The sequence below is a fragment of the Chiloscyllium punctatum genome, chromosome 38 (genome assembly GCF_047496795.1).
Source record: "Chiloscyllium punctatum isolate Juve2018m chromosome 38, sChiPun1.3, whole genome shotgun sequence".
Taxonomy (NCBI): domain Eukaryota; kingdom Metazoa; phylum Chordata; class Chondrichthyes; order Orectolobiformes; family Hemiscylliidae; genus Chiloscyllium; species Chiloscyllium punctatum.
The window spans coordinates 44,479,449-44,551,537 of NC_092776.1; the positions used below are offsets into that span (position 1 = coordinate 44,479,449).

At 42.0% G+C, this 72,089-nt stretch overlaps 3 protein-coding genes across 4 annotated transcripts in view; 2 read left to right on the forward strand and 1 right to left on the reverse strand.

Annotated features, from left to right (window-relative positions):
- Positions 1-1,289: 1,289 nt before the first annotated feature.
- Positions 1,290-43,733, forward strand: cep55l (centrosomal protein 55 like). Of its 2 annotated transcripts, none has more exons than XM_072557741.1 (8): positions 1,290-1,364; positions 20,959-21,237; positions 28,673-28,726; positions 32,347-32,473; positions 33,701-34,017; positions 36,769-36,840; positions 39,604-39,729; positions 41,235-43,733. In XM_072557741.1, exons 2-8 carry the CDS (start codon positions 21,034-21,036, stop codon positions 41,421-41,423), a joined length of 1,089 nt encoding a protein of 362 aa, XP_072413842.1. In that variant the 5' UTR covers positions 1,290-1,364; positions 20,959-21,033; the 3' UTR covers positions 41,424-43,733. The 2 variants fall into 2 exon arrangements, with proteins under 2 accessions (XP_072413842.1, XP_072413840.1); XM_072557739.1 differs by lacking the exon at positions 1,290-1,364 and adding an exon at positions 16,119-16,404.
- A 12,335-nt stretch (positions 43,734-56,068) lies between these two features.
- LOC140463569 (free fatty acid receptor 4-like) lies at positions 56,069-69,079 on the forward strand. The gene is made up of 3 exons (XM_072557742.1): positions 56,069-56,643; positions 64,784-64,912; positions 68,015-69,079. The coding sequence occupies exons 1-3, from the start codon at positions 56,104-56,106 to the stop codon at positions 68,426-68,428; spliced, it is 1,083 nt and encodes a 360-aa protein (XP_072413843.1). The 5' UTR covers positions 56,069-56,103; the 3' UTR covers positions 68,429-69,079.
- Positions 69,080-69,086: 7 nt separating this feature from the next.
- rbp4 (retinol binding protein 4, plasma) overlaps positions 69,087-72,089 on the reverse strand; it is a 90,468-nt gene continuing 87,465 nt past the window's right edge. Inside the window, exon 6 of the mRNA XM_072557743.1 lies at positions 69,087-69,276. Within this exon, the coding sequence (XP_072413844.1) occupies positions 69,263-69,276 (14 nt within the window). The 3' untranslated portion in view covers positions 69,087-69,262. The remainder of the gene's footprint in view (positions 69,277-72,089) is intronic.

The window sequence follows — 72,089 nt, forward strand, 5'->3', positions numbered from 1 at the left end:
TCAGGCCAACATTAAAAGGTAAATGTGCCCATAACAAAACAAATAGGCTACCAATTTACAAGAATACTGCAAACCAGAAACATAAAATCCCAGCATAGGTGTTCTTTTTTTGGGTGGTTGCGAAAGTTGCTTAAATCCATTTTTAGGATTCCTTTGCATTCTCATTGTGGTTGGCTCAATTGCTGCCTAGGTGACAGATAATGTACCCACGATGCAGCAGTCGGGTAGGTATTGTACAGACCTTGTCCCATGTTACGTAGTGTATCTGCTCAGCCTGGTAAAACAAAAATCATAGGTGTTGTGCATGGAAAAAACCTGGTCAAATGAACCAACAACATTTTAAAGGCAACAATTACCAAGCATAGAGGATGAAGCTGCTATTGGGGATTCTATGATCCTACATTCCCTGCTGGGAATTATGCCTCCATGGATTATTAGCCACATATAGAATTGCAATGCTGAGACTCCCAATTCTCAGCATTGATTCCTGTGAGCACACTCAGAAAACAGGATTACAGAATCATACCTCCAATGTACATGATCTTGTCAGGACTTGAACTGTCTGAAAAAATTAGAATCAAAGTGTTCTTTCAATCAGACAGTAAGTCACAATTGACAGTGGCATGGAACAATACCAATCAGAATATATACACACAACTCTGATAACTCAATATGCACTAAATATGTTGATCTTAACTAATGCAGTAATTTGGCTAATGCAATTGGCCTCAGGATTCCTAGATGAAGCAGAGCCAAATGAGCAAGTATTTTGAATCCTGATCCTTCTATCGTCCTAAGTACATACTTATCAATGCCAGAACTTAACTGCAAGCACTGCCCATGGCATTATGGATAGTTATGATGTATTAAGTTTGTAGTATTGTGAGAGAAGCAGATAGAGTAGCAATAGAGGTTGCAATGTCCATAAATTATTTAGTCTTTAATTTCTGACGCAGATAGTAAACTGGAAAATCTGTACACTTTACAGGTTCCGAACGGGCAGATACAATGGTTAACTGTTGGATAAGGCTAAAGATAACAAAAACTGATAAGAGGCTTTACAATGGGCCGTTATGTGAGTGGAATTAAACTAATCATTCAGGTCTGCTAAGAGCTAAGCTTGCAGGAAATCAGTAACTGCTGTCTCTACCAAATAAGAACAAAACATTCAGGATTAGACACATGCACAGATAATTCTAAATATGGCACACACTTGCCACAGAGACCAGTGTATAAAGCAGCCCAGGAAATTCCTTGATTTTCAGCATCTTCGAAGAATAACTCTGCAGGAGGGACCTTACATCAAGAGGAATGGTGAAGATGTTGAGAAGAGTTCCAGCCTGGTCAGCTGCTAACTCTCCCAGGTAATAACATTTGGGATTTAGTTACAGAACCCAGGGTAGTGAAAGGCAGTGATTGAGCTACCTCTAGTAGTAAAAAATGTGTGTTATTCATTTAAGTGTTTAATAAATTATTTGAGTTTTATAAAGCTTTAAGTGTCTCTGCTGTATCTTCTTCCATATATACACTGTTGTCCCTCAGAGACAGGCAATAAAACATAGATGCATGACAAATAATTTTAACAGAATAATGTTGTTCTGCCAACTTTGAAATTTTCATGAGAGCAACACATTGCATCTTAATTGGTTGTAGGAACTCAAAGTTTGGGAGAAGATTTGTAGCTCGGGTGCTTGTTGTTGTGGTTCTGTTTGCCGAGCTGGGAATTTGTCTTGCAAACGTTTTGTCCCCTGTCTAGGTGACATCCTCAGTGCTTGGGAGCCTCCTGTGAAGCACTTCTGTGATCTTTCCTCTGGCATTTATAGTGGCCTGTCTCTGCTGCTTCTCGTTGTCAGTTCGAGCTGTCCGCTGTAGTGGCCGGTATATTGGGTCCAGGTCGATGTGTTTGTTGATAGAGTCTGTGGATGAGTGCCATGCCTCTAGGAATTCCCTGGCAGTTCTCTGTTTGGCTTGCCCTATAATGGTAGTGTTGTCCCAGTCGAATTCATGTTGCTTGTCGGCTGTGTGTGTGGCTACTAAGGATAGCTGGTCGTGTCGTTTCGTGGCTAGTTGGTGTTCGTGTATACAGATTGTTAACTGTCTTCCTGTTTGTCTGATGTAGTGTTTTGTGCAGTCCTTGCATGGGATTTTGTACACTACATTAGTTTTGCTCATGTTGGGTATCGGGTCCTTCGTTCTGGTGAGTTATTGTCTGAGAGTGGCTGTTGGTTTGTGTGCTGTTATGAGTCCTAGTGGTCGCAGTAGTCTGGCTGTCAGTTCAGAAATGCTCCTGATGTATGGTAGTGTGGCTAGTCCTTTGGGTTGCGGCATGTCCTTGTTCCGTTGCCTCTCCCTTAGGCATCTGTTGATGAAATTGCGAGGGTATCCGTTTTTGGCAAATACGTTGTATAGGTGTTCTTCTTCCTCTCTTTGTAGTTCTGGTGTACTGCAGTGTGTTGTGGCCCTTTTGAATAGTGTCCTGATGCAACTTCGTTTGTGTGTGTTGGGGTGGTTGCTTTCATAGTTTAGGACTTGGTCTGTGTGTATGGCTTTCCTGTAAACCTTTGTGGTGAATTCTCCGTTCGGTGTTCTCTGTACCATCACGTCTAGGAATGGGAATTGGTTGTCCTTTTCTTCCTCTCGAGTGAATCGGATTCCTGTGAGTGTGGCGTTGATGATCTGGTGTGTGTTCTCTATTTCTGTGTTTTTAATTATTACAAAGGTGTCATCCACGTATCTGACCCAGAGTTTGGGTTGAATTTGTGGTAAGACTGTTTGTTCTAACCTTTGCATTACTGCTTCTGCTATGAGTCCAGAGATCGGTGAGCCCATGGGTGTTCCGTTGATTTGTTCGTATATTTGGTTGTTGAATGTGAAGTGTGTTGTGAGGCACAAGTCCAGTAGTTTAAGTATGCAGTCTTTCTTGATAGGTTCAACATCCTGTTGTCTGTTATGTCTGTCCAGCAGGTTGGCTATTGTTTCTCTGGCTAGGGTTTTGTCGATAGAGGTGAACAGTGCCGTTACATCGAATGACACCATGGTTTCTTCCTTGTCTATGTGTATATTTCTGATGATGTCCAAGAATTCCTGTGTTGATTGTATAGATTGTCTGGATCCGTTGATCAGGTGTTTCAGTTTCTGCTGTAGTTCTTTGGCCAGTTTGTGTGATGGTGTCCCTGGTAGTGATACTATGGGTCTGAGTGGGATGTCTGGTTTGTGCACTTTTGGTAGGTGTTGGTATCTGCAAGTAGTTGTTGTGCTTTTTGGATGTACTCTGCTTTGTCCAGGATGACCGTCATTCTGCCTTTGTCTGCTGGTAGTATGATTATGTTCTTATCGTTTCTTAGTGATTTTAAGTGCTTCCCTCTCCTTGGTGTTGAGGTTATGTGTTTGCCTTTTTCTTGTTATCAGCGGTACGATACTTTGTCTCACACTTTGTTGTGTCTCTTCTGTCAGTCCATTGTTCCTGAGTGTGCATTCTAGTGCTGCTCGGAAGTCTGCTGTCTTGGCGTCCCTGTGGTTGTAGTTGAGTCCCTTGGCCGGTATTGTTCTTTCCATGTCTGTGAGCTGTGAGCTGTCACGAAGTTGCATCAGGACACTATTCAAAAGGGCCACAACACACTGCAGCACACCAGAACTACAAAAAGAGGAAGAGGAACACCTATACAAAGTACTCGCCAAAAACGGATACCCTCGCAATTTCATCAACAGATGCCTAAGGGAGAGACAACGGAACGAGGACATGCCGCAACCCAAAGGACTAGCCACACTACCATACATCAGGAGCATTTCTGAACTGACAGCCAGACTACTGCGACCACTAGGACTCATAACAGCACACAAACCAACAGCCACGCTCAGACAACAACTCACCAGAACGAAGGACCCGATACCCAACATGAGCAAAACTAATGTAGTGTACAAAATCCCATGCAAGGACTGCACAAAACACTACATCAGACAAACAGGAAGACAGTTAACGATCCATATACACAAACACCAACTAGCCACGAAACGACACGACCAGCTATCCTTAGTAGCCACACACACAGACGACAAGCAACATGAATTCGACTGGGACAACACTACCATTATAGGGCAAGCCAAACAGAGAACTGCCAGGGAATTCCTAGAGGCATGGCACTCATCCACAGAATCTATCAACAAACACATCGACCTGGACCCAATATACCGGCCACTACAGCGGACAGCTCGAACTGACAACCGGAAGCGGCAGAGACAGGCCACTATAAATGCCGGAGGAAACAGGACAGAAGCGCTTCACAGGAGGCTCCCAAGCACTGAGGATGTCACCTAGACAGGGGACGAAACATTTGAAAGACAAATTCCCAGCTCGGCGAACAGAACCACAACAGGTTGTAGGAACATTAAGTGCAACAGCTTGTCATTCTAACATAGGAATTGCACTTGGAAATCCCATGATGGAATGCATGCACTATTACACAGCTATTGCAGCATTGAGCTATTCCTGTTTCCATAGCATGACTTCTCTAATATTTCAGCAAAATGTGAAAGCTACTGGTAATTTATTTTTAAATGGCCAGCACATAGCAAGAAATGTATTCATATCATGTTAATACTCGCAGTACTAAATTTTGAAAATTCAGGAAGCAGAGAAGAATGGGAACATAAAAATAGGTCTTATGGCTGATGAATTTATGAATAATAGTGGTTTGTGGTTATTGCTGGATACAAAAGGAAGCCTGTCACCAACATGTGATCTTACTGAAAGTAACACAATGCAAACTTTATTCGGCAATTATTTGCAGTAAACTTCATTTTAATCAATTGCCTACCTTTATGAATACTAAGTTGGTTCTCATACTGTCTAAGAAAAAGAAATATAGCAGTTCTGTTAATCTTTGCAAATCTATTATAAATATTCTGAACAAACACTGAGCAGGAACATCACTGAACACTTCCTTTAATTCATAGAGTCATAGAGTCATGCAGCACAGAAATAGATCCTTCCGTCCAACTAGTCCATGCTAACCATAATTCCAAACTAAACTAGTCCCACCTGCCTGGGAGAAACTGAGGACTGCAGATGCTGGAGATCAGAGTTGAGAGTGTGGTGCACTCTCGACTCTAGTCCCACCTGCCTGCACTTGACTAAAATCCCTCCAAAAATTTTTATTCATCTACTTATCTAAATGTCTTTTAAATGTTGTAACTGTGCCTACATTCACCAGTTCCTCTGTAAAAAGATTGCTCCTCATGTCTTTTTAAAATCTTTCTCCTCCCACCTTGAAACTATGTCCCCAGTCTTGAAATTCCCCATCCGAAGGAAAAGACGCCTGCCACTCACCTTATCTCTACCCCTCATGATTTTATAAACCTTTATAAACCTGAAACTTAACAAGTACTTTGCATCAGTTTTCACAGTGGAAGACATGAGTAATATCCCAAAAATTAAAGGGTGTCACGGGGCTGAGTTGAGTATGGTTGCCATTACGAAAGAGAGAGTGCTAGAAAAGTTAAAAAGTCTTAAAATTGATAAATCTCCTGGCCCCGATGGGATACACCCTAGAGTTCTGAGAGAGGTGGCTGAGGAAATAGCAGAGGCATTGGTTGAGATCTTTCAAGGGTCACTGGAGTCAGGAAAGGTCCCAGATGATTGGAAGATGGCTGTTGTAACCCCCTTGTTCAAGAAAGGATCAAGGCAAAAGATGGAAAATTATAGGCCAATCAGCTTAACCTCGGTTGTTGGTAAAATTCTAGAATCCATCATGAAGGATGAGGTTTCTAAATTCTTGGAAGAGCAGAGTCTGATTAGAACAAGTCAACATGGATTTAGTAAAGGGAGGTCATGCCTGACAAACCTGTTGGAATTTTTTGAAGAGATAACAAGTAGGTTAGACCAGGGAAACCCAGTGGATGTGGTCTATCTAGACTTTCAAAAGGCCTTTGATAAGGTGCCACACGGGAGGCTGCTGAGCAAGGTGAGGGCCCATGGTGTTCGAGGTGAGCTGCTGGGATGGATTGAGGATTGGCTATCTAACAGAAGGCAGAGAGTTGGGATAAAAGGTTCTTTTTCAGAATGGCAGCCGGTGACGAGCGGTGTCCCGCAGGGTTCGGTGCTGGGGCCACAGCTGTTCGCATTATATATTAATGATTTGGATGAGGGAACCGGGGGCATTCTAGCGAAGTTTGCCGATGATACGAAGTTAGGTGGACAGGCAGGTAGTACTGAGGAGGTGGGGAGGCTACAGAAGGATCTAGACAGGTTGGGAGAGTGGTCCAGGAAATGGCTGATGGAATTTAACGTGAGCAAGTGCGAGGTCTTGCACTTTGGCAAAAAGAATAAAAGCATGGACTACTTTCTAAATGGTGAGAAAATTAATAAAGCCAAAGCACAAAGGGATCTGGGAGTGCTAGTCGAGGATTCTCTAAAGGTAAACATGCAGGTTGAGTCCGTGATTAAGAAAGCGAATGCAATGTTGTCTCTTATCTCAAGAGGGTTGGAATATAAAAGCAGAGATGTACTACTAAGACTTTATAAAGCTCTGGTTAGGCCCCATTTGGAGTACTGTGTCCAGTTTTGGTCCCCACACCTCAGGAAGGACATACTGGCACTGGAACGTGTCCAGCGGAGATTCACACGGATGATCCCTGGAATGACAGGTCTAGCATATGAGGAATGGCTGAGGATACTGGGATTGTATTCGTTGGAGTTTAGAAGATTAAGGGGAGACTTAATAGAGATGTACAAAATAATACATGGCTTGGAAAAGGTGGACGCTAGGAAATTGTTTCAGTTAGACGAGGAGACTAGGACCCGTGGACACAGCCTTAGAATTAGAGGGGGTCATTTCAGAACAGAAATGCGGAGACATTTCTTCAGCCAGAGAGTGGTGGGCCTGTGGAATTCATTGCCACAGAGTGCAGTGGAAGCCAGGACGCTAAATGTCTTCAAGGCCGAGATTGATAGATTCTTGTTGTCTAGAGGAATTAAGGGCTACAGGGAGAACGCTGATAAGTGGAGCTGAAATGCGCATCAGCCATGATTGAATGGTGGAGTGGACTCGATGGGCCGAATGGCCTTACTTCCACTCCTATGTCTTTTGGTCTTATGGTCTTATGAAACTCCTCCGCTCATAAGAAAAAAGTCTCAGCCTATTCAGCCTCTCCTTATGACTCAAACCCTCCGTTCCCAGCAACATCCTGGAAAATCTCTTCTGAGCCCCCTCCTGTTTAATAATATCCTTCTGATAACAGGGAGACTAGAATGGGACATTGTACTCTAGAGGAGGCTTTGCCAACGTCATGTACAACCTCAACATAATGTCCCAACTCCGATACTCAAAATGTCTGAGCAATGAAAACAAGCATGCTGAACCTCTTCTAAATCAACCTCTCTGTATGTGATGCAAACTTCAAAGAATCATGTACTAGAACTCCTCGGTCTCTCTGTTCTACAACACTATTCAAAGCCCTACTTTTAATTGTACCAGTCCTGCCCATGTTGTTTTACCAAAATACAATACTCTACATTTATCCAAATTAAACTTAATCTGCCACTCTTCAGTCCATTGATCCAATTGCTCAAGATGTCTTTGTAATCTTGCATGATCTTCTGTCCACAATACCATTAATGTTAATGTCAATGGCAGACTTACTAACCATGCCTTCTATATTCTCATCTAAATCATTTATATAAATGACAAACAAAAGAGGACCCAGCACCGATCCCTGTGGAACACAGCTGGTAACAAGCCTCCAGTCTGAAAAACAACCCTCCACCATCACTGTCTGTCTCCTGATGTTAAACCAATTTTGTATCCAATTGGCAAACTCACCCTGATTCCTCTGGACTGTAAAGATATCCGATGAAAATCAGAAATTTGATGGATATTTAATACTTTCATTTTCTGAGTAATAACTGTCTTCTGGTGCAGCCTCAGTTTTGATTACTGTTATTTGTCAATTCCTATTTTGTGAGAACTGATATGAAGAATACAGTCAGATTGTCTTCAACATCCTGATCAGATCTGCTCGTTTTTTTTTCTTTTAACAGACTCACACATTCCTTGATCTTAATTCTTTCATTCTATTAGTTGCAAGACCTTGTACATTTGTTTATCCATATTTACCTCATATTGTAGAATTATCATAACTACTAACTAATATTTAGCTCTCAGCCCTCATTGGTTCCACAAATGCTGTTTTAAATGCATTTCCTACTGCTGCGACATAATTTACTTTCAATATGCAGCCTTCTTTCTCTTTGTCTGTCTATTGTGGTATTCTCTCAGGTGACCTCTCCTTGTATCTGGTGGCGTTTTTCACTTCTACCAAAATGTGGTACTGGGAATGGGTTGCTTGAGGTAGTTTGATCTTGGAGGCATACACAGCAATACCACAAGAAGGTTAATGACTTTCTGTGCCTGGGCTGCCATTTTCTCTCTGCAATCTTGCAGTCATTCTAACTCTGCTACTTTACCCATTTCCCTCAAGGGCTCGTGCTCTATCGTTCTCACTATTCTGTTCAGTATTTTCTGTCAATGGCTCTCACTCAACCCATTGCCTTTACAATGGATCCTTCTTGTTCTCTGTTCTTATTACTCATTCAGGACACCTCACAATCTTTCCCCTGCCTACACCACCACTAAGAGCTGTGCCTGCCACTCTCAACTCATTCCATCCATCCTTTTGTCTTTTTGCAGGTGTAATCTGCCTACCATTTGGCAGAGAAGACCAAGACGGGTGGTGGAGTGCCCAACATTTGTTTCATTACACTGTAGATGGAGAGAATCCCTGAGGTTGCAGGAGTGGATAAAGATTGCCTGTGCAGGGATGCCAAGACCTCTATGATCCAGCCACCAAATAAGGTTAATTGTCAAGTGCTGCGCTGCTTCCGCTTTACATGTGAATATATTCTTAACATGCTCAAGCTTCTATCCCCGTTTCACAACTCAGTCCCTATCTTGTTTTCTGCAGGCGCCAGTTGCATTCACACGGTCAATTTCCACACACACTTATAATGCATCATCCACAGAGATAACAATAGCTTCTGTGCCTGGATGCATTGAAAATGGTTCTAATGAGCCTATATGGGCAATATCAGAAACAAAGCAACTCCTGAGAAATTTGCTCAGTCAGCATTTGGAGCACACACAAATGGCATTTCAACATTACTCTACAATCTTTGGGACAGGAAGGAGGGCAATAGGATGCTTCTACATGGATCTTTTACAATGTACACCTGGTTCAGATGTATACTATGCAAGCCATTTGGTACACATGCAGTAGGATACTGGTAAGAAGGGTGATATTCTCCCTCTCTGCCCATTGCCCACATTATGTAAACATTGCATACAGGATAATGATGTCCACATTTTACAGACCTAAGTGGACCTTGAGCAGGCTGTGAGACCTTGGAATGTACTTGCGAACTGTGGAACTTAGGTAAAACCTTAAACTCATTTGACATTACTTCTGCTTCACAGCCATAACTAAAGGTTTTAGAATTCAATGACATGGTCAACATTGCATTAGTCGTGTTTGGTCAATGCATGGGGTTCACTCCTAGAATTCTGCAGTAACATGTATTTAATTTGTACTGTGTAACTGTCTGTTTAATGCAATTGCCCTTTTAAGAGCCTCACATCACTCATAAATTTTGCTCCCTCAAAATCGAAAAAAAAACCTTAATCTACCCACTCCAAGTGTGGTGGCTGCCAACTTTCATTTGTGCACTCGTGATTTGGATAAGGATGGAAGCTGATACCGGCAGGATGTCAGAGAGTTGCAAAAAGGTGGCAACTTTTTTTTAATATAAATATTTTTATTGAAAACCTTTTTAAATCTTTTACAAAACATTTACATACAAAAAAACCCATCAAAACAGAATAAAAGGCAGTACAAAAAAGGCCATAACACAGTATCATTGTTAATAAACGACCTACTATTCTACCAGAACAAGCATATCTACTTAAACTAAACTACAAACACATTAAATAAATACTAACGTAAACTAAATTCAAATAACATAAATTAAATAATATCTCACCACTTTATTCTATCTCACTCATTTACTGAGGCTCCCATCCCTGGGAATACCCCCTACAGTACCCATATTCTTTTTTACCCAGTCTCCTCCTCCCGGGGCCCCACAGGCACTCATACCAATCCCCACAGCTATATCATGGCCCTAATTAATATTGCTGATAAGTCAGCATCAATATAATTTTAAAAAGAGCCGCCACGTTTTGTAAAACTGTTCCGTTTTTTGGTGTACCATATTTGTGAGGCAGTCTTGGGGGAGGTGCTCCATCACCAGCATACGCCACCCGATAAGACCTGGGGGGTTTTCTGATGTCCACTTCACTAGAATGTTCTTCCTTGCACAGTGGATAAGAATATTACACAATCTATTCCCGTGTTCCCCCAGAGAGGGCAAATTTGGAAACCCCGAAAGAAGAAATACTGGATCTAATTTAATTTTAATTCTTAAAGGATGACATTTAGCTCCCTTACTATAGCATTCCAGTATCGCTAGGTCTTACACCAGGACCAGTAACAGTGTGTGAGGAGTGCCTAACTAATTTTACATTTGTGACACCCTGATGATACTCATCTCTTAAACTTAGCTAGCCTCTCTGGCACCATATGAGTCCTGTGTAAGACCTTCAATTGCATGGCCTGTGCCTGTTACATACTGAGATTTTCCTTACGTTCCCCGAGATGTCTTCCCATACCTCCAATGGAATATCCTCTCCTAACTCTCCATTCCACGTCCTACAGAGTCCTTCCATGTCCCCCTTTCTGTAAATGATATAAAGTACTGAGTGCAAGAGCACCCATACACTGGAGTATTCTTTTCTCCACGTCTGATTTGTAACATTGAACCAGGAGCATGGTCTTCCTCTGTATGTAGGCCCTTATCTGGAAATATTGGAAAAGTCCCAATTAGACAATCCATATTCAAAGTTTGGGAGAAGATTTGTAGCTCGGGTGCTCGTTGTTGTGGTTCTGCTCATCGAGCTGGGAATTTGTGTTGCAGTCATTTCGTCCCCTGTCTAGGTGACATCCTCAGTGCTTGGGAGCCTCCTGTGAAGCGCTTCCGTGATGTTTCGTCCGGCATTTGTAGTGGTTTGTATCTGCCGCTTCCGGTTGTCAGTTCCAGCTGTCCATTGCAGTGGCCGGTATATTGGGCCCAGGTCGATGTGCTTATTGATTGAATCTGTGGATGAGTGCCATGCCACTAGGAATTCCCTGGCTGTTCTCTGTTTGGCTTGTCCTATAATAGTGGTGTTGTCCCAGTCGAACTCATGTTGCTTGTACACAGTAGAGTACAAAATCCCATGCAAGGACTGCACAAAACACTACATATGACAAACAGGAAGACAGCTAACGATCCGCATCCATGAACACCATCTAGCCACGAAACGACATGACCAGCTATCCTTAGTAGCCACACACTCAGATGACAAGCAACATGAGTTCGACTGGGACAACACTACTATTATAGGACAAGCCAAACAGAGAACAGCCAGGGAATTCCTAGAGGCATGGCACTCATCCACAGATTCAATCAATAAGCACATTGACCCGGACCCAATATACCGGCCACTGCAGTGGACAGCTGGAACTGACAACCGGAAGCGGCAGATATAAATCACTATAAATACCGGAGGAAACGTCACAGAAGCGCTTCACAGGAGGCTCCCAAGCACTGAGGATGTCACCTAGACAGGGGACGAATGTTTGCAACACAAATTCCCAGCTCCGCGAACAGAACCACAATAATCAAAGACTCCCCGCAGCCTGGTTATATTCTCTTCCATGCCCTTCTGTTGGGCAGAAGACATAAACATTTGTACACTTGAATGAACAGATTTGAGAACAGCTTCTTACCCGCTGTTATCAGACTTTAAAATGGACCTCTTCAATGTTAATGTTAATCTCTCTCTGCACCTTCTCAGCAGCTGTAACACTGTATCCTGCACTCCTTTCTGTTTCCCTGATGTATTTGTTGGGTAAAGTCTGCCTGTAAAGGACGTAACACAACACTTTTCAGTGTACCTTGGTACACATGACAGTAATAAATCAAATCAAATCAAATCATGTGTTTGGAAACCAGTCCAGTTTCTTTCTAGCCTTTACATGCAAGATCCATTAAAATGTGGTTAGGGGAGAATATATGGCTCAGTGAAGGCGAATCTGTCCAGAATGCAATGAAAGATCCATAGTGTGGAGAGAATATGGACAAAAAATCCCACATCTGTTGGAGTGACTAGCTCTGAGTCAAACATGACATTGGCAAATATCTTAATAGTGAGTCATTTGTCCCCCCCCCAATGTGAAAACCAAATTGTGTTAGGAACTGAGCAGTCTGTGGGTCAAGCAGCTGCGCTCCTTGTTCTATTTTGTAGTGATAACAATGGGTGCATGATTTAATGACAGCATTAAGTGGTTGCTAGCTTTCATCTGGTTGATGATTTGTTACTAATTTGAATCTGAAGAAAGCTTCTGGCCACAGAGAGAGATAAGAAAATCAGAGAGGTACTTTGTATTTGAAACATAAAGTGCAGAAAATAAGTTTAAACATCTAACAAAAGAAAATGGCAATTGGATGAGTTTTAATATCAAGAGGAACCATGTTTTGGTTGCTGTCTGCAATGGCTGAATTTCAACATTGGAAAGAACCCAAGTCCTTGAGCAGTGATAATTTATGGACATAACAAATTTCCAAAAAACAGAAAGCACCGTTGAAACATCTCGAATTATAGGACAAGAATGCAGTGAGGATTTATGTTATTACCCAGGTCTCTACCTTGTTTCAGCCTCTGAGGATCCTCAGGCTACATCATCGATTTGCTACTCATGATGTCAGGCAGAGAGTGGATGGCAGTAATGTCTACTTCAGTTGCATAAAGTAGATATATAGTAGAAGACCATATCCTATTCAGGAATGCAGCCTGCTGCACTCAGAAAGATCTGTATCCTTAATGCGGTCATTCATACATCAACTGGTTGCCCAAAGATTCCTTGATTTTGAGGCAAAAGGCATCTTGCTCCCTGACATGAATCTTAGAATTATCTCACAGTCTCTTTTCATCATGGATGAAGGTAAATGGATAACGATAAGGCATGGATAAGGTAAATAGACCCTGTCTTGTCCCTGGGTTGGGGAGGCCAGGACTAGAGCAAGATGTTGTGAAACTTGAAAGGGTTCAGAAAAGATTTACAAGGATGTTGCCAGGGTTAGAGGATCTGAGCTACAGGGAGAGGCTGAACAGGCTGGGGCTGTTTTCCCTGGAGCTTTGGAGGCTGAGGGGTGACCTTATAGACGTTTACAAAATTATGAGGGGCATGGATAGGATAAAAAGGCAAAGTCTTTTCCCTGGGGTCGGGGAGTCCAGAACTAGAGGACATAGGTTTAGGGTGAGAGGGGAAAGATATAAAAGAGACCTAAGAGGCAACTTTTTCATGCAGAGGGTGGTACGTGTATGGGATGAGCTGCCAGAGGGTGTGGTGGAGGCTGGTACAATTGCAACAGTTAAGAAGCATTTGGATGGGTATATGAATAGGAAGGGTTTGGAGGGATATGGGCCGGGTGCTGGCAGGGGGGACTAGATTGGGTTGGGATATCTGGTCGGCATGGACGGGTTGGACCAAAGGGTCTGTTTCCATGCTGTACATCTCTATGACTCTATGATTCTAGAGGACAGAGGTTTAGGGTGAGAGGGGAAAAAATTTAAAAGGGGCCTAAGGGATAATGTTTTCATGTAGAGGGTGGTGCGTGTATGGAATGAGCTGCCAGAGGAAGTGGTGGACGCTGGTACAATTACAACATTTAAAAGGCATCTGGATGCGAATCTGAATAGGAAGGGTTTAGAGGGATATGGGCCAAGTGCTGGCAAGTGGGACTGGCTTAGGTTAGGATATTTGGTTGGCACGGACGAGTTGGACCAAAGGGTCTGTTTCCGTGCTGTACATCTCTATGATTCTATTACTCTAAATCGTCTCAACTTTGGCTCCCATCAAATTTAGCTGTTCCCACTAAAGCCCCTTCGCTTCAAAAACTGTTTCTGAAACTGGACATGGAAAGGGTGCCTCCAAATCATATTTTGCCATTGTTGCAACAAGAGAGCATCTTCATTAATCTTGTAGCCCACTGATATGAGCCATTACTAATATAACCATCAATTCAAATGCAATAAATTCAGTGAATCTGGAATAAAAATCTTAGTAATGATGACCATGAAACTATCAGATTATCATGAACAACATCTCTAGTTCATGAATGTACTTCAGTGATGTGCAACTTTTACCCTTATCCAATCTGGCCTATGTGTTACACGAGAGCCACTGTAATGTGGTCAACTCTTAATTGCCTGTTAGATAGTCCACCAAGCTGTACCAAATAATTATGACAAAATTTAGGAATACAATGCCAGTTTGCCAAAGGCAGCAGACACATAGGAACACCACCCAGATTATGATTTGGAACTATATTGCTCTGGCTTTACTGTTTCCTGAGTCAAAATCCTGCAAATCCCTCATGGTACTGTGGGTGCACCTGTACCAAATGGACAGGAGTTGCTCATCATGATATTTTTATTCATTTGTGGGAAGAGGATGTCACTGGCTAGGCCAGAATTTTTTGCCCATCCCTAATTACTCAGAGGGCAATAAAGAGTCAACCATATTGTTGGTGGGTTTGGAATCACATGTTGGCCAAATCAGTTAATGATTGTGGTTTATTTCCCTAAAGGGCATTAGTGAACCGCATGGATCTTTTTGACAATGGGTTCATACACATCAGATTCTTAATTCTGGATATTAATTGAATTCCAATTCCACTATCTGCTGTGGCAGAATTCGAACCAGATTCCCCAGAACATTTTCTGGGTGTCTGGGTTAACAGAGTCGAAAAGTGTAATGCTGAAAAAGCAGAGCAGGTCAGGCAGCATCCGAGGAACAGGAAAGTTGATGATTCAGGTATAAGCAAAGATGGTTAACAACCCAATAAAAATACCACTAGCTCACTATTGCTTCCTACTGTTTAATGGATGTTGACCTAACCATTCCCCAGGAATGAATTAGATTTAAAATGATGTGGAGGAACCATTGTTGGACTGAGGTGGACAAAGTTAAAAATCACACAACACCAGGTTATAGTCCAACAGATTTATTTGGAAGCACTAGCTTTCAGAGCACTGTTCCTTCATTGGGTAGCTGTAGGACAGTATCATAAGACACAGAATTTATAGTAAAAGATTAGTGTCATGCAACTGAAATGATATACTGAACAAACCTAGATTGCTGTGAAATCTTTCATCTTTTGGAATGAGTTGCAGGTTTCGGTTTATCAATGTGTAAATCCCAGAACTTCTTTGAAGTCACATTCTTGAGATAACAAGGTTTTTAAAAAAAGTGACATGTCAGCTCAGTGAATGCATTAAATGGGAGGCTAGAGTCTGTCTGTATCCCAATCTTGAGTCAGACTGGTTCTATTTCCAAATTAGGAATTTATAAATATTACATGGATTGACTACCTGCAGGTTGTGCGCTTTTTGAGCAAAATAGAATGTATCTGCAAATGTATTTCTGCAAATGCATATTCACCCCATTGACATATAACGCAGGCAGTCAATCCAAGTAATATTTTATAAATTCCAACTTTGGAAACAGAACCAGTGTGACTGAAGATTGGGATACAGACAGACTGTAACCTTACACCTTTAATGCATTGTGTGAGCTGACATGTCACTTGTTTTTATAAAACCTTGTTATCTTGAGAATGTGACTTTGAGCAAGTTCGGAGATTTACATATTGATAAACCGAAACCTGCAACCCATTCTAAAAGATTACACACAACAGCAATCTAGGTTTGGGGTTCAATATGTCATTTCAGTTGCATGACACTAATCTTTTGCTGTAAATCCTGTATCTTATGACCCTGCTGCACAACGCCCCGAAAGCTAGTGCTTCCAAATAAACCTGCAGGACTATAATCTGGTATTGTGTGATTTTTAAGTGGATTTAAAATGAACCATATTGGCCACTGTTGAGTCCCCTTCCCATAATCCACCTTTCTGACGCCTGCGCAGGGCAGCTGTCTCCCGGCATGCCCCGCAGGGACCGGAAACGTGGGGAATTTGAATTTGTTGTGGCGACATTGCCGCTCGTGCCGGCGGCGGCGGCGGTTGGACCGAAGGCGGTCGCTCCCGTTCCCGGGCAGAGAGGGGTCAACACAAACTGCCATGACTTCCAGGAACATCATCAGCAGCCGCTTCGGCCTCCGCAAAGCGGACGTGTCCCGGTCCGAGAGCGACACCGACAGGGTCCGTAAGGAGAACGCGCTGCTCAAGAAATCGCTGGAGGAGCTGAGCAAGGGCCAGACATGGGAGCGCGAGAGGAACCGCCTGCTGGAGGTGGGTCTGGGCCCCGACCCCCGGGCCCCCCGGCGGCCCCGGCCCCCCGGCCCCGGCCCCCCCGGCGGCCCCGGCCCCCCGCCCCGACCCCCCTGGGGACATTGGTGCCCTCTCTTCCCCCGCCAGTCTGCTCTGGCGAGTTACCCACTCACCCCGAGTCCCTTTGCCCGAAACGTCGACTCTCCTGCTCCTCAGGTGCTGCCTGACCTGCTGTGTTTTTTTCCCAGCACCACACTCTTAACTCTGACCTCCAGCATCTGCAGCCCTCACTTTCGCCTTGAGAAACATATGAGCCATGATCGACTAGCAGAGCAGGCTCCACGGGCAGAAGAGCTTAATCCAACTCCAAAGTCTTCTGGTCCTCTTTGCAAAGATTCCAGCACCACTCTAATCCAGAATCTGGTTTCCAGCATCTGCAGTCATTGTTTTTACCTAAGAGAATCAGGAAAGCTTACCAATCCAATTAATGTTTCTTTTTAACTGTCTTCAACAGATGCCATGTCGTTTGGTTGTGAAAGTTGTCATGTAGGGGCTTGCTGGTTTACGCTTGTGTTTTTTCTCCCCAGTGCATCAGCTAATAGCACTGGGGAACATAATGCCTTGAGCTATCTTCACGCACCCGTTTGTCTATTTCCCTGGCGAGCTGCCTTGAATCTTTGCAAAGAGGACCAGAAGACTTAGGAGTTGAATTAGGCTGTTCTGCCAATGGAGCCTGCTCTGCTAGTCGATCATGGCTCGTATGTTTCTCAAAGCGAAAGTGAGGACTGCAGATGCTGGAGGTCAGAGTTAAGAGTGTGGTGCTGGAAAAAACACAGCAGGTCAGGCAGCACCTGAGGAGCAGGAGAGTCGACGTTTCAGGTGAAAGTCCTTCATTAGTCATTCCTGATGAAGGGCTTTTGTCTGAAACGTTGACTCTCCTGCTCCTTGGATGCTGCCTGACCTGTACTTTTCCAGCACCACACTCTCAACACTGATATGTTTCTCAACTCTGTTCTCCTGCCTTATCTCCGTAAACCTTGATCCACCTTACTAAACAAGAATCTATCTATAGCTGTCTTAAATGCACTCGATGATTTGGACTCCACAGCCTTCTATGGCAAAATGTTCCACAAGTTAACCACCCTTTGGCTGAAGAAATTACGGCTGAAAAACGTGTCGCTGGAAATGCGCAGCAGGTCAGGCAGCATCCAAGGAGCAAGAGAATCGACGTTTCGGGCATAAGCCCTTCTGCCATTCCTGAAGAAGGGCTTGTGCCCGAAACGTCGATTCTCCTGCTCCTTGTTGCCTGACCTGCTGCGCTTTTCCAGCAACACGTTTTTCAGCTCTGATCTCCAGCATCTGCAGTCCTCACTTTCTTCTCCCTGAAGAAATTGCTCCTCATCTCAGTTCTAAAAGGTTGTTCCTTCTTTCTGAGATTGTGCCTGTAGATCCAAGTCTCTCCTTCTAATGGAAACATCTTCTCCATGTTCCTCTCTTCAGATCTTTCAGTATTATGTAAGTTTCAATGTATTCCATCCGTCACTGCTTTGCTCACTCTCCTAGCTTGCCTGGGTCTTTCTGCAGCCTTCCTGCTTTGTCAACACTACTTGTTCTTCCACCTATCTTTGTGTCATTTGCAAACTTAGTAACAATGCCCTCAGTTTCTTTGTGTTGTTCATTAATATATAACGTGAATAGTTATGGTTCCCAACACTGACTCCTGTAGAACTCCACTGTTCACTGGTTGCCATCCTGAAAAAAAACCCCTTTATTCACCCTTTCTGGCTTCTACCAGTCAACCAATCCTCGATCCATGCCAGGATCTTGCCCTTAATACCATGGGCTCTTATGATATTAAGCAGCCTCCTGTGTGATACCTCTTAAAGGCCTTCTGAAAATCCAAATAGATTACATCCACTGGCTCTCCTTTGCTAATTTGCTCAATACCACCTCAAAGAATCCTAACAGGTTTGTCAGACATGATCTCTGCTTGATGAAGCCTTGCTGACTCCATTATTTTACCGTTCACTTCCAATAGTTTGTATGGTAAAATAGGGATATCTAAAAAGGCCTTCAATTGCTGCCAACTTTTACATGTTAAATTCCAAAATAATAATTTCAGTTCATGTTGGTCGATTTAATTGCTTGCTGCAAGCTTCTGTGTTTTGTTTCAAAGTGTAATGATGTAAACCAAATCATAGAATGATTAGTGTATGGAACGAGTTTGTTCAGTTTGTCTGTCATCGCTCTGTAAGTGCAACTAACTTAGTCTCCCTCATCAGCCTTTTCTCTTTGGGTCTGCAAACATTTTTTGCTTCAGGTGTCTATCCAATTTGCTTTTGAAAGTCTTAATTGACTCTGCCTCACCAAGCAGTGTGTTTGAGATTTTAATCACTTGAAAAACATTTATAATTATGTTGTCTTTGATCCTTTTGCCAATCACCTTAAATCTGTGTTCAATCTCTGTATTAAGCTGTATTTTACACCAATTCCATGAGCTCTTGAAATTTATCACAATTTGCAATGCTTCCAATTTTGGTCAATTGCAACTTTTAAAGTTGTGGTATCTATACCAAGAAGGATTCCTGAAGAAGGGCTTATGCCTGAAACGTCGATTCTCCTGCTCCTTGGATGCTGCCTGACCTGCATTTTTCCAGCATCACATTTTTCAGCATCTATTCCAAAGTCAGTATCCTTCTTAGATATAAGAAAATCAGTGACTCGTCCTCTTGAAAACACCTCTACATACTTCAAGTTTGCAAAACAATTGTTCAACATTGCCCTGTTTATTGACTTTCAGCTAATCTTGTAGCTGTGTTCCTCTGTGCCTTTTTTTGTGGGTGTCCATCTTGTTACACTACTTCAAAAATCTTCTGGAATTCATGTAGAACACATGGACTGCATTGCCTTCATTGACCATTTAAGTGTTTTGTAAACAGAATAACAATCAAGTTGATTAATTGTGTGTTTTTCCATGCCCCATTCTAGAACACAGATTGTTTATTGAGGTGTGGTTCCATGATCAGGAAACACTGAGAAAATGTTTGATATTGAACTATGCATGCACTGCAGCCAGTCCTGCTCTTATGAGAACTCTAAGCAGAGCTGCACGAATTTGATCCCGAGCAATTGTTCGGAGGCCAAGATTAGTCTTCCAGTGTAGCTCCAGTTGCAATTGACAAATTCTGCAAAAGAGAAAATTGAACCTCAGCTATTCTCAGTGTCACCTTGGCTCATTCTTTTTTTTAAGGTCAACTTTCATTTCAGAGACCTGAGCACATAATACAGGTTGACGTACAAATGCACCCTGACAGAGAACTTAGGCTTCAGGTGTGGTCTTTCTGCTAAAACTTTGAGTTCCAGTTTACCTGTTAGATCTGTTAATTATATATTAATTGTATTCACACATATAAAGTGTGCTTATTAATTCAGGATTTAGTTTTTCCTTGTGCAACAGACAACTGAAACTTTTGAGTTAGCTGTGCATGTTTGTATTGTGTAACTCTAAATGCTTATAAAAATGTGTCAAGGCTGGCTCCTGATTGGAGGTGTAGTGGACAGTGAAGAGGGTTACCTCAGATTACAACAGAATCTTGACCAGATGGGCCAATAGGCTGAGAAGTGGCAGATGGAGTTTAATTCTGATAAATGCGAGGTGCTGCATTTTGGGAAAGCAAATCTTAGCAGGACTTGTACGCTTAATGGTAAAGTCTTAGGGAGTGTTGCTGAACAAAGATGTTGTGAAACTTGACAGGGAACCAAAAAGATTTACAAGGATATTGCCAGGGTTGGAGGATTTGAGCTACAGGGAGAGGCTGAACGGGCTAGGGCTGTTTTCCTTGGAGCGTCGGAGGCTGAGGGGTAACCTTATAGAAGTTTACAAAATCATGAGGGGCATGGATAGTGTAAATAGGCAAAGTCTTTTCCCTGGGGTAGGGGAGCCCAGAACTAGAGGGCATAGGTTTAGGGTGAGAGGGGAAAGATATGAGAGACCTAAGGGGCAACATTTTCACGCAGAGGGTGGTACATGTCTGGAATGAGCTGCCAGAGGAAGTGGTGGAGGCTGGTACAATTGCAACATTTAAGAGGCATTTGGATGGGTATATGAATAGGAAGTGTTTGGAGGGATATGGGCCGGGTGCTGGCAGGGGCGACTAGATTTGGTTGGGATATCTGGTCAGCATGGACGGGTTGGACTGAAGGGTCTGTTTCCATGCTGTACATCTCTATGATTCTGTAACTTTTTCTGGTTCTCCCGACCATAACTAAGATGGAAATAAAATATTTTGTGGTACTATTTAATGAAGTACAAGTGAATCCTCCTGGTCTGCTGGGAGATGATAGTACATAAATGCCTCAAATTTCTGCATTGGCGTCCAGTTGTACATCCATTTTTAGTGGATTTTTCCTTTTTTACTTTTCTCATTGTATGAATCTGACCTTTTCAAAGACCACTCCATTTGTGGGCATCTTAGATTGAAAGTAGAGGTACTTTTTTCTCAATCTATTTTTGATCTTTGCAAAAGAGCAAGGTTTCAAGGCAACATCTTTAATATTTTTGCTTTTTTCACACAGAAAATTCTGTCACTTGAAACTACAAAGCAGAAACAGATCCAAGAACTTGAACAGAAAGACAGGCAGCTACAGACAATGAAAGATCAGTTATCCAAATCTGGAAGTAATGAAGTGAATGCCCTGCGCAGAATGCTTGAGGATAAAAATAATGATATAAAGAAAAAAGAACAGCTCTTCAAGTCCTTGAGTGAGGAAACTGAAAATCTGAAAAATAAGCTGTCTGCAATCACTTTAAAATGCAAAGAACTTGAAATCAGCGTTCCAAATCTTTTACCTCAGGTAAAATTGTTTATTCAAGATATTGTAGTTTTATACACATCAGTTTCACTAATATCCCCATTTAACCTTGTTCCTTGGATTTTAGAAGCACCATTGTCTGCCAGTAATATCATCCTTCCTATTCATATATCCATCCAGATACCTTTTAAATGCTGTAATTGTACCAACCTCCACCACTTCCTCTGGCAGTTCATTCCATACACCCTCTGTTGAAAAACTTGCCTCTTAGGTCCCTTTTATATCTTTCCCCTCTCAACCTAAACCTCTGTCCTCTAGTTCCGGCCTCCCCATCCCAGGGAAAAGACCTTGTCTATTTATCCTATCTGTGCCCCTCATGATTTTATAAACCTTCTTTAAGGTCACCCCACAGCCTCTGACGCTCAAGGGAAAATAGCTTATTTAGCCTCTCCCTGTAGCTCAAAGCGTCCAACCTTGGCAACAGCCTTGTAAATCTTTTCTGAACCCTTTTAAGTTTCATAATATCCTTACGGTAGGAAGGAGACCAGAATTGCATGCAATATTCCCAAAGTGGCCTAACCAATGCGCTGTACAGCCGCAACATGACCTCCCAACTCCTCTCGTCAGTGATCTGATCAATAAAGGAAAGCATGCCAAATGCCACTCCCACTATCCTATCTACCTGTGACTCTACTTTCAAGGAACTAATAACCTGCACTCCAAGGTCTCTTTGTTCAGCAGCACTTCCCAGGGCCTTACCCTTAAGTGTATAAGGCCTGCATTGATTTGCTTTTACAACTGCAACACCTCGCATTTATCTAAATTATCTGAATTAAACTCCATTGGCCCATCTGGTCAAGATCCTGTTGTACTGAGGTAACCTTCACTGTCCACTACATCTCCAATTTTGGTGGCATCTGCAAACTTACTAATATACTTACTATGTTCTCATCCACAGTATTTATATAAATGACAAAAAGCAGTGGACCCAGCACCGATCCTTATGGCACTCCACTGGTCACAGGCCTCCAGTCTGAAAAGTAACCCCCCCACCACCCTCTGTCTTCTACCTTTGAGCCAGTTCTGTATCCAAATGGCTAGTTCTCCCTGTGTTCCATGAGCTCTAACCAGTCTATCATGAGGAATATTGTTTGCTTTACTGAAGTTCATATAGATCATAACTACTGCTCTGCCCTCATCAATCCTCTTTGTTTCTTCTTTAAAAACTCAATCAGGTTTGTGAGACATGATTTCCCGCGCACAAAGCCATGCTGACTATCCCTAATCTGTCCTTGCCTTTCCAAATACATGTACATCCTGTCCCTCAGGATTCCCTCCAACAACTTGCCCACCACTGATGTCAGGCTCACTGGTCTATAGTTCCCTGGCTTTTCCTTACCACCTTTCTTAAATAGTGGCACCACGTTAGCCAATCTACAGTCTTCTGACTCCTCACCAGTGACTATTGATGATACAAATATCTCAGCGAGGCGCCCAGCAATTGCTTCCCCAGCTTCCCACAGAGTTCTTGGGTACATCTGATCAGATCCTGGGGATTTATCCACTTTTATACATTTGAAGACATCCAGCATTACTTCCTCTGTAATATAGACATTTTTCAAGATGTCCCCACCTATTTCCTTACATTCCTTATCTTCCATGTCCTTTTCCACAGTAAATACTGATGCAAGATACTCATTTAGTATCTTCCCCCATCTCCTGTGGCTCCACATACAGGCTGCTTTGTTGATCTTTGAGGGGCCATATTCTCTCCCTAGTTACCCTTTTATCCTTAATGTAGTTATAATGTATTGACATGGATAGAGAAGCAGCGAGTTGGAATAAATGGGGCCTTTTTAGAGTGGCAGATAGTGATGAGAGGGGTGCCACAGGGTTCAGTGCTGGACCTCAGCTGTTCACAACATACGTTAACCATTTGGATGAAGGAATTGAATGCAGCCCCTCCAACTTTGCAGGTAACACTAAGCTGGGTGGCAGTGTGTGCTGTGAGAAGGGTGCTAAGAGGCTGCAGGGTGACTTGGACAGACTGGCTGAGTGGGCAAATACTTGGCATATGCAATGTATTGTGGATAATTGTGAGGTCACAAAAACAGGAGGGCAGATTATCTGAATGGTGACAGTATGGAAAAAGGCGAGGTGCAATGAAATTTGGGTGTCATGGTGGAACAGTCAATGATGGTTGGCATGCAGGGGCAGCAGGCAGTGAAGGAAACTAATGATATGGTCCCCTTCATAGCTAGAGGATTTGAGTATTGGAGCAAGGATGTCTTGCTGCAATTATACAGGGCTTTGGTGAGGCCACACCTTGTGTATTGTGTGCAGTTTTGGTTTCCTAGTCTGAGGAAGGACATTCTTCTTACTGAGGGAGTCCAGCAAAGCTTTACCAGACTGATTCCCAGGATGGCAGGACTGACCTATGAGGAGAGACTGGATCAATGGCTTGTATTTGCTAGAATTTAGAAGAATGGTGGGGGGGGGGGGGAGCGATATCTCATAGAAACATAACATTTTGATGGGACTGGACAGGCTAGATGTGGAAAGAATGTTCCCAACACTGGGGGATGTCCAGAACAAGGAGTCACAGTCTAAGAATAAGGGGTAAGCCATTCAGGACTGAGATGAGGAAAAACTTCTTCACTCAGAGTTGTGAACCTGTGGAATTCTCTCCCACAAGAAAGCTGTTGGGGTCAGTTCATTAGATATATTCAAGAGGCAGCTGGATGTGGCCCTTGTGGCTAATGGGATCAAGGGTTATAGGGAGAAGGCAGAAATGGGATATGAGATTGCATGATCAGCTGGGATTGTATTGAATAGTGTTACAGGCACAAAGGGCTGAATGGCCTACTGTTGCACTTATTTTCTGTTTCTATGTTTCTAGACTGAACTAGTCAAATAAATACTGTGGCTATGAGTTCAGGTCAGAGGTGAGGAATCTTGCAGTAAGTAGTTAACCACTTGACTCCCTAAACACCACATCCACTGAAGCTTGGTAGTCGCAGTGTGTACTATTGACAAGATGCATGGCAGAAATTCACCAAGGCTCCTTAAAGCTCCTTGGCATCTTCCAAGCCCACAACCATGACCATCTAGTAGGACAAAGGCAGCAGACCTATGGAATGCCAGTACCTGAAAGTTCTTTCCAAGCCCAGTTGGCACAGCCCACTTTCCATGGATAAATTAATTGTTTTGAAGTCATTAACTGCCTTTGTTTCCAGCACCCTATGGTCAGCAAGTTCCATGTAGAAAAGCTTGGAATGCATAGATGTAAAGATGGGTGGAGGAGCAGGTCGTATTGAGGAGATGGGGAGGCTGCAGAAAATTTTGACAGGTTTGGAGATTGGACAAACAAGTGGCAGATGAAATACAATGTAGGAAAGTTCAAGTTCATTAACTTTTCTAGGAAGAATAGAGACATGCACTATTTTCTAAATAGGAAGAAAATTCAGAAATCTGAAGTGCAAAGGGACTTGGGAGTTCTAGATCAGGATTCTCTTAAGGTAAACTTGCACGTTAAGTTGGTAATTAGGAAGGCAAATACAATGTTGTCATTTATTTTGAGAGGACTAGAATATAAAAACAGGGCTGTAACTCTGAGGCTTTATAAAGCTTTGGTCAGACCATATTTAGAGTATTGTGAACAATTTTGGACCCCATATCTCCAGATGTATTGGCCCTCGAGCCAGAGAAGGTTCATCCCAGGAATGAAAGACATAACATGAGGAATGTTTGAGGATTCTGGGACTACATGTGATAATTAGAAGGTTGAGAGAGAATCTGATTGAAACTTAGAGAATACTGAATGGCCTGGCCAGAGTAGATATTGGGAAGATGTTTCCATTGGCAGGAAAGATGAGGATCTGAGGGCACAGCCTTAGAGTAAAAGGAAGACTCTTTAGAACAGGGCTAGGAGAAACTTCATTAGCCTGGAGGACTGTGGGTGCCAGCACTTGCGTTTATTTAAAACAGAGATAGGATCTTGATTGCCAAGGGGATCAAAGGTCATGGCGAGAAAATGGAAAAAAAAGTTTCAATTATGATTGGGTGGGAGGAGGGGGGATGGATTGGTCAAGGTGAGAAAATAATAGAGTTGCAGTAGGAAGAGTTGGAGTTCTGTGGGGCAGGAGAAGGCAGAACAGTAGTCTGCCTGGGCAGTCCTGTTTGTCGATTTGGGTCGGACGTAGAAGCAAGCTGCCTGGGTTTGGGGGATTATGATTTTGGAGGTCGCGGAAGGGAGATCATCTCATTAAATGATATTCCTGACTGTTGTGGACACGATGGCCTGATGTTCCATGGTGGGGTCATGGTCCAGCAGCCCACACCAGACTTTGTCATCACATTGGCTGCTACTACTAACAACCCACTGTCAGCTACTAATGTTCCCCTGAGCAGCTATTCATTCTCCCAGGCTGACCTTTTACCCTTCCTTTGACTGCCCAATTGATTTTCTCTCAGGTCCATCTCCACCTTCAGTTTGCTCCTCCTCACCGCCCGCACCCCCCACCTCCCCAACCTCAGTTTTCAGCACATATACCAACCATTTCCTAGCTAAGATCACTGGACCCAAATCATTAACTCAACTTTCTCTGCACAAATGCTGCCAGAACTGCTGGGTTTTTCCAGCAATTTTATTGTTGTTCCCACTTTCTCCAATTTCACCTAACTTTGTAGCTAATTTTTGCATCCCTGGAACAATCCAGATAAATTTCCTCTGCACAATGTCGAGGCCCTTCCCAGCCTTCATAAAATGAAGCAGTAAGAATTGCCTGCACTACTACAATTGTGGCCCAGCCAGACGTCTGTAAAGCTTCAGCACAACGTACTAACTCGTACATGTATTTCAGAAGCCTAAAAGTCTGTATCACCTGCCAATCAATACACATGAAGCCCTGCATTCTCTATCCTTTTTAAAATTGTTATTAAGTCTGAATTAGCTTGCGCCCAAATGGATCACCTCACGCTATCTGTAATAAATTCCATCTGCCATGTGCTTTCCCATTCTGCTGGCCTATCTGTACTGAACTTTTATTAACAATCTGGAATACAAACCATCCAGACCAGGTGATGTTTACAATCTTGGGATAAGCAGCTTTTCAATGGACTATGACTTACATTTTTAACACTACTATTATTTCTGTCATCTCTACTTCTACAAATGTTTAGTTGTCTTCATAAGCACTGGTGTAAAGCACTTGTTAAGTATTCTAGCCTTGCCCTGTGATTATAAGTATAAATTACCCTCTTTGTTTCAGATAGATTTCATACTGTCTCTTGTATCTGGTGACTATTTAGAGGTAGTTAGAAAATGTTTTGAGCAATCTTTCATGTAAACTGCCACACCGTCTTCATTCTCTCTTTGCCAGTCATCTCCTTTTGATTTACCTGCTCAACCTATCGTATTTGGCCTAAATCTTGATTGAGAAATTTACTTGATCTGAATCATATGTTCTCCTTTGTTTCTTCATTGTTTATATCACCCTTGTCATTGAAGGAAACTAAAGCCAGGATTCCCTTACCTTTCACTCTTGTTGAAATGTATTACTCTGTACCTGAAACATCAGGTTATAAACATATTAAAGGTTGTTCTGTTAAATTTTTGAACTTGTAAGCCAAATTATTTTCAGTAAGTTGCAGGAAAATGCTGATTAACCACGCATAGTGTAAGATAGACTGCTCCAATTACTTTAAACACCTAATTTTTGACAATGATGAACCAGATTAAACTCCCTCAAAATATAACCTGATGATAGCCAGGACCCTAACTTTCCCTTATTTTAAACTGAAATGCTAGGCATTACATGCCAGGTGTAATTCAGTTGATCAAACCCACCAGTCTTAAAAGCAAAACACGTTTTATTCGTATATTGTGGTTAAAATACAACATAAGAAATTGGAATAACTGAACTCTGTTGGAAAACCTAACAGGATAGTAGATTACTTAACTACTGAACAGTAACTGTTTCAATAAAGTAACATTCCATAAACACACACTTGGTAAAGGCAAATTCAGTAAAATAGATTTGTCTCACAGGCAGTTCTCCACTCCAGGAGGAAAGCATCTAAAGAAAACTGAGTTGCAGGGAGAGATGTACCTGCAGCTTCCAAACCCATCTTCAAGACTCCAGCAACTGCTACTACTCAAAAACTAAGACTAAAAATCTTGGTTCAGTGGGAGCTTGGCCCCACCCATTCTATTGTTTTAACATTTAAAAAAACTCAAGGCCTCACAAGCTGTTTACTTGATTGAAATAGACAGCTCCACGCTTACACCTTAAAACCTCTCCAAGAAAAAAGCAGACAAAATACACCTCTTAAACTGTAGTACCAACACACCTCCCCAGACACCTCTTAAAGCCACTGTATTGTCACAACTAATTTTTATTCTAATGTCCCTCATCAGGATTTGTTTCCCGAAATTATCTCTACATGTATTAAAGAGAGAAGAATTCAGATTACTTTTGTTGTTAATTTTAAGTGTTGATTGATTTCAAGTTGTCATAGTCATACAGCACAGAACCAGACCATTCAGGCCAAACAGTTCATGCTGAATGTAGGTTTGCTTGCTGAGCTGGAAAGTTCATTTTCAGACGTTTCATGGCCATACTAGGTAACATCTTCAGTGAGCCTCCGGAAGAAGCACTGTGGTGTAGCCCGCTGTCAATTTGTGTTTGGGTTTCCTTGGGCTTGTGATGTCATTTACTGTGGTGATGTCATTTCCTGTTCTTATTCTCAAGGGGTGGTCAATGGGATCCAAAACAATGTGTTTGTTGATAGAGTTCCGATTGGAATGCAGTGCCTCTAGGAATTCTCGTGCATCTCTCTGTTTGGCTTGTCCTAGGACTGATGTATAGTCCCAGTTGAAGTAGTGTCCTTCCTCATCTGTATGTAAGGATACTAGTGAGAGTGGGTTAGTTGATGTTCATATACCAAAGATGAACATCGACTCGCCAAAGGACTGAGCAATGAAGGCAAGTGTGTTAAATGGCTTTTTTAACCACTCTTTCTTTATGTGACACAAACTTTAAAGAATTATGTATCTGAACACCCAAGGTCCCTCTGTTCTACAACGCTACCTTTTTACAAATCCTGCCCTTAATTGTTGTATCAAAATGCAATACCTCATATTTATCCAGATTAAAACCATCTGCCATTTTTTCAGCCCATTGACTCACTTGATTAAGATCCCTTTGAAATCTTAAATAACCTTCTTCACTGTACCCTGTACCATCAATTTTGATGTCGTCCACAAAGTTACTAACCATGCCTTCTATATTCTCATCCACACAATTATATAAATGACAAACAAAAGAGGGCCCAGACTGATCCCTGTGGAACAGTGGTAGCAGGCCTCTGAAAAGCAATCTTTGTGGTTTGTTTTGGGGCCTCCAGTCCAAAAGGCAATCTTCGTGGTTTATTCTGGGGCTTCAATTAAGAATGACTTTGTTTTCATTTCTTATAGTGCCAAAGTGGATCATCACATGAAATGGGTACACTCCAGGCTCAACTAAAAGATGTACGTATTCTAGTTATATCAATAGAAAACATGATGAAATAATATACTGAAGTAGTTGGTTAATGCCTCTAAAGATAAACTGAAAAAGAGATGAATCGAGAATTGGGTACAGCATCTAAAATGAAGCAAAAACCAAATGACTATATTAATAAATTAAAATTAGGACTTCATGAACAGTCCCCATCAGATTAAACCATGCATGTTTAAAACTGACTCACTTCAATGTTGTGCTCGGAACGATATCATTATCCTTTTGCATTGACACTGATTTCAAATTTGTTGTGTCTCAAATTATCCAATACTGTGGGCAGAAACAACTGTATTAATTGTTAATAATTCATTAGTGAGCATAAAACTGGAGATAAAAGCAAATCATCCGATGACTTTCACAGAAACTACTGACACGAGCTGAGAAATATTTTGCAATAGTTTGTGCCCCACGTGGAAATCTGAAGATTTTCCAATCCATATCACATGCCTCAATGGCCTTGGAAAATTGGACTGCAAAAATGATTGATTATTGTTCATTGTGTACTGAAAGGTAGGGAATGGTGCCAGTATAGCTGTGAAAGATGGACTGTTTCACGTACCTGACAAAGAGCCCAGCATAGCTGGGGCCCAGGCAGCTGCCCATGGTTTGGAAGGAAAAGTTGTTGAAGGTGAGGACCAGTTCAGCCCAGTGAATGAGTGTGTCAGTGGAAGGGTACTGGCTGGGTCAGTGTGAGTGGAAGAAACGGAGGGCTTGAAGGCCTTCATTGTGGCAGATAGATGTGTACAGGGATTGGGTGTCCATGGTGAAGATAAGGTGTTAGGGGTCGGGGAAATTAAAGTTTCGGAGGAGGTGAAGGGCATGGGTGGTGCTCTGAACATAGGTAGGGAATTCCTGGACTAAGGGGGACAGTTGGGTGTCAAGGTATGCGGAGGTGAGTTCAGTGGGGCTGGGGCTGGGGCAGGAGCAGGCTGACACAATGGGTCGACCGGGGCAGTCACGTTTATGAACCTTGGGTAGGAGATAGAATCGGGTAACTGGTTGTACTGAGCAGAAATTGTTTCAATATCCATTAATTTATGAAGTCAAGCCAATCGACAGGTGCACGACTTGAGTCCATATCAGGAATGTTTAAATTTTCTTCTTAAAATGCTCCAGCAGTTTGTGTCAGTGATTTTGAAAAGCATGACCCCTTCCTACTGTCAAAATTGCAGATACACCATTTCACTTTCTTCTTAATGTAGACTTTTAGTTTCATTAATAAACGTTTGCTACAAATTCTTGCTGTAATACCACAACTGCAAATTAATCTGCCTACTATAATCAGTGAATTCTGTATTCATAGAAGAGGCCATGTTTCTTGTCACTGGATGGGTGGAGACAGTGTTTGCTAACTTATAATTGTAACAGCATTTGAGTTCTCCACTAGGTGTCGCACAAGGCTGCTTCAAATTAGTTTGTACTAACGAAGCCAGTCTTGACCAAATATTTATAACATTGAATGTTCCAGCTGATAGCGGTATAGTGTGAATGGGTCTGTTCTTCAGTTTGAAGGTTTCACTTGCAAATTCACTTGTCTGTTTGGGATTAATGACTGAGAAAATTTAAGCATTCCTGATATGGAGTAAAGTCTTGCATTTATCAATTGGCTTAACTTCATAAATTAATAGATAATGAAACACTTTCTGCTCAGTACAACCAGTTACCTGATTCTATCTCCTACCCAAGACTCATAAACCTGACTGCCCAGGTTGATCATTGTCTCAGCCTGCTCCTGCCCCACTGAACCCATCCCTGCATACCTGTCCTTCTTACTCCCCATTACATTTGGGACACCACCCATGCCCTTCACCTCCTCCGAAACTTTAACTTCCCCGACCCCTAACACCTTATCTTCACCACAGACACCCAATCCCTGTACACATCTATCCGCCACAATGAAGGCCTTCAAGTCTTCCAATTCTTCCGCTCACACTGACCCAATCAGTACCCCTCCACTGACACTCATTCACTGGGCTGAACTGGTCCTCACCTTCAACAACTTCGCCTACCAAACCATGGGCCCCCGCGATGCCTGCCTCTTCGTCAGGTACGTGGAACAGTTCATCTTTGACAGCTACACTGGCACCATTCCCCACCTTTCCCTCCACTACATCGATTACTGTATTGGTGCTACCTTGTGGTCTCGCAAGGAGGTTGACCAATTTATCAAGTTTACCAACATCTTCCACCCTGACCTCAAACTCACCTGGACCACCTCAGACACCTCCCTCCCCTTCCTGGAACTTTCCATGTCCATCTCCATCTCCATTGAACGATTAACCATGGACATCTACTACAATCCATTGACTCTCACAGCTACCTGGATGACACCTCCTCCCACCCTGCCTCCTGTAACGATGCCATCCCTTATTCCCAATTCCTCTGCCTCTGCTGCATCTGCTCCTAGGAGGATCAATTCCATCTTAGAACATCCCAAGTGGCCTCCTCCTTCAAAGATCGCAATTTCCCCTCCCACGTGGTCAGTGATGCTATCCAGTGCATCTCGTCCACTTCCCACACCTCCACCCTTGAACTCCATCCTCCAAGGTACTCGCCTTTCAATCCACCAACCTTCAGATGCATTGCATCATCCCTGCCACTTACAAACAGACCACACCATTAAGGATATATTTCCCTCCCCACCCCTTTCTGCATTTTGGACAGACATTCACTCTGTGATTCCCCTGTTAGATCCATGCCTCACACCCCACTCCTGGCACTTTCCCCTACCAACGCAAGATATGCAAAACCTGCGCCAACACCTCCCCTGTCACTTTTGTCGAAGGCCCCAAAGGATGCTTCCACATCCGACAGAAATTTACAAGTACTTTACATGTACTGTATCCGTTGCATCCAATATCTCTTCGACATTGGGGGAAGAGATCGCCAAACCCCCTCCACCCAATGCTGAAGGAAAAACACCTCATCTTCTTTCTTGGGACCCTGCAAATTCATGGGATCAATGTAGATTTCACCAGTTTCCTCATTTCCCCTCCCCCACATTATCCCAGTTTCAAGCCCCCAATGCGGCACCGCCCTCTTAACCTGTCCATCTTCCTTCCTACCTATCCGCTCCACCTTCCTCTCTGACCTATCACCACCACCCACCTCGTCTTCATTTGACCTTTCACATTCCCAGGTACCTTCTCTTCTTCCCCCTGCCATTTATCTCTCAGCTCCTGTGACCTACAAGCCTCATTCCTGATGAAGGGCTTCCAACTGAAATGTCAATTCTCTTGCTCCTTGGATGTTGCCTGACCTGCTGTGCTTTTCCAGCACCACACACTCAACTGTGATCTCCAACATCTGCAGTCCTCACTTTCTCAGAGTTATCCATATGACGAATATTTATGGTATGTGGTTAGACAAATTCAGAAATGCAATGTACAATTGTACAATCTGTCTTTGAAACGATGTAGGTACTGTTTACAGTTAGATTTGTCTTTCAAATACTGACCTCCAATTTTACTTTAAAGATTTCATTTTTTTCTTTAATTTAAGCCCAACAATATTTATACTTCTAAGTTAATGAAATGCTTATGTTAGTCAAATTAAATGCCATAAATAACAGCTGCGTTTGGTTTTATAGGCTCTAGAGAAAAACCAGCAGTGGCTGATTTACGATCAACAACGGGAAGCTTACGTCAGGGGTCTGCTTGGCCGGATATTTGAGCTAGAGCAACAAAATAGTCAGTGTTCTGACTCCAAAGAAGAAAGTATGGAACTACATCATTCTTCTAACGCATGGGTGTCCACCTTTCCTGTGTTGGGGGTGATGGCACTTTTCAGTTTTCTCTCTCATTGTGGGGATAGTGAGCAAATTTCAAGAAAATAAGGTTCATCACAACAGTTGACATGAATAGAAGAGAAAAATAAACAAATCCAAAGCTGTAAAGCAATAATTTAAATGAATAATTAATAAAAATAGTTAGTGTGCTAAGCAGCACAGCTAACCAATAAAAGTTTTAGTTTGAAAAACAGACCTCTGAGGGCCCCATTGTGGCCCACAGACTACGTTTTGACAAACGTGCTCAAACGCAGCTGAAGTAAAAACACATGCTTTGTGCATTCATGTCAGGCTCTGAAAGTTATGTCTTGTATTATCTATGCAATAATGCATCACTGCCCATGAAGAAAAGAGACACTAATCCAGTAGATTTGGGATGCCCAGTAGAAATCACTGAACTTTTTCATCTGTGATTTCCAGAGATCTGAGTTACTTGTTTTCCTGTCATTAGTATTTACAATGAAACATAGGAGATCAATCATTCAAAAAGATTTTTAAAATGCTTTGCTTGTAATTGATATACTCCTGATAGTTGGTTACTGAATGAATAAAGTAGAGCTAGTCTTTACTTGAAATAGATTTGTTACGGGTAAGAAGTTGCCCGTAACTTTCGCCCACCTCCACTCATCCTCCCTCCAGTCAGTAAGTGTTTCTTGACATGTTCCAAGTAACCAGCCAAATCCACTTGTTTTAGTTGATGGAACAAGCAGTAATGCTCCTAATGGTCTCATGAATCTTGCATCCTCAAAATGTGGCTCCAAGGACAAGTCCTTTGCTATTTTCCTGATTAGTAAAGCTGTTGCGCATTGTTTTTTTTTTAAAAAAGTATTGTTTTTAACTTCATGAATTAATTAATTTGTTTGTAGCCAGTTCTCTAATATTTTGTCTATTTACTCTGGGTCTGATAGTTTTGGTACCATAATTGCCTTGCCATATATCTGTAATCACCATCTAGACTAATTCAATCTCATTGTAGTGTGTGTTTTTTATTTAGTATTGCAACATATTCATTTGAGAATTTGTCTAGCCTGTAATATGTTATATAGTTGTAGTGTCTATTTTGGATAGTTTTGGTACCTGTGATTATAAGAGCGTTATTTTTAGAGTTCCTTCCTTGAGAGCCTGTGACTTAATTGACATGTTTTGATGTTTCTAGCAAATCAACAGCTGGAAAATAAACAGAAATACAATGAGCAGCTGCTTTCATCTATGAAAAAGGATTTTGAAGCACAGCGTGATATTGCAGAAAGACTTAAATCAGAGCTTACTGATATTAAAAAGCGTTATGAAGAGAAGAGCTTGGAGGTCAATGCCTTAAATGTCAGACTGCAAGCAGAACAAGGTTGCAGTAAATGGAAGGCAGATGAAGAAAAGAAGTGCTCAGCTGAAAAAATACAGAAGCTTCAAACTGAGTTAGAAAACTTAAATGCTCGATATGAAGAGGAGAAAAAAAGATCAGCAGACTTATATCAGGTAAAAAAAAATGTTTTGTTTATAATGCAGACTTGAGTGTTTGGGTAATTAAAATTGGTATGAACCAGTGCCATTTTTAGTAGTGAGAGTTCACAGCATGTGGTTCAATTGCTTTTTTAAATACTGGTTAGCATTCCTTAAATGTGCCTGAGCATGTAATTCATGATTAGTTTTCACCTTCCAAACGAATGCTAAACTGCCCAAACATCCTCCATGTATCTGTCTTTGCATTTGCTTCTCATTGCTCTGATTACCAGCAGGCACATTTGGTGGTGGTGGGCAAATCTTCACCCATATTTATTAGTCTGTTTGTCTGTAAACAAAAAGTTTTTGAAATACAAAGTTGGACTTCGTCAGAGCTTGGTACGAGAGCATAATCCAAGCAAGAACGAATTAGTTTCTGCTGAAAATACTTCTTCACTGATTTTGACTCATTTTTGGGCAGTCAACAGATTTGGTATACGAATACCAACTAGCCACAAAAAGACATGACCCACTCTCTCTAGTATACTTCCATATGGATGAGGAAGGACACTACTTCGACTGGGACAACACATGCATCCTAGGACAAGCCAAACAGAGAGACACAAGAATTCCTAGAAGCATGGCATTCCAACTGGAACTCTATCAACATACATATTGACTTGGATCCCATTTACTGCCCCGAGAAAAAGAACAGGAAATGACATCACCAACCCAAAGGAACCAAAACATACAAATAGAAAGCCCGCCATGCCACCAGTGCTTCATCTGGAGGCGCAGTGATGATGGTACCTAGTATGGTGACAAAACGTCTGAAAAAGAACCTTCCAGCTCGGCGAGCAAGCCTACATTCAGAACTCAACCTGAGCTACAAATCTTAAAACTCGCTAGTGCTGAACATTGTTCAAATATCAGTGAACATTCCTACCTCTGACTTAATGGAGGGAAAGTCATTGAAGCAGTTGAAAATAGTTGGGTCAAGGTCACTAGCCTGATGAATTTTTCTAGAGATGGTCCTGGAGCTGAAATGAATGACCTCTATCAACCACAATCCTCTGCCTTTGTTCCAGCAATGACTATATTCGGCAAACATTTTCTACCCGATTCCAGTTAACTCCAGTTTCGCCAGGCCTGATGTCAAGGACAGTCCTTTTACCTCATCACTGGAATTCAACTCTCTTTTTGTCCATGTTTGAACAAAGGTCAGGAGTTGAGTGGCCCTGCCAGAATGCAAACTGATTGTTAGAGAGCCAGATATTGCTGAGAAAGTGCTGTTTGATAGCACAGTTGATGACTCCTTCCATCACTTCACTGATAATTGAGAGCAGACTCATTGGACAATAGTGGACATACTGGATTTTCTCTGCTTTTTTTGTGTTCTGGACATACCTGGGCAATTTCCATGTTGTCAGTATTGTAGCTGTATTGCAGCAGCAGCAGCTAGCAATGTGGCATGTTTTGGAGCTCTAGTCTTCAGAATTATTGCTGGAATGTTGTTAGGGCTCTTAGCCTTTCCAGTATGCAGTATCTCCAGCCATTCCTTGATCACATGAAGTGAATGTTTGGCTGAAATCTGGAACCTGTGATGCTAGAGACCTTTGGAGGAGGCTGAGCTCAATCATCCATCCAGCACTTCTGACTGAAGATTGTTGCAAATACTTCAGCTTTATCTTTTGTGCTGGGGTCCCCATTATTGAGTACAGGGTTTATTTGTAGAACCGCTACCTCCAGTGCGTTGTTAAATTGTTGCATCACTATTACAACTAGATGTGGCAGGATTTGATTTTGTTAACTGTGTAATCACTTAACTCTATCATTTGCTGCTTATGCTGTTTAGCATGCTGTAGCTTCACCAGACTGATAACTCATTTTGAGATATACCTGTGCTTCTTCTGGCATGCCCCCCTTTGCTCTTCATTGAACCAGGGTTGATTCTCTTTAATAGTAATGTTAGAGTGGGAGATTTGTTAGGCTATGATGTTGCATATTGTTGCAAAGTACAATTCTGCTGTTGATGATGACCCAGAGCATCTATGGGTGCCCAGTTGTGAGTTGTAAGATCTGTTCAAAATCTATCCTGTTTAGCATGGTAATACACAGTTGAATTTGGTGGAAGGCTAGCTCAAAAGGGTGTTACAGTATGCACTTGCAATGCAAAGGCATACAAGTATACGGCCAAGTGCTGGAAAATAGGATTAGCATAGTTAGGTTCTTGTTTTTAACCAGTTCAGACTCTATGGGCCAAGGGGCTTTTCTTCTGTGCTGTAGTCCTCTGTGACTTCTGAGAATGCTCATGAAACTGATTTAGGGGCTATGGCATATAAATCTAGCAACCATTAACACAGGACTTAAATACTCCAGATGTTTGCTTACACAGCAATGCTATCAGTATCTGATATCTTCAAATCTTTTTCATTTAGTCATTTAAAGAAGCTCAAAATATATCTATGAGCAGGCATTTACTTGAGGTGAATAATCCTAATAGAATTATTGATGTCTTCTTCAAGATAGTTAAAATATACAAATGACCCAGGACAAAGTCATTAACACCTCTTTGAGCAGACCGTGATTTGAGGTTTTGGATTTGATTGCCATTTATTAACTGAACTTTGGTCAGATACCTTTTAAAAGCAACAATATGTACTTGATGTGGAGCCATGTATGGTAAGTATATAAGTTTTCTTGAATGGTTTTACTTATTGTACCAATCTAAAACTTTGGTTTAAAAATTAACCATGTTAACAAGTTACATTTTTAATGTTCTTGCAGATACAGCTCCTTCAAAGGTCATCTCTCAATCAACAAGAACAACAGACGAGAAATAGAGTGATGGAACAACAGGTATAGCAATGGACAGTGCTGCTCTTAATTAGCATAAATGTACTGAAGTTTGTGCCTCTGTCTAAGATATGAAGCAATTGAATTATTTCACATGAGATGCTGAAACCGACAGTCTGCAGATTGAGAGCCGTTAATTAGGATGAGCGGAATAAGCTGTTAGTGATGGATTGGATGAATGAGCTCCTGTAGCATACACTTTATGTTCTGAAGAGAATTATGAACAAACTGATTTTATGGTGAACCCTAATTATTGGCTGAAAGCCAGAAAGGGTGAGTGAAATCAGGTTTACATTATTATTCTGCTGTGAAAACAGTTGTAATCAGAACTTTTGGAAATTATTAATAAGATTTTCACAATGTAATGCATGGTCATGTGGTAATGTTGCAATGACCATCTTAAATTACATTAAAACAACATGATAACCAATCAAACTCCATCAAATCAAAGCAAGTTGTGTGCAAGTTAAAATTATTTCAACCATCACCAACCAAACATCATTGTAACTAGATCAGTGTTTAAATTTGTGCTAACTTTACTATTAAAATCACAACTTATTTAATACACACTTTGTGGCCTATTGCCCATCATTATTAAACTCTGGGTTGAAAGTCTCTCTTATGTTTCTTGGGTAATGTTAGCTTCATGTATGCATTGTTTCTGGACTGCACAATAGTTTTAAATTTGTGATGGTTGTGACCAGACCAGAGTGAGGTCCCTAGATCAGTCTCTGAATTGTTTGTGCAGACCAGTTAAGACCATGTTGACCATTGGATGACAGATAATGTGATGTTGGCAATTGATCAATCAGTTTCCAGACTTTGCTTTTGTAAGTTGGCTAAAGTACAGTTCTGATTTTTCTTTTGACAGTGCCTGAATTCAACATTCAGAGTGAGAAAAATTCTTCCTGTTGTTTTATTTACAGTGCAGGGTGTTTCTCAAAGCTGTGGCCCTTGCATGCTAGGACATTCAGCCAATAAGACACACAGGCTAGTATTGCAGTCAGTTTTTTACCACTTAGAATCATGGAGATATACAGCAGGGAAACAGACCCTTTGGTCCAACTTGTCCATACTGACCAATATCCTAAATTAATCTAGTCCCACTTTCTAGCACTTGACCCATATCCCTCTAAACCCTTCCTATTCATTTCCCATCCTTTGCATTTTTAAATGTTGTAATTGTACTAGATTCCACCACTTCCTCTGGCAGCTCATTCCATATACCTGCCACTGTCTGCATGAAACAATTGTCCCTTAGATCCGTTTTAAAACTTCCCCCTTTCACCTAAACCTATGCCCTCCAGGTGGACTCCCCCCACCCCAGGTTCTGATCCATTATTTTAACTGAAATAATATTGGTGGTTGTTAGAATTCAAATTGACACAACATGCATATAACCAGAATAAATTGGTTTCTTGTCACCCACTCATGATGTTTTGCCTAAAACCTGACAGATGCTAAAATATGTAGTGAACGTTTGACAGTTTTTCACAATTTAGCGTTTTTTTTCTCTCAATTTAGAAGTAAACTTGTAACTTCTCATCACATACAAACAGTAGAATAATAATAATTTTGCTGAACAAATTATCAAGTGACCCAGATTAATGCTTTGGTGAGAGTTTAAAATCTCACAGCTTCTAAATTTTAAATTCAAAATCTTTAATATATCTGGAATAAAATGGCATTCATCATTGATGATATTGGAAATAAGATTGGTATGAATCTATTGGGTTCACTAATATCCTTTAGAGAAGCTATGCCGTACCCAGTGGTGGGCAATTAAATAACCAACAGGAGTAGGGGCTCCAAAAGCATCCCATTCTTCATGGTGATGGAGCCCCGTACATCAATGCAAATATCACACTGAAATATTTGCAACCATCTCAAGTATTTGGAACATAGTAAAATCAGATTCCTGTTGAAGGTCGGGAGTGAGTAAGAAATTCATCCAATTGGTGCAGCAGTCGCATCCCTGGGTACCTTTTGTATTATTCAAAGTTAAGCATAATTTATTTTAATAAGTATAACTCATTCAAAATAGCTTGTGCAGCTGTCTGCCAGAAAATTGGCTGCTATTATTTAGTTGTGTATGAGGTACTGTACATTATTACAAAGAAACCTGTCAGGCTAACCCTGTTTAGAAGGTAAAATATTGGAGTAAAATACTGAAATCTGATTAAGCCAAATAACAGAAGTCTTGAAACAATTCACAAGACAGGAAAGTGGAGTTGAGGGTTATCTGATGAGCCATGATGTCCTTGACTGGTAGAATGGACCTTGTGACAAATGGCCTACATCTCTTATGGTCTTAAGTCAATTAATTAGGATCACTGTTGGTTTTTTGAGATAGGTGTAATTTAAATTTTTTCAGACAGTTGATTTTTATGTTGGATGTGGGAGAAAATATTCACAACAGCCTGCATTGTTATCATTTTCTCTTTTATGAATGGAACTTGCAGTCAGTTTTTTTGCAATTGGTTGTTGATCCACAGCTCACAACTTCGCAATCACACAAGCCACAACAATGATCAGTAGAAGGAATGGCATTCTATTCCTCATTGCCTTAATGTCTTCACCTTGATCACCAAGATAGTAAACTGAAATATTGCTTTTTATGCTATATGTGCACAAATTTTAAACATTTTTAAAAGCTTTCTTTTCAAACTTGTATAGATTAAAATATCTTTTTTAGCGTACATGACCTAGCACTCCATTGTGAAGTGACTGACTTTCTTTCATAAACCACATCTGAATCCTTTACAGATGCAAAACCTTACATTAGATTTTGAGAGTGAGAAACATGATCGTCAAAAGCTGCAACATCAATTACAAAAAGTCTTGAAAGAGCTGCATAAGGCACGAGAACAGATCACCAGACTGGAGAATACAGTAAGGATTGAAAATTCATTTGAATAGGATACTGTAGAATGATTGCGTAGTTGTTTCTCAAATGTAGTGCTCAGCAGGGTAGATAGTAAGAGGAATGTTAGAAAACTTGCCTGATTGCATTTTGTAACCTAAATTGGATAATCATCAGATAATCATCATGACAAGTCAATGTGCTGCAACTTGTCTGTCCTCGATGTTATGCTTGGGTCCCTGGTGCTGTAAGGCAGCGATCAAGTGTGTGGAAGTTTCACATTCTCCCATGTCGCGTGGGTTTCCTCTGGATGCTAAAGTTTCCCCCCACAGTTCAACGAAATGCAGGTTAGGTGGATTAGCCGTGCTAAATTGTCCACAGTGTCCAGGGATATGCAGGCTAGGTAGATTATCGCTGGGAAATGCATAATTAGAGGGATAGTGTAAGGGTTGATGGGTCTGGGTGGGATGGTCTTCAGTGGATTCAATGGGTTAAATGACTTGCTTCCACATTGGAGGGATTCTATTATTCTATGACTTTTGAGTACCGTTTGCCCATTAAAGTTTTCCTATAATTTTTGTTAGGTTTTAGCTGATGCTACTTTAATAAGAATTTGCAGCTTAATAGTGAAGGTGTGAAAAATCAATTTGCTGGCATTTGTTAATCCTCACAGGAGTTTTTATGTAATTCACCGTGCAGCTGATGTGTATTTTGTGGATATTTTAAACTATATATAGTCTATAAATTTTCCACCAAAAAGATGGCAGTGTGTTTATAGGGAATGCTGTCTTGACTATGGCCCCTTTCAAAGAGGTTTGTGGATCTGTAGAAGCTGCATGGGTAACATTATTCTGCATCAGCTCAGGCATACGTGAGATAAAAAATAAAGTACTGGAGAAACTCAGCATGCCTGGTAGCGTCTGTAGCATGAGAAAGCGTTAACATTTTGAGTCCAGCAACTTCTTCAGAATACCACATCACGCTATCGCAGTGCCAAAGAAGAATCAACAGACTGCCCATTAACTGTTTCTATCTCCACATATACTGCTAGAGCTGCTGAGTTTCTCCACTTTATCATTTCAGATCTCCAGCTTCTGTAGTAGTTTGCTTTTATTTGAGCTATTTGTGAAATTTATTTAGCAGCTAAAATTAAGACAGAATTTAGATTTTGTGTACAAGGTTTCCTCCTTCATGTATAAATGTGTGATTTAACCCGAACTCTTCCTGCACACTGGCCTTTATGTTGCTAATAATAACACAGTCAATAACTGATTATCTGCACTGGTACTGTAACAGCAACAGTCTAGTTTATAGTTCTTTTCTGGCAACTATGTCAGCTTATTGTCCTCCTCACGTGGGGAAAATCAGCTGAATTTCTACCCAGCTGACTTTTCAATTCATGTAATCTAGATTGATGTTCTTTTTAATATGAGACTAGCTGTAAACCTGCTGGACACTTGGCTTCTTTAAATTATTGGAGTTCTCTTTGAACAAGTTTGAGTAATTCATTAAAATAAACTACTTTTTGTTTCAGCGAGTACAAGATATCCGCCTCTCGGATCCAGTGTTGTACAGGAATGGTGATGATGAAGACAAATTGCCTTTGCCAAAGTCCAGCAATCTTCTTGATGAGAGTTTTTTGGAATGCCCCAAGTGCAAAGCTCAGTATCCCACAAGTCAACACCGTGATCTTTTGGACCATGTTGACTATTGTAATTACTAGAATTCGGGTTGACTTTTATTTTCATTTCACTCAAAGTAGTAATCAAAAAGCTACTGTTTTGCAAATAAACATTCGGACATTAAATGAATTTGATACTTAAGAAAATAATTCAGAAAGCTGAACAACTTAAAATTGAGCAACTTGACTGATTTTCTAGTTCAAGTACATTTGGGAAGGAGCAACTTAATTTTTGCGATTTCTTGAAGGCAGCATTTACCACCTCGGAACTTTTACAGGGTTTGATCTACAGTTGTCTTGGAATACTCACTATTAATCAAGTGGGAAGCCTAAAGCTTATTCTACCTGTAAAATCAGAGCATTTAAAACTATGGAATTTGATGCCTCTATCTAAAACACACTCTTGTGTCATTACTTTTGGCCTTGTTTGGGTGGTCTATTCATGTTGTTGGTTAAGACTTCCATCCTGCAGGTCAGTATTGTCCTAACCATATTCAGTTAGTTTGTAGATAAAGCAAACTGATAGCGAAGTATAATTGGGGCTTTATTGAATGATTCGCACTGCAGAGCTTTGCTGCCACTCCTTTAATATATTCTTCAACAGTGTAGTAATATTTGGATTCCTTCCACTGACCTCAACCCTTGCTATTTGATTTGCACAGAAAAGTCTTTTTTCTTACTTTTATTTGGTAAATTTGATTTGCATCTATTACTTAATCTGCTGTACATGTTTTCCCTTTTGGGAATATAATGTTGTGATTGAATGGATTTTGCTGATTTTAGTTGTTAATTGTAACCTGAAGCTGCAGTACAGTACCTACTCTCCCTTCATAAACCTGTTTTAACTTTTAATTACATCCCATTCCTTCAAGTTTGTTGATGTACCTCCATGATTCCCAATATTAAAGTTCCTAACCGTGTCTGAGGCGGTGCAAAATCTGCCAATTGTTGCTTTGCAGCTAGTTCAAAGACCTGGTGTATTCAGTTCATATGGCTGCCTGCTGTTCTAGTCAGTTAATGTTATTTTGAAGTCACAATGCTATCAAGTTTTATTAAATAAAGAAAACAAATGTTAAACTTTCCCATCCACTTAGAGTAGATAATCACCTTTATAGAGGTCATATGTTTGGAATACATATAGAACCTTCAATGCACTAATCATCAGCTGAAGTCTGGATGAAACTAATATTGCAGAAGTTTCAGTTTTTGGTTTGAGTTAGTGGTAGGTTCAACACTATAAACCCCTTGCAGACTCCATGTGGAATACAAGGTTTTAATTCAGGTAGCACTGATGGTAAGTTACTGCAGCTTTCTTCAAGTTACAGCAAGATATTGAGATGAAACCTATGAAATAACTACTCTCTTGAAAGTATTTTAATTATTTCAAAACAAATTATTTAAATATTTTATCTTTTGGATTTTAAGGTTTCGAGTGTTTTTTGTTTAAGATGCAAGGATACAATATTTTGGAGGAAAAAATGCTCACTGGCCAATCCTTGAAAGGGAATGATGCGAGCTACTCTTTTCATACTCATTCTTCACCTGACTGTCTTTTGACTCAGTGACACTCCAACTGTTCTATAGAATCCACAAATTTGAATCTGTTCCTTGTGTGCACTGTACATTAAGCCTGAAACTAGCAATATGTAGATTGATTTAAAATTTAGCTTGTATCTAATGCTGTGTATTGCAGGGCCAGAGCAGCAACTAAAATAGTTTCCTCCCATTCTATGGAATGTTTATACCATTATATGTATATTTTGAAAGGTTCATACCTTTTGAAGGATAGCTTTCATTGTGATCCAAAGTAGCTCAGAGGATCTGTTCTTAAACTTAAAGATGTCTTGAGCTAGTCACTGAAAGTCTGAAAATGTTTTCCAGTTTCTTCCCTGCACTGTATTATAGGGAAATCCCAGATCACGGCAATCTCGATGAAGAGAAACCTAAGCCGAGCTTGGTTTGATAATATAGGAGGCATTGCATGTGTGAATTGTGATTTCTATTGCTTTATATTGCCTCACTTTATTTCTTTTACAAATCAAGTTTTCAGATACTTCTCGCAATCCCCACCCCCTCAAGAGCAGCTATGGATATTTTAACACTGAAGTTTGATCCCATAAACCAGTAATGTCCTACTAACACATTATCTTTACAACATTTAAATTATTTTCGATGAAGTCAAAACAACTTTGTATAAAGGTTTGGTTCCCACTTTTTAACACTTGTCCCTTTCTATAAATGTGTACTTTGTTGGAAAATCTAGGCAAATGGTCTACTTTGCTTATGGGAATCCATTTATTTGTAAAACATTTATATATAACTTTTAATAAACGCCAGGTAATTCATTAAGCATTTCTGTCTCATTTTATTTCCTCATATCAATATATTGTAAATTTTGAAAATGTTCTCCATTTCTAAGCAGTCTAAAAAACTGACCTATGAATCTGCTGTTTCTGGAATCATTTAAAATTTATCCAGAAATAACTCATTATTATTAAAGGATTCCAATTTTACTGTTTGTAGATTGGATTGGATGTAGGTTTGCTGGATGTAGCTGGAAGGTTCATTTTAATTTGGACTTTTAGCAGTATGACAAGCATAACCTGATGACTGCAAGCTGCTCATTTTGCTACCCTGAAAATATACCTTCAAAGGTGGGAAAAATAATAAGTTTGTTGGATAGGAAAGATGTTTTAAAATTATGATTCTGTACGTTACCCTATTAAGTTTGTAACATTGCAGCTAGAAATAAATTTGGCAAGTCACCTCACTATTTCATTGTCCATTAGTACGTGTGTGAACAGAACATTCCCTACTGAGTAACTCAAAACTAAATATTTTTGTTTCATTTTCAGATCATAAAGAAATATCTTAAACAATCGCTATTATATAAAGCTTTGAGCTTAAAAATTATTCTACACACTGATCCCTGAGTTACTAACGCGAGATGCTGTTGATCTAGGCCAAAAGTGATTTTGTTTTCTCTGGTGGCAAGAATAATGGGTAATATGATGACTCAATAAAGCAAGAATCCAATAATCAGATTTACAGCAATGATGACATTGAGGTAAGTTCTCCTTGCTAGCGTGAACCAGTTTTGATCCAAATTTTGCCATCAGGTGACAAGCAGATGAGTTAAATTTAAGACAACAACTAGCCCCATTAATTTTCCCTTCCTCATTCTTGCCAATCAAAAAACTTGATGCTTCAACACTTGACACTAAGAACTAAGTAGTTATCTGTTATATTTATTCAGTGTCAAATGCTGGTTATTCTGAGGCTATGCTGGCCAATTTCCTTTACGTTGACCCACTCCAACTGCAGCAAGTGCCTTTGTGGTCAATGACAATGGTCATTGAACCCTCCATCTGCAAAACTGGGCCACAACATTGCATCATTTGTCATCAAGGAAGATAATGCATCACCCTTTGGCTGACTGGTGTATTAATAGACATGGACAGCGGGGCATTCCTTAATATTCAACTATTGCTTTAGCACATGCAGGAAGATATTGGCTTAGGGATGGTACCCTATCACACTAGAAGGAGTAGAAAGCTTGTTGCTGTCGGAAACAATGACAAAAATGTGTAAATGTCCTAAAGTAGGAGGACTTGCTGTATCAATACTAGAGATGCTGACCAGTAATTTATCTTAAATTTTAATTAAAATATTTTAAAAATCAAGTAACTATTAAAGGTGGTTTATATTTAAAAAGTTTGTAGTTTAAAAATACTAGTTAGATTCTGCTTTTTGGATGAGCACCAAGTCACATAAGGTGCAGAGTAGATTTTTATTCTAGCCTTCTTAAAGATGAAGCCGAGCATTGATATGAATTATGTTATACAGGAAGCAGGTGGCATCAAATGTGAGTTTCAATGGATAATCTATACAGATAAAGTCCAGTGAAAACAAAAATGAATTGACCAATTCTGAAGTTTCATACTGTGGTCTATGATGGCGTATTGATTTTTTTTATTTGAAAGTGACACCGTTAAGTGATACATTTTCTAGCTGCTTCTGAAGCCAGAATCTGTAACGTTCGATGTCAACAAAGCAACTTGAGGAACATCTATCACACTGATACCTGACTGAAGCTGTAAAACACAGTTTTGTTTGATTATCTTAAATAAAAAATGGTATACTGAAGTTTCTCTTTGAATTTACTGTTCAAGCGATTATCTTAGAAACATAAGCCAGTCTCATACAATTTTCTTGATTTTATTGGGTTAGTTTGCGTTACTTAATTGCATAATCAAGAACTAAACCAAATAACTCTATATAAAAGAAAACTATAAGAGTCATCACATCACAATATGCCAGCTGCTGGACAAGAATTTGCACCAACAAAGACTGGGTGTCAATCGCATCTCAGATGCTCTCTCAACCGATGTCCTTCAATTATTTACCAGCTGCTTATTTGATGGAGCAACTGGAGACTTAGGAGATGTTGCAAGTTGTCAATATGTACATCCAGATTAACTGATCAAAGTCTACTTCCTCATTTTTTTAATGCTTAATGCCTCCTTAGAGTCATTGAGTTGTGCAGCACGAAGACAGACCTTTTGGTTCAACCTGTCCATGCCAACCAGACATCCCAAATTAAGTTAGTCCCATTTTCCAGCATGTGGCCCACATCCCTATTTAGATGTCTTTTAAATGTTGTAATTGTACCAGCCTCTGCCACTTCCTCTGGTAGCTCTTCCATACACACACCATCACCTGCTTGAAACAGTTGCTCTTCACTTCCCTTTTATATCTTTTTCCTCTCACCTTAAAGCTGTGGCCTCTAATTCTGGAGTCCCCTACCCTGGGATAAGAGTCTTTGTTATTCACTCTATCCATACCCCTCATGATTTTATAAACCTCTGTAAGGTCGCTCCTCAGTTTCCAAAGTTCCAGGGAAACTAACCCCAGCGTATCCAGCCTCTAGCTCAAACCCTCCAACTCTGGCAACATTCTTGTAAATGTTTTTTGCACCCCTTCAAATTTAAAACATCTCTCCTGTAGAAAGGAGAGCATAACTGAATGTAGAATTCCAAACGTGGCCTAACAAATATCCTATACAGCTGCACATGACCTCCCAACCCCTGCACTTAATGCACTGACCAATAAAGGCCAGTGTACCAAACACCTTCACTTCCTTGTCTACCTGTGCCTCCACTTTCAAGAAACTATGAACCTGCACCTTAGTCCTCTTTGTTTGGCAACACTCCCTAGGACCCTACCATTTAGTGCATCAGTCCTGCCCTGATTTCCCTTTCCAAAATGCAACACCTCACATTTATCGAAATCAAACTTCATCTGCCACTCCTCAGCCTGCTGGCCTATCTGGTCAAGGTCCTGTTGTACTCTGAGGTAACCTTTACTGTCCACTACACTATCAATTCTGGTGACATCTGTAAAATTGCTAACCATACCTCCTATAATCACATCCAAATCATTTATATAATTGACAAAAAGCAGTGGACCCACCACCAATCCTTGCAGCACACTGGTCACAGGCCTCCAGTCCAAAAAAAAACAACCCTCCACCACCACCCTCTGTCTCCTATCCAGTCAAACAGTTAGGGCACAAGAATTCTCAGACATTACTGCCTTCCCACAGATGCAGGGTGCTGTTGACCATGCCACATAGCTTTAAGTTTGTGAAATGAGAAGGATTCTGATCGCTTCATGTTAAACTGATCATAAAACCACAATTTCAGATATCCAGGTAGCTGCCATAAATTGTGCTTTTGGAGCATCCACAAATACTGCCCTCTTTTCAGGGGGATACCAGGATGATTGCTTGTCAACAAGGCTATCCTCTCCAAACCTGGCTAATGTTCCCTCTAATAAGTCCTTGGATTTTTGCAGGAAAAAGTTACAACACTATCTACATTTTGACCAGGGCCATTGTGAAACAGACAACAGAACTACTGAAGGTCCTGCCACGTGGTGCAGTTCACCATTTTCATGTGCTTTGCTATCCAAATTTGAATCACCAAAGGAGGAATGTGTTAATGAGGAGGAAATGCAGGTAAAGATATGGGTAAGGATCCTGATCTGATCCATGGAGAGTACTGATGAGAGGGAGACAGGATAATGGGTCAGCATAGCCTGAGAGACCACAAGCAACCTATTAGCCAGCCATTTCCAGTGTTACTGAGCTAGTGGAGACCTTCCACTTCTATGGTAAATCAAAGAGTAAAGTCAAGGCAATTGAGTAGTGTTTTGATACTGGAAATGGTAAACAGTTTGAGTCAGGAAGGGATAAAAAATATTGATCTAAGATCAAATAGCAGATAGAGCTCAAGATTACAGAAGTAGTTCAAAGATGCGCGGCCAGGTAAATTGGCCATGCTAAATTGCCCATAGTGCTAAGTGCATTAGTCTGAGGGAAATAGGACTGGTTGGGTTACTCTCCGGAGTGTCGGTGTGGACTGGTTGGACCGAAGGGCCTGTTTCCCACTGTAGGGAATCTAATAAAAATAAATAATAAAAGGACATACTGAAGGTTCTGTGTCTGAATGTCTGCATTTTTCAATTCAAACCAAATGAACAGATAAAACAAAGCAAAATAAATATTGATTTGATATCCATTACAGAAACATGGCTGCAGGTAACATGGATTGAGACCAGAAGAAGGTATATAACATTTAGGTAAGACAGGAAGCTCAAAAAAGGTGGAGGAAGGGCTTTGTTAATTAATGATAAAGCACAATAAAAAGGCTTGACCTAAAGTTTGGAAAATCAGGATGTGAAGTGGCGTGAGTGAAGATGAGAAATGATAAAGGCAAAAGATAATTTGTGGAAGGGGTGTACAGGTTTCCTAATGGTAACCAAATGTAGGATGGAGTATAAAATAAGAAATAATTGGAGCTTGTCAGAAGGGTACAGCAATAATGATGGGGGATTTTAATCCAGATAAGATTGGAAAAGATAGCTTCAATGAGGAGTTCATTGAATGTTTTGGAGACAGTTTCTTTGAACAGCGTGTTTCAGATCAAACCAGAGAACAGCCAATGCCAGACCCAACCCTTACCCTACCCCTGTATTTCCCATGGCTAGTCCATCTAGCCTGCACATCCCTGGACACTATGGGCAATTTACCTTGGCCAAACCACCTAACTTGCACATCTTTGGACTGTGGGAGGAAACTGGAGCCCCTGGAGGAAACCCATGCAGACACAAGGAGAATGTGCAAACTCCACACAGGCTGTCGCCTGAGGCTGGATTCAAATGTGGGTCCCTGATGCAGTGAGGCAGCTGTGCTAACACTCAGCCATCCACACCAGTAGCACCATGCCGGTGTTCTGCATCATGGAACTGCTCAGGACAAACCTCCACAAAATCTATTGCATCTCTCTCCAGACCTTCTTTGGAAAGGAACATTCCAGAAGGAGATATGTGTCTACCCCTCTGCAGCTGGTTCAAGGGCAGTGTGTGATGGCAAACAGAAGGAGGATTAAGGACCTTGGGTAGTGCCCTTCTCACCACTAACCAAGTGACGCCTTGATTCTCGTTGGAAAGTTCTTGATGAAGCAGCTGAAGATGGTTGGGCCCAGGACATTACCTTGAGGAACTCCTGCAGTGATGTCTTGGAGCTGAGATGACTGACCTCCAACAGTAAGCTTCCTAATCATGGGTACAAATTCAGCTTTAAAAACAAAGCAAAACCAGAAACCAATGAAAAGAAGCAAAGAATTGGTGTATTTATCTCTGTTGGGAGTACAACAGTATTAATCTTTATTTGTGTCCATCTTTATTTAATTTTGTGCCAGCTACATTTCCATGCAGTGGTAACATCTGTTATATGTATTATGTGCATCAGCTGCCTATTATATGTAATGAATCATATTTTTATGGACATTGATATAATTTATTAAACTATTGCTGGGAGACATTTTGCCAACTGTTATTACAATGTTTAATGAGAGCTCTATATTGGATTAGCGTGGAAAATGTGAATGTTTATAATGCGTGAGAAATGATAATATAATTCCAGCACATTAACAGGTAATGTGAGCCAAGAAGACTCTCTTTGAAAAATACCAGTCAGTGCCGTTCCATCATACTGCTGCAAGTTTATTTATCTCAAGCACCTACTACAGGCTCCCTCATACTCTGACAATGCACTGCAACAATTATCCTCCCCTTCCCACATAAGGCACAGCCCTAGGTTTTATGGATAATGCTTCTAAAGGAATTAATATTCCTGTTACGTTGGGCTCTACCCATTCTGTCGACGTCTGTGGTGGAGACAGTGAATTGTATACTAGGCTTTGCAGGGAGTAGAGTGATTGAGAGAGCTCCCCAATCTCCTAGTAATTATGTGTGACTAGTAACATAGTTGTACTTAATGTTACCATGCAATAAACTACCTTGTTAATCAGTGGCAGCCAACTGCCTCAAACCACTTGTTCTGATCAGATTCCAGGCTAGGTTCTAATTTGTTACTGTTCCAGATGGGATATCCCGAACTGATCAGCTCCTGGCTGAAGGGGTATGAACTAACTCTCAATTTAACAAGACTTTCTTAAATTTATAAATAGTGAGTTTTCTTAAACACTACATGTGAGTAGAGATACTAACAACACTCATTCACGCATTCAAAATAAGAGGTGAATCTAAAAAGATGCAAGTTAAAAAATAATTCTAAGATTAGCATCTAATCTGTTCATGAAGAGCAGAGAGATTAACATTGCAGTTGTTGCAGTAGAAGTTACTGGTTGCATAGATGTTGATATTTGAAACATAAATTTTTGAGAATCTTGCTTTTGTAGGCTGTTTGAATTTCCTTTGTCCTTTATAACCTGTACTCAGAGTGATGGGTGGCTTTTACCTGCAGCACAAGGATAACCTAGGAGATAGCTATTTGACTGTAACCATCAGAGAATGCCAGTGCTTAAACCTAGGTTGGTGCACATGAGAATGTCCAGGCCCACTGTTACACTCCAGTACAACTGCAACTTTTTTTGTCATCCCATTGCCCTGTGTATTCTTCCAGGGGGAAAAACACAGAATGTGTCTGCATTTTGGGATATAAGCCACAGTTGTTTGAATTTCTCTTACCTCTATAGATATTAAATTCTGTGGATTCTCTCCAGACAGCCATTCGATTTACAACTGCAGCAATTCTTGTCTGTATTGGCTATCTTTTAAAAAATGCATGTTGAAATTACAAATTAAAATTATCCACAGTATTTTGGGGTTCTGACCCACATATCACATGGCAGATACCATAGGGGATAGTCATGGCAATCATAGTAACCTCACACTCTGTCGCATCCAAATTGGGCTGATCTCATGTATCCCCCTCCAACAATCCCTATTTATATGCTTCTGACTATGTCAACTGAACCCAGGATAAAGGATGGCTGGAATTACAACCCAGCAGAAGCGAGGGAACTGTGGGACCTTGGAAATACATTCGCTTCATTAAGTTATTGGTAAACATAATGGCAAGCAAAACATGGCAAATATTTGTAAACCTCTCAAAGTTTGAGTCAGAGCTTTTGTCTGTCTGGTTGTTTCTGGGACAGGCATATGTTTCTCCACCCTCTTCCATCCCTAATTATATTGACATTGACATTATGATCTCCATAAACCTTTGTCTATAAAGTTGCAGGCAACAGATTAACATGGGCATCATCATCGGCAGTCTGCACTCGTGATGTTTATGCTGGTGGATGACCTTTTCAATGGGCTGTAATAAAAAGTTTGGCAATGTTTTCTGTAAACTGGGCAGCCCTTTTAATTCTTTATTCGGAACATATGGGAGGTGATATGAAGATGCCATTGCTATTTATTACAAATGTGAATCCATCAAAATCACAAGCAAGGGAGAATCATTCCAATCACTTTTGGAGGAGGGCAGATTACTATGGGTGGTTATCCATTAGAAACACAATGTCAACAGGTTTAAGCTACATCTTTATGCAACAGTTTGCGCCCAATATACAAATTCATCAAATACTTTTAACAAATCTATCTGAGAGGAACAATAAGAGAGAATTAATGGTGTCAGGTTGACCCTAAATATGCCTGGCAGTAAGAGACTAGAATGACTTAATTCCACGGGACACCCAGACCAAGCTCTACCTGATGATATTTCATCACCATGTCAATTCAGTGGTGATACCTGAAGACAGACCTGTTCATAGGAGCTGAGGTTCACCCTGATCAGCTCCTGTTAACTCTGTAAGACAACAATGAGTTCGGCAGTGCTGACTTGAGAAGCAGTAGAAAGGTTATCAATGATCTGACATGCTAAACATCAAACTTGTACCTGGGTAAACTCCAAGTGTATCCTTGTCTATATTTGGCACCACAATGCTAAGGTTGTTCCAGCTATTGCCCTGATCTTGAGTTAAGTAGAATATGTTAAGGAGAATGCATTGCACATTGAGAATTTGAAACTCTAGGTGGGTCCTGCTTTGCTATTTTCCTAAATGTAATCATGTTATTTTTTTTCCTTTGAGCCAGACATCCTGTTGATGAAAAAAGTATTTATATTTGCCTGAACTGCATAGATCACATGAATCTAAATTGTCCATAGTGTTCAGGGATATGTAAGTTAGGTGCATTAATCAGGATTTAGATTAGACTGGTGTTGGAAAAGCACAGCAGTTCAGGCAGCATCCAAGGAGCAGTAAAAGCAGGAATACCTGACGAAGGGCTTTTGCCCGAAACATCGATTTTACTGCTCCTTGGATGCTGCCTGAACTGCTGTGCTTTTCCAGCCCTACTCTAATCTAAAGTCTGGTTTCCAGCATCTGCAGTCATTGTTTTTACCCTTCTGCATTAGTCAGGAGTAAATGGAAGGGGAAGGGGAATGGTTCTGGGTGGGTTACTCTTTGGAGGGTTGGTGTGGACTTGTTGGGCTGAAGGGCTCGCTTCCACACTGTAGGGATTCTATATCTAAACAGTCTATGAAAATCATGCACTTATGGTGTGTTGCTTTCAGGAATTCTAAACCTTTCTGTTTGTCGTTATGGAGCTCGCTGCCTGGTAGATTAACAGTTGAACAGCATCAAAGACCTTGACAGAATGAGCAACGCCCTCTGAGAAACACCTGGATACATGTTTGGCATGTTATCCACCCAGACCGGTGAGAACTAATGTTCCTCCCACAGACATCAGTTATAAATGATGTGATAGCAAATAATTTCACAACTTGTTAGAATTTCCACAGTGACTTATGTCCACTGCCAGTGAACAGATAAACCAAAATCAAAGACACAGGTTGAAAGCTGGAACAGTAAATTAAAGCTGCACTGATGTTGACTTACACAACATTTCACTTGTTTTTTTTTTGAGTTGATCTAATTTGCTCTTATTGTTTGCATTGATTTCACTCTTTGCAGGAACAAATGTTTTATAAACATTTTCCTAATATGGTATCAACCTGAGTACATGCCACATTCTTACTGAGATATTAAAGAGTGAAACTAATCAATTCTTGAGCCTCAAAAACTTTCAAAACTAAAACAAAAACATAACTTAGGTCTCTAACCCATCTCTGGTGTAAAAATACAGTTCTAGCTATTGCAAGTGTGTTATAAGATGAACCACATAACAAATATTACCTGGTAACTATTTCAGATCAGTTGAGTTATGCTGCGTTGAGATTAAACAGAAGAGATCTGATCAAAGTCCATTCACATGACAGCCCCAGTAATGTGCTACTTATTGTTGCCTTGCTTTAACAATGAATAATCCTCCTGTTTGTTGGTTGTGGTTCACTGTGTTAATACATCTTTTACAACTTACTTGTACTTCCCACCACCTCTGACAGAACATTCTCTGCTAGCTCATGATTACATTAAAAAAAAGGTCAGCCTGGAAGCCCTCTTGTGGTCAAAATGATAAACCTATCAGATCCGAAAATACCAAATAACGTTTTGAAAAACCTTCCTTGGACATTGTTACAGAGACGATGAGGAGGTCCTTCAAGGCCCTAAGCTGTTTCCCCAACACGTTCACATGCCATTATCATAGAAGGTAGCGCTTAAAGCCAGGGGCTGGATCAGAATTCATGGGCCCAGGTGGTGTTCCTCTGCCCCACCCCAAACCCCAGCACAGTGGGTACCTTGGAGCCCTGTGCAGCTGGTTAATGTGCCCTGATCTACCTCTTTGTCCTGGATCCCACTTAAACCACTTCAATATTAAGCCTTTCAGACTCTGAGTTCAGAGCAGGGTACAGACAGTATTGTAATGGCTGTTGGGGAGACCATGTTGAAGGACTCCATCTGGAGTCAACAACATTGTTGGCATCTCTCAACTTGCTGTCTGTTGCAAAGGGAGGCCCCTGAGCATCTGTATATCAAGAGAGTTACATACATTTCATTGTCTCTTGGCAGAGGGAAACATGGGATTTGGAGATTAGCAACATTTTGGGATATTATTCAATGGTTCCAACTAATATGAGGAAGACCAAGGACTGGTCTCCATTACTAGGTTTACATTTAGCCTTAATCTCACTGATTTAGCTCAACGAAATCCACATGGTGGCATCAAAACAAAAATCAGTTGTTTTATTTTGCTCATATATCACTGCAGATCATAGAACCAAGAGAAGATTTTCAAATCATTTCGAAAGACATTTGGAGATAGGGAATGTTAATAAAACGAGAAATCAATAGCTACCAAGGATATATAAAAACAACAAATCAAATATGAATAGTGTGCAAAATCTGGCAATAAAATAAAGTAGAAAGGAAATGAATCAAATTACTCCTAAGGCTGGTTAAAAATCTCTAAGATTGACATGCTAGATTTCCCATTACGATGAGGATGATAACCTGAAATAGTGCATAGACAAAGATGCTAAAAGTAGAATATTTATAAAGCCAACTGATGCAACAGCATTTCATAATTTGAAATAATTTAAGTGCCATCTTCTCTGTACCTATGTACCTGAGCGATGGTTTAATGCAGGGTCCATGAACAGTCACCATTAACAGAACAACCAAAGCCTTGAGGCAGCAGCCCTGATCCTATTACTAAAAATAAAACAAAGAACTGTGGATGCTCAAGATCTGCAACAAAAACAGAAAGTGCTGGAGAAACTCAGCAGGTCTGTGGGAAGAAAGCAGACGCAATGTTTTGAGTGTGGTGACTCTCCATCAGAACTGATAGCGGTGAGGAAAATGTGACATTTCTGTTGAAGATCAAGTTGGTGGCGGGGAAGAGGAAGAGAAGAAGTGAGTGACAGGTGAAGATGGAGCCGTAGGAGAGAGAAAAATGAGAGGAGTAGGTGCACAAGGGGAATATTGATGGTAGATCAGGATAAAGGAGAAGCTGAATAAGTGATGATGAGAGCTGGGAATAGGAGAGAGGGAGCAGACTGTGCTGAAAGCAGCCCATGCAATGTGATAATAGGCCTGAGAGTGGATGACAACGGGTGACTGCTGGAAGATCCCATATCATAACAGGAGTGGGGCAGGGTAAAAAACATTGAGGAATGGAATCAGGCTCTAAGGTTATTTAACTGATATTGAGTCCTCGAGGCTGCAGGGTCACCAAATGGAAAATGAGATGTTGTTCTTTGAGCTTATGCTTAGGCTGATTGGAACACTGCAGCAGGCCTATGACAGAAACATTGGCCAGGGAGCTCAGTGGTGCGCTGAAGTGCCAGGCAACTGGAAGCTCAGGGTGGTTTTTACAGACAGACTGTAGGTACTCTGCAAAGTGGTCAGCGTTTCATTTCCCCGGCGTGGTGGCGACCACACTGTAAGCAGAGAGTACAGCAGACTGGATTGAGTGAAGTGCAAGTAAATCGCTGCTTCGCTGTGAAGTTCTACCTGGGATCTCGGATGGTGAGGAAGGAGGAGGTAAATGGCTGGGTGTTACACCTTCTATGATTGCATGGTGAAGTGCCGTGGGGCTGTGGGGAGGGGTTGGGAGGGGGGGAGGAGTGGACCAGGATGTCCCGGAGGGAATGATCCCTGGGGAATGCTGACAAAGGAAAGAATGGACATCTGTATCTGGGGTTGTGACAACCCACTAAAGGTGCTTATACCTGCTAGAGATTTTTATACCATTCACACAACAGCCCAGCAGCAACTATTAGCCCTTTGAACACCCTTAAATAGGAACAATAGCAAGAGCAAAAAGACAGGTCCATGTCTTCGATAGATTAACTAACGATCTGTATATGTAGTGAGAAAATGTAATATGAAAAATGCTGGAAAATGTACAGCATGTCTTTATATCACATAATCTGTTTGAAATATTAAAGTGGTAACATTTTGTTCGTGGTTTTATGAACTCTGAAAGAAGTTTTGACGATAAATACAAGTTCAGTAGGAGTTAAATAATTATCTATGTTTTAACAAGAATCTCCAAGTAAATGTGTAAGAGAAGGGGAAAGGATAATAATCTTTAATCAATATGATCAGTGGAATACTCCCCAGTTGTCAACATAATTTGTGATTATTTCAGGCTTTACTTCCTCCTTGGGTGTCAATATGAAAGCAACAGTCTAAGAGCTGACCCATTCAACATTAGCCAATAAAAAATACATTGGGGCGGAGCTGATAACATTTATGAGTCCCTGAAGGGACGGCCTTTGATAAAAGTTCTGTGTCGGTAGCTATCAGTTGAAAATGTTTAGATTCCGATGAAGGATGTGTTGAACAAACAGCTCTTCTGAACTTAATTCAGGCCCAACCCGAAGAACTTTGACAACTTTGTTTCAGGTACAACCCTGCGCATTGGACTGGTTAGCAGGTCAAAGATGGAACCGAACTTCTATACAGCACTCAGAGGCTACGGGGAGAACAGAACCTTTTTTGCCTATTTTTCTGAATTCAGGTCTTCTAACCATATTCTTATACCTACCATCGAGACAGTTGCCCTAGTGTTGGTTTTTCTGATCTCCTTGCTGACCAATGTCTGCATGATGGTGCTCATTGTAAGGGGCAAGAGACTCATCAATTTCCAGTGTCTGGTGCTGAATCTCTTCCTGGCAGACATTGCGTTTGTGGCTGTCATTCCAATCATCATTGTCGTTCGCTGGACTGGATCGTGGACTCTTGGAGCTTATACGTGTCGCGCCCTTTTGTATGTCATGGCCACAAGTGGTGAGGTGACCATCATCACTGTAGCTGCCATTAGCATTGAGCGATCAATCTCCATTCTCAATCTGCGATTGAAAGCTCCGCTGCATTGCAAGTTGGTGACGGCAGTTATACTAACGATTTGGCTGTTTTCTGCCATCACATCTCTGCCCCTCTGCATATATTTTCACGTGATGACCATTCAGTTTAAAGACCAGGTAAGACCAGTCTAATGGATCCGACAAACACAAAGCAGAATTTAATAGTGGATTTCTGTCATATTCATTCCCATTTAGTTTTCAGCATGTTTCTGGATCAACCCTGGAACATTTACCTTTGTTGAATGAGGGTTGTGCCTGGGTAGCAAATGGATTAATTAGCCCTTTGATCAGACAGGTCACTTTGAAAAGCTTTTATTTCCTGAAGCAAAAGCTGACTGTTGATATCGCCTCTGTGTAATGATTAGGGATGATTTTCGACACTAAATGCTGCTAATCTATAAATAGTTTAACTCACAAATCCCAAATAGCTGAAAGAACTCACAACCTCACTCCCCCTCCACCCCAGAACTCACAACCTCACTCCCCCCCGCCCCAGAACTCACAACCTCACTCCCCCTCCACCTCAGAACTCACACCCTCACTCCCCCCACCCCAGAACTCACACCCTCACTGCCCCCCACCCCAGAACTCACACCCTCACTCCCCCGCCCCAGAACTCACAACCTCACTCCCCCCTGCCCCAGAACTCACACCCTCACTCCCCCCGCCCCAAACTCATACCCTCACTCCCCCGCCCCAGAACTCACACCCTCACTCCCCCCAACCCCAGAACTCACACCCTCACTCCCCCCGCCCCAAACTCATACCCTCACTCCCCACCACCCCAGAACTCACACCGTCACTCCCCACCACCCCAGAACTCACACCGTCACTCCCCACCACCCCAGAACTCACAGCCTCACTCCCCCCACCCCAGAACTCACACCCTCACTCCCCTCCACCCCAGAACTCACACCCTCACTCTCCCCGCTCCAGAACTCACACCCTCACTCCACCCACCCCAGAACTCACATCCTCACTCCCCCCCGCCCCAGAACTCACATCCTCACTCCCCACCACCCCAGAATGCACACCCTCACTACCCCCACTCCCAGAACTCACACTCTCACTCCCCCCACCCCAGAACTCACACCCTCACTCCCCCCGCCCCAGAACTCACAACCTCACTCCCCTCCACCCCAGAACTCACACCCTCACTCCCCCCACTCCAGAACTCACAACCTCACTCCCCCCGCCCCAGAACTCACAACCTCACTCCCCCCCGCCCCAGAACTCACACCCTCACTCCCCCCCACCCCAGAACTCACACCCTCACTCCACCCCACCCCAGAACTCACACCCTCACTCTCCCCACCCCAGAACTCACAACCTCACTCCCCCCCGCCCCAGAACTCACACCCTCACTCCCCCCCACCCCAGAACTCACAACCTCACTCCCCCCCGCCCCAGAACTCACACCCTCACTCCCCACCACCCCAGAACTCACAGCCTCACTCCCCCCCACCCCAGAACTCACACCCTCACTCACTCCCCACCCCAGGACTCACACCCTCACTCCCCCCACCCCAGAACTCACAACTTCACTCCCCCCACCCCAGAAAACACAGCCTCACTCCCATGCACCAGAACTCACACCCTCACTGCCCTGCCCCAGAACTCATACCCTCATCACTCCCCACCCCAGAACTCACACCCTTACCACCCCCCACTCCAGAATTCACAGCCTCACTCCACCCGCCCCAGAACTCACACACTCACTCCCCCCGCCCCAGAACTCACACCCTCACTCCCCACCCCAGAACTCACACCCTCACTCCCTCCCACCCCAGAACTCACACCCTCACTCCCCCCAACCCCAGAACTCACACCCTCACTCCACCCCACCCCAGAACTCACACCCTCACTCCCCACACCCCAGAATTCACACTCTCACTTCCCCCGACCCCAGAACTCACACCTTCACTCCCTCCCGCCCCAGAACTCACACCCTCACGCCCCCCCACCCCAGAACTCACCCTCACTCCCCGCCCCAGAACTCACACCCTCACTCCTTCCCACCCCAGAACTCACACCCTCACTCCCTCCCACCCCAGAACTCACACCCTTACTCCCCCCCACCCCAGAACTCACACCCTCACTCCCCTGCCCCAGAACTCACACTCTCACTTCCCCCAACCCCAGAACTCACACCCTCACTCCCTCCCGCCCCAGAACTCACACCCTCACTCCCCACACCCCAGAATTCACACTCTCACTTCCCCCGACCCCAGAACTCACACCCTCACTCCCTCCCGCCCCAGAACTCACACCCTCACTCCCCCCCACCCCAGAACTCACACCCTCACTCCCCGCCCCAGAACTCACACCCTCACTCCTTCCCACCCCAGAACTCACACCCTCACTCCCTCCCACCCCAGAACTCACACCCTCACTCCCCCCGACCCTAGAGCTCACACCCTCACTCCCCACAGCCCAGAACTCACACTCTCACTTCCCCCAACCCCAGAACTCACACCCTCACTCCCTCCCGCCCCAGAACTCACACCCTCACTCCCTCCCACCCCAGAACTCACACCCTCACTCCCCCCGACCCTAGAGCTCACACCCTCACTCCCCACACCCCAGAACTCACACTCTCACTTCCCCCGACCCCAGAACTCACACCCTCACTCCCTCCCGCCCCAGAACTCAACGCTCACTCCCCTGCCCCAGAACTCACACCCTCACTCCCCTCAACCCCAGAACTCACACCCTCACTCCCCCCCACCCCAGAACTCACACCCTCACTCCCCCACCCCAGAACTCACACCCTCACTCCTCCCACCCCTGAACTCACACCCTTACTCCCCCTCACCCCAGAACTCACACCCTCACTCCCCCATTCCAGAAATCGCACCCTCACTCCCCCACCCCAGAACGCACACCCTCACTCTCCCCGGCCCGGCCTTACAGCCTTAGACCCCTGCCCCAGAACCCACAGCCTCAGTCCCCCCTGCCCCAGAACTCATACCCTCACTCCCCCGCCCCAGAACCCACACCCTCACTAACCCCCCACCCCCGAACTCACACCCTCACTCCTCCCGCCCCGAACTCACACCCTCACTCCCCCCCACCCCAGAACTCACACCCTCACTCCCCGCCCCAGAACTCACACCCTCACTCCTTCCCACCCCAGAACTCACACCCTCACTCCCTCCCACCCCAGAACTCACACCCTCACTCCCCCCGACCCTAGAGCTCACACCCTCACTCCCCACAGCCCAGAACTCACACTCTCACTTCCCCCAACCCCAGAACTCACACCCTCACTCCCTCCCGCCCCAGAACTCACACCCTCACTCCCTCCCACCCCAGAACTCACACCCTCACTCCCCCCGACCCTAGAGCTCACACCCTCACTCCCCACACCCCAGAACTCACACTCTCACTTCCCCCGACCCCAGAACTCACACCCTCACTCCCTCCCGCCCCAGAACTCAACGCTCACTCCCCTGCCCCAGAACTCACACCCTCACTCCCCTCAACCCCAGAACTCACACCCTCACTCCCCCCCACCCCAGAACTCACACCCTCACTCCCCCACCCCAGAACTCACACCCTCACTCCTCCCACCCCTGAACTCACACCCTTACTCCCCCTCACCCCAGAACTCACACCCTCACTCCCCCATTCCAGAAATCGCACCCTCACTCCCCCACCCCAGAACGCACACCCTCACTCTCCCCGGCCCGGCCTTACAGCCTTAGACCCCTGCCCCAGAACCCACAGCCTCAGTCCCCCCTGCCCCAGAACTCATACCCTCACTCCCCCGCCCCAGAACCCACACCCTCACTAACCCCCCACCCCCGAACTCACACCCTCACTCCTCCCGCCCCGAACTCACACCCTCACTCCCCCCCACCCCAGAACTCACACCCTCACTCCCCGCCCCAGAACTCACACCCTCACTCCTTCCCACCCCAGAACTCACACCCTCACTCCCTCCCACCCCAGAACTCACACCCTCACTCCCCCCGACCCTAGAGCTCACACCCTCACTCCCCACAGCCCAGAACTCACACTCTCACTTCCCCCAACCCCAGAACTCACACCCTCACTCCCTCCCGCCCCAGAACTCACACCCTCACTCCCTCCCACCCCAGAACTCACACCCTCACTCCCCCCGACCCTAGAGCTCACACCCTCACTCCCCACACCCCAGAACTCACACTCTCACTTCCCCCGACCCCAGAACTCACACCCTCACTCCCTCCCGCCCCAGAACTCAACGCTCACTCCCCTGCCCCAGAACTCACACCCTCACTCCCCTCAACCCCAGAACTCACACCCTCACTCCCCCCCACCCCAGAACTCACACCCTCACTCCCCCACCCCAGAACTCACACCCTCACTCCTCCCACCCCTGAACTCACACCCTTACTCCCCCTCACCCCAGAACTCACACCCTCACTCCCCCATTCCAGAAATCGCACCCTCACTCCCCCACCCCAGAACGCACACCCTCACTCTCCCCGGCCCGGCCTTACAGCCTTAGACCCCTGCCCCAGAACCCACAGCCTCAGTCCCCCCTGCCCCAGAACTCATACCCTCACTCCCCCGCCCCAGAACCCACACCCTCACTAACCCCCCACCCCCGAACTCACACCCTCACTCCTCCCGCCCCGAACTCACAGCCTCACCCTCCTCCCCTGCCAGAACTGGCACCACCCATCCCCAATCCTGACACCACCCCCCTACCTCCAGTACTCGACAGCAGCATAGCTGCTTTGTGATATGTGTCTTTTAATAAGACAGTAATTTAACAATGAGCAATTATATCGACCTCATCGTCGCTTCGGAACAGGAGTAGGCCATTCAGCCCCTCGAGCCTGTTCCACCATTCAATGAGGTCATGGCTGATCAATAGCCTCACTCCATGTACCTGCCTTTGGCCCATATCCTTGAAGATTCTTCACAGAGTTGTGCCTTGGTTTGATATGTAAAACATTGCATTGATTTAGACCCTGTAACATGACTTTGTTCACAAGCCATTGAAAAGGAATGAAACTTGGAAGTGGTGACACAGGGAGGTAATCATTGCTGCTTCTTGCTGAGTTGACAGAGTTTTCAATGTTGGCAGGAGAACTGCAGCGACTGCAGGCCATGTTTCCCAACTTTAAGATGGAGCATAGCAAGATGGCTTGACTCTCTTTATATGTTTAATGTTAAAGAATTAAAAGGACTGTTGGCCTTTCAGGAATACTAAAAGGTCACTGGTGTTTGGAGGTCGATGGGCTGAGCCTATGTTTAAATACACACTGACCTCTGCTCTGCCAAATTACAGACATTTGGTTCATTTGATTATATATAACTTATTGCCAGCACTGCTGTTACCGAGTTACAAAACAGTACACACAACCCACTGGGGTTATCAATAATAGGGGTTTGATGCACTTCAGCCTACCTCAACAGCTAGCAAAGTAACTGTCCTGTGGTTATAGAGTCATACAATCATATAGTACAAAAATAAACCCTTTGGTCCAACTTGTCCATGCTGATCAAGTTTCCCAAACCAAACTGGTCCCATTTGCATGTGTTTAGCCCATATTCCTTTAAATCTTCCCTATTCATGTACCTGCCCAAATATCTTCTAAATGTTGGAACTGTTCCTATGTCTATCACTTCAACTGTCAGTTCGTTCCACACACAAACCACCCACGGTGTGAAAACATTGCCCCTCAAGTCTCTTTTAAATCTTTCTCCTTTCAACTTAAAAATATGCCGCCAAGGTTTGAACTCCCCAACCCTGGGGAAAAGTCCTTCGCTATTCACCTTATCCATGCTCCTCAAGGTCACCACCCAACCTCCTACGCTCCAGTGAAAGAAGTCCCACCCTATCCAGCCTCTCCTTATAATGCAAACCCTCCAGTCTCCACAACATCCTTGTAAAAAGATTCAGAATCCTCTCCAATTTAAAAACATCCTTCCTGTAGCAAGCTGGCCAAAACTGTACACAGTACTCCGAAAGTGGTCTCACTAATGTCAAGTAAATCTCAACATGACATCCCAGCTCCTTTACTCAATGGCCTGAGCAATGAAGGCAAGTCGACCAAATGCTCCCCTTCCCACTCTGCCGAGGACATGCAGGTCCTGAGCCTCCTCCAGCGCCACTCCCTCACCACCCGACGCCTGGAGGAAGAATGCCTCAACTTCCACCTCGGAACACTTCAACTCCGGGGTATCAATGTTGACTTCACCAGTTTCCTCATTTCCCCTTCCTCCACCTTATCCCAGTTCCAACCTTGCAGCTCAGCATTATACTCATGACCTGTCCCACCTGTCAATCTTCCTTCCTACCTATCCGCCTATCCGCTCCACCCTCACCTTCATCCCCCTCCATTTACCCTGAGCTACTTTCTCCCCAGCCCCCCCTCCCCACCCCCCACCCCCAATTTATCTCTCCACCCTGGAGGCTCCCTGCCTCATTCCTGATGAAGGGCTTTTGCCCGAAACATCAATTTTCCTGCTCCTCAGATGCTGTCTGACGTGCTGTGCTTTTCTAGCATCACTTTAATCTAGATCTTAATCACCCTGTCTACCTGTGATGCAATCTTCAAAGAACTATGTATCTGAGCCCATTGGCCTCTCTCTTTGACAACACTACCAGGGCCCTACCATTAACTGTATAAGTCCTACCCTTGTTTATTTTATCAAAATGCAATACCTTACATTTATCCAAACTAAACTCCATTTGCCACTCCTCAGCATATTGGCCCAATGGATCACGATTCCTTTGTAATCTTAGATAACATTCTTCACTGTTGGCCATACCATCGATTTTGGTGTTGTCTGCAAACTTATTAACCATGCCTCCTAAATTCACATCCAAATCATTTATATAAATGACAAACAACAGTGGTTCCATTTTGATGGAACAATTCTTGAATTTATGTGCTTTATACAGAATAGCTATATAATTAAAGAATTTGTATCCGATGTTTTAGTATCACACACACTTGCCTAAAGATTCACACTTAAATGCCTTCACCTTCAGATTGCTTTGAAGGATAAAAATGGGCCAAATAATCATTATCATAATTAGCTATTTTTACTGCTGCAAACCTTTCATAGTTTGAGTGTGAAGAGATAAAAAGATCAGTCCATTCATTGGACAAATGAACAAAACTAAAAGCCTGCAAAACAAAACAAAGCAAGAAGTTATTGTATTTCCAAATGTTGCCATTCACAATTGGGAAGTATCATAAAAGGTTAGGCTGTTGAAAGTTTTCTTCACCATCTTGAAGTGGCCATATTGTGTCCCATTGTCTGAGGTTTCTCATCTCATTGATAAGGACTGTAGTGGTGACATGGAGGGTTATTCATTGCAGCTTGCTAATAAGTTCACTCTGTACTCAGTTAGTAAATCTAATTAAGATACTGCTTCTTGGAAACATCTTTCAGATGCATTGCTCCACTGGTGAGTTTCAGGCAAGAATTGCAAATTCAGCCATGAAGGGGGAGAAATAGTCAGGCAAAAATTGAGAAAAAGGTTTATGTAGAGTGAGGGGAATTAATAAGGAACAGAAAAAGCTATTTACTTTTAAGTAAATGCATTGTAGAAGATAAGACAAAAAAATACTTTACAATATAAGAAATAATATAAATTTGTGAAGGAACAGCTAAATGTGATTGGCTTCTTAAGTGTATTTTATAAAATATGAGGTAAATAGTCCTTCAAATGGGCAGTGTCCCACCTCTGAACTGGAAGTTATGAGTTGAAGTCCCACTTGAAGGTCAATAAGTCATAAACTGGCCAAAAGAGCTGAGTGATGGCTGGTAAATCCTTCCAATACATATCAATGTCAGGTGGTAAGAACAGGAGAGATGCCTCGTTGGCAATGTGATGGAAAGCATCTTGGAGCCTCAACCATAGGCCACAACATGTGTGTGTAGGTATGTGCTGCCACAGCGATTTAAGGTCCTTGTAGGGTTGAGTGGTTCATTAGGCTGGGTGAGTGCAGATTAAATTGGTGCCAACATCACTGGGGTCAGACCTTGTTCTGCTGGGGTGGATTTGGGACTTGGCTTACCCATGTTGGAGGCCCTGGGTCAGACTTGCCTTCAAGTGGAGAACTCAAGGAATATTGCATATGTCTAATGGTCATATTTTATCTTTCCTAAGTTACACAGTGTTTCAATAGATTGACTTCATTACAACAAGAGTCAGTCTTGTATCCTTCTCCATCTTGAAGTTCATCATTCTGATAGTGGAATCAACCCATATTTCAAGCAATACATTTTTTTGATGTTCAAACAGGAATATCAGATTTGCACCCTGGTGTGGCCCAATACAATGCATGAAATCAGCTGGGATGTGACCTATGGCCTGTTGATCTTCATCATTCCAGGTTTAATCATTGTCATCAGCTACACAAAGATATTAAAGGTACCTGCTATTTATTTAACTGTCCAAATGTCATCTTTTAGATAATTGTTAGACATCTGAGATTTCTGTCGTAACCCTGGTTCATTTTAATGACTGTTGGTTCTAATGTTGAATTTTTTTCATGAGCGTGGAAGAAATATAATTACACCAGACCTTAGAATTCAGTGGTGTAGTAGTAACATTACACAAGGTTATAAAGTCATTGCGGTAATTCCTAGTTTTCCATCAGGCCCAAACAATTGCTGAGCTTTCTGCACCCTGCTCCCCGCAAAAAAAGATTTGTATTTCCATCGCTACTGCAACAAATAGGCCAAGGGGGGAGAAATGGTAAAACATCAAAATTAATGGCTCTTTAGTTATATCTGCATTATTTGGAATAAAATAAATAAATAAATTAATGACCCAACTAGAAGTTAATGGGTATGATCTGATAGATATTACGGAAAAAATGGTGTTAAAGAAGTCCAATACAGGAACTAAATATTCTAGAGTATGTGACTTTTGGAAAGGACAGGGTGGCGGAGTAGTACAAAATGAAATAATTACAAATAACAAGGAATGATCTAGGATTAATGACGGAGAATCCGTACCAATGGAGGAATGAAATAGCAAGGAGAAAGCGCTGGTGGGAGAAGTCTATAGGCCCCCTAACTGGAGCTGTTCTGTAGGACAAAAAATAAATCAAGACACAAGAGAACATGTAAAAAGAGAAGTACATCAAACATTTCTGACTTTAAACTTCATGTGGTTTGGGAAAATCAAATTGGCAAAGGTAGACATGAAGAAGAATTCATCGAGTATATTCGAGACAGTTTCTTGAAACAATATGTTGTAAATCCAACAAAGAAACAGGTTCTTTTGGCTCTGGCAATATGTAATGAGGCTGGGTTAATAAATGACCTCAGAATAAAAATCCTCTGAAGAGTAACAACCATAACGTGGAAGAATGTAGTATTCCAAAGGGAATTACAGAGGGAAGAGGGCAGAGTTGGCTGGAGTGGACAGGGAAAGAGGTTTAGCAGAAAAGACAGGCGTGGAACAATGGCAGACATTTAAGAAAATTATTCATGAGTCACCAAAAACATATCCCAGTGAGGAAAAAGGAAGGGGATAAACCAATCATGTTTAATCAAGAAAGTTAAGGATAACATGAAATTGAAAGAAAACATACAATGTACCAATATTCAAGATAAATCAGAGGATTGGGCAAGTTTTAAAATTCAATACAAGGTAATCAAAACATTAACAAAGAAGAAGAAAGAAACACTGAGAGCAAACTAGCAATTAATATAAAAATGGACAGTCAGAGTTTTTTTTAAAACATATTAACAAAAGAGAGGACAAAAGGAATATAGTCCCCTGAGATAATTAAACGGGGAATAAAATAATAGGGAACCAGGAAATGGCAAAGGAATTAAATGGACACTTTACTTTGACTTCACCTGACGAAGGAGCCACACTGCAAAATCTTGTGATTTCAAATGAACCTGTTGGACTATAATCTGGTGTCATGTAATTTCTGATCTGGCCCACCCCAGTCCAAGACCAGCACCTCCACATCATAATTAATGGAAGACAGAGATTTGGGATAAAGGGGGCATTTTCAGGATGACAACCTAAAGTTGAACAGTGATCAGTGCTGGGGCCACAATTATTTACAAAATATATTCATGACTTGGATGAGGAAAGTGAATGTATTATTGCCAAGTTTGTGGATGACATAAAAATACATAGGAAGGCAAGTACTATGGATGACACCAATAGCCTACAGAGGGACCTAGACAGGTTAAGTGAGTGAGCAAGAATTGGCACTTGATATACAATGTGACAGAAGGTGAGATTATGCAATTTGGCATGAAGATTTGAACAGTTGAATGTTGTTACAATGCAGGAACTGCAGAAAATGACAGCTCAAAGTGCTTTGGGGGCTCTTGTGCATTAATCTCAAAATGCTAGCTTCCAAGTTTGGCATGTAGTAGGGAAAGCAAATAGACTGTTGGCCCTTATTTCAAAGGAAATGGAGTATGAAAATGGGGAGTTCTAAATGAATACAAGGCTTTAGGCAGACCACAGCTGGAATATTGCGAACAGTTTTGGTCCCCTGAGTAAGGATTTGGTGCCAGTAGAGAAGGTTCACTAAGTTGATTCCAGGTATGGAGGGTGTTTGTCATGAGTAGAGGCTGAATAAATGGGCTTGTACTCATTGGGGTATAGAAGAATGAGAGACGGCCTTATTGAATTGTATTTGGTTCCTAATTGGGATAGATATGGAGAAGTTGTTTTCCCCTGCAGGAGAGAGTCTACGTCCAGAGGGCATAACCTCAGAGTCAGGGGTTGCTTATTGATTGCCCAGAGATGAGGAGACTTTTTTTAATGTCAGAGGCTAGTCAATCTGTGTAATTCTTTACTGCAGGGGGCCGGAGACGCTTGCTTGTTAAGTAGACTAAAGGCAGAGATGGATAGATTTTTAATCAGGAAGGGAATCAAGGGCTACAGGGATAAGGCAGGAAAGTAGAGTTGAGGATTATCACATCAGTCATGATTTCATTGAGTGGCAGAACAGGCATGATGGGCTGAATGGACTATTGCATTGTTGCACAGAGGCCTGATTAGGCCTGACCTTGATACTCTTGTTATAGAGTGAGGGGAGGTAAGAGGAGGAAGTTGCCAGACATTACACAACATGAAGGCCTGACCATCTCTATGTACAGTACCAGCTCCTTGACAATGACTTCAGTCAGCCTAAGCAAATTGAAGTTCAGTTTATTCCACGCTGGTCAATTCTTACTGGGATATAAATGAGGCCTCGTGAAAGTGATGATATTGCATTCTACACTTTGGTTTCTCCGATACCAAGAGCACTCACTGTGCTTCTGAGAAAACTGGATGTAATTTGCAAACTGAAAATAAGATGGGACTGTTCAATATTACCTTATTTGCAAGATTGCGCACTGTAATCTTAGTGTAACTGTAATAATAGTATAGGTGATGGTAACACCATTTAAATGAGAAGATAAGGATGGTGTTTGTAACTACCTGTTGGGTGTAAAACCTCATGCTAAACCTTTGACCGTGTAATTATATAATCTCTTCTACACCCAGATTACCAAAGCCACCAGGAAAAGGTTACAAGCCAGCAGGCTGTGCTCAGTTTACCAACAACAAATCCGAGTTTCCAGGCAGGATTATTGGCTCTTCCGAACACTTCTGCTCCTCATGATTTCCTTCTTTATCATGTGGACACCTGTTTCTCTTGTCATCTTCTTGATTCTAGCACAGAACTTTAAGAAGGACCTGTTGTTAACCTCCACCTTGTTTTTCTGGATCTGCACATTTACGCTCACCAACTCGGCTGTGAATCCTATCTTATACGGTGCCACTCAGTTCAAAGGTGAGTGGCGACAAATGCTTTGTTTCTGCCATTTGAAAAACAGTGGCACAGCAGCACAAGAATGTACAGTTCCAAAAGTCAGAACTCAAGTGTCACAAGCAGCACCATCTGTCATTTGCAATTAAATGACCAAAGAAAATATATAAAAGGAACTTTACGGAATAAAATACATGAATGGATCAAGGAGGACTCATATGGGAGAATTAGCATTATAAAAGTCACCCAGATCACAACGATACAAAACTTTATGATTTGGTGCTTTACATTACCCGTTACCCTTGCTAAATCTGACATTAAAGAAAAAAAATCAGAAAATGCTGGAGAAACTCAACATGTCTGACAGCATCTGTGGAGACCGAAACAAATATAATGTTTTCAAGACCAAAGACTTCTTCAGAATGTTAACTCAGAATGAAACGTTAACTCTGTTTCTCTCTCCACAAATGCTGCCAGACCTGCTGAGTTTCTCTAGTATTTAGTTTTTATTTCAGATCTTGAGCATCAGCAGTTATGTTGCTTTTGTTGCTCTTTGTGACGCCTTAGCTGCACAATGAATACAAATGAATTAATGGTGGATCTGACAGTTTCCTAGTCAATAGATGTGGGAGCCCAGAATGACTTGGTGACAGAAGGTTACATGGACTCCCAGCCCAATAGTCACAGTGCATAACTACAAAAAGACAAAGAGTGAGCTCTTTACTCACATTTGTTTGTTCTTGTATAGTTGGCCTGACCCACAAAATTGACTCTTAGCAACAAAAACTGTAGGAACATTTATACACAAATGTTTAGCATAACTTTATTGGAAGAGCAATACATGACTGGAAATCCATTTGTATTTAAAATGAGAGCTTTGGAAAAATATATTCACAAGGTGCTGAAAGCTGGTCCCGATGTAGTACTGTAGACAGATGTTCACATCTATAACCTTTGGCCAAAGTGACAATAATCCGCTGAATCTAAGGACACTGCCCTGCACATGAAGCAAAATATACAGTCAGATTCTATAACCATGTAGTCAGTAACTTCAATGGATTCTTCCAGTTAAGAGCGAATATTCCTTTCAACTAAAGATACAATAATTGAAAGTGAAGAAAATGCAAGAAAATAAAATAGTAAATCAAGGAACATTTAGCAGTGCAACTAGCGAACATTCCCGTATCATGGTGGCAGGGAAAAGTTTCTCCACAACACGAACAACATCAGGAAATATCGGAAATGTACAACAGGTTCGGGAGCATCGACAGAGACAGAAATGATGTTAAGGCTTTGTGGCAATTCATGTTAAATGTTTTTCTCTATTTGGATGCTGGACTTCCAACATTTGCTGGCATTATTTCCAATTTCCATCATCTGCAGTATTGTGCTTTTGTCTGTAAGACAGGCAAATTCACAACACCATCAGTGGGTGTAATTACAGCTTTACAATTTCTGTATCAATTTCCATTACAAATCTGGTCATAGGAATTTAGAATAGAAGAAACTGAGAAGATAAAGACTATTTATAGACAGGATGTATATTAATTGATTCCTACATTTCTTGAATTAAAGCGCTAGCCTTTTAAAAAAAAGAGCCACTCTAAGGGAAACAGTGTCAAGCTAATCAGTTTTCCCATTGAATAAAGATATAAACTGGAGTTTGGTTGTATTGGGCTTTCTCATTAGTAAAGTAAACATTATAAGATGATATTTGAACATCTATAGTACATTCCTAAGTGAAATGTCTGAACACAAGAAGACAAAAATTTAAACCATTGGCAGAGGTTAGTATTAAACAAACAGATAGTGAGAATGGAAACATTGGGCTGGTGAACAGAATGCAGACTTCAGACTTAGGGATAAAATTATTTAGGAATGTGGGCCACAGATAAAGAGATTGCAGAATGAGAGAGAGAGAGAGAGAGAGAGGAAAAAGAACAAGAAAATAAGAGGATGGGCAAAAGACCGGCATGAATACTTAATAATAAACTCTTGAAGTGTCCAGAAGAATTAGTGAGAGAAACTGTTTTAGTTGAAGCTGTTATTAAGTTGCTGGAGTGATATTAGCTTGGATGAGTTTTATTTTTGTACTTGCTGCCTGTGCGTTTAACCCTGTCAGGTTTTCAGTATGTTTTGAAGAAAGTTCTTTCTCCTTACTTACAGCCAGAATAAACAACATAATGAAATCAGTTAATTGCTGACAGTAATTCATTACTTAATTATCGCATTTTAAGATTATTGTGTCTGCTACATTTCAGAAGGACTGTGGCTGGTGCCATTGAGACCCACTTTTGTGTAATATACGAGCGAATGTTGCACCTTTGCCTGGATAGATATTCTCTATTGTATCAGTGATGTCAAAACAAAACAATATTGACCAAATCAAAGTGAGGAATCCTTATATCAACATCTAATCTATTTGAAAATGACACATCAGCTTCCAGTTGTTACGTGTCAGATAGGACAATTTACATTTACATGCGAAATAGTCAAAAAGAAAGAGAAGGAAGAACTTGGAATCTGAAATTTACAAATTATGACAACTGCACCTTAAATTTTCAAATTATCACAATTGGCTGGATTTGCCCATGTAGACCTTATTTTTCAGATGGTTAAACAGTACGCTTAAGGACACAAACAAAATTAGCAGCTAAACCTCACCAGACTAGCCATAAGAGATATCACAGTGATATATACAGCCTGTTCTGATACAACATGATAGTTCCAATCCCATACCATCACATTATAAGAAAATCGTGTAATAGCTGCACCATTTAAACTAATGGGGCTGGAATCATGTGATAGCCAATACAGGCAAGGAAATTTTGCTTACTTTGTATAACGGTCTAAATTCTTCAATAGCATTAAAGTCAAATTGCATTGACGAAACATGTATTATAGCAGAACTGACTATATGTTTAGCTTTCAATTGTCAGACTTTGGTGTATATTATGCCATAATTTGAAGTCTCCTATGTAAAAGTGTGTGCCAGATTTGTAATTGCTCAATTTTAGTGCTGCTTTCATTAATTACCAAAATAATCATATTTAAACAGGATCAAATCAGCAAGTTGCTAATTATTTGAAGTGCAAACCAACATTTTAAAATTGGCACTTAGGGAATAGTTTCCAATAATTAATAAAAATAATCAGGCTATACTTAAGTGTGTTTTGAAAATAGTTTTGGTGACCATTTTGTTTATCTATTTGCCTGAGAATTACTGCATCAGATATTATGTGTAATACAACAAATACATAAAAATATATAATTCAGAAGAAAACCACTAAACGTGCCCATATATATATTTCATGCCATTGTAGAATTAGGTACACTTTGCCTCCTCCTCCCCTTGCCAGGCCTATCTTTTTCCACTGTTGAAATGGAGTTAGGCTACAGATCAGCCATGATCTTATGGAATGGCTGAGCACTAGGTTCAAGGGGCTGAATAGTCTCTTCCTGTCCCTTTGAAATTCTTCCTTCAGCTTGGTACAATTCATTTGGAAAAACAAAGAAATATACAAAATCTTTCCACTGCGTGTGAACGGCAACAGATTCTGATTCAGGGGCTGTACTGAGAGAATAACATTGATATGTGCTGAAAACATACATTACACAGTATTACATGCGAACTGTGGGGGTCCTCGGTATTGCTGGAGTACCGACCGTTTGTAACTCTTAGCTACAGACAAGTGAAAAAATATCAACCCAGGATAGGGAAGTCCAAAACTAGAGGGCATTACTTTGAAGTGAGAGGGGAAAAATTTAAAAGGGGCCTGAGGGGCAACTTTTTCACACAGAGGGTGGTAC

Excerpts from the sequence above, each read along its gene's own strand:
- cep55l (XM_072557739.1), top strand. The coding sequence starts at position 16,234 with ATGACTTCCAGGAACATCATCAGCAGCCGCTTCGGCCTCCGCAAAGCG. Across the intron at positions 21,238-28,672 it reads TTCCAAATCTTTTACCTCAG|TGCCAAAGTGGATCATCACA; the intron begins GTAAAATTGTTT and ends CATTTCTTATAG. Across the intron at positions 34,018-36,768 it reads GATCAGCAGACTTATATCAG|ATACAGCTCCTTCAAAGGTC; the intron begins GTAAAAAAAAAT and ends ATGTTCTTGCAG.
- LOC140463569 (XM_072557742.1), top strand. The coding sequence starts at position 56,104 with ATGGAACCGAACTTCTATACAGCACTCAGAGGCTACGGGGAGAACAGA. Across the intron at positions 56,644-64,783 it reads CCATTCAGTTTAAAGACCAG|GAATATCAGATTTGCACCCT; the intron begins GTAAGACCAGTC and ends ATGTTCAAACAG. Across the intron at positions 64,913-68,014 it reads GCTACACAAAGATATTAAAG|ATTACCAAAGCCACCAGGAA; the intron begins GTACCTGCTATT and ends TTCTACACCCAG.